The following is a 72,089-nucleotide window of genomic DNA, read 5'->3' on the forward strand; positions in this document are numbered from 1 at the left end:
TCAGGTTATAAACATCAAATGAAGCCTGACCAGAATGCAGGAATGATAGAATAAGGGCTGAATGAGCTGAATGCTGTACTTAAAAAGAAAAAAAAAAAATGGTATTTTGAGATAGACGGCTTTGTTGAATCTGTGGCTGTGTTGAATTTGACAAAAGAGGAAGAAAGACTTGAACCGTAAGTCTGGGTGATACAGTACTAGTATGGCAGAGGAGGGTAAGAAAACATGTTTAGATGAAAATGCTGAGAGCAGATTTTATAATAGGTTAAGATGACTTTTAAATTGACATGAAACAACTTGGTAGTAAAGTAATAATGACCATAGTATAACAAAGCACAGACATTTTGCTCTGAGATTTTGATGATGAAGCTGGTAGAACTTCAAGGGCTCCCCGGGTGTTCAAATGTGTTTGCCTCTCTGTCACATGTCAATGCAACATATGTCGAACTCTATCTGCTCACATTGGTGGTGCTGCCATCAGAAACCGTCTCGGTAGAGTCGTAATCTGAGGAAGCTTTCTTCCCCCTCTCCCCGGAGAATTTAAGGAGAGCTAATAAGCAGTTTGTACCACAACAACCCCAAACTTCACAATGCTGGTGCAGTCAGCTGCCTAACATGGAAATGCATCTGTGATCTTGGCATCTTTCATTACTAAAAGGTTTTTTGTTGTAAATATTTGCAAAGAAATGCTTTTCCCGAACAGTTGACGTTTGCTGTATGTTTTTGATTTCATTTATTTACATTTTATACAGTGATGTTGACGATTAAATATAAGTTTGACTATTTTTATCTACTTCTTTTATTTTCTACTTCCATTGTAAATGCTACAGAGAAACCTAAAATCTCTGCAAGAAAGTTCAGTCATTAAAATTTTAACACATAGATATTATCTAATTAATTATTTCTAACAACACAACTTTGGTTCCACAATGCACAATACAATACAAACTAACAAAGCACACCAAAATGTTATTAAGTTTGTTATTAAGTATATTTATTTTCAGCACGGTTCTAATCAGTTAGGCTTAAAAACAAAGTATGAATTTTTTAAATTAAATTGGCGGTTTAAGCAGAGACATAGTCATCTTTTAAAACATTGTGATAGGTTGAAACCCAGTTGCCTGTTTTATAAATCAACCTTTTCCTCTATGCTCCAGCATTCTTCCATTTTTCTCTCAACCCCCACTCCATCACCCCATCATCTGAACCCAGCAATGCTTCACTGACAACTAAAGTGCTTTGTAAGTGCTCAGTGGGTAAACTGACCTCTGCTCTTACCCCTCATCTTTGCACACATGTACATCTGCTCATTTGTTTCCTTCACTAATGACAGCCTATGGTAAAGTAACCCTATTTAGTCTTAATAAATATGGTGAACACAATTTGAGCCTTTTACGAATCTCAAATAACTTAAGCTCAAACACATACTCTGAATTTTGAAGCCTATAATGTAGTAATAAAATACTTTAAGCAGAGCTAGCTATTTTTATAAAAGCTTGTTTGTCTCCCAGTGTCATGTTCACTTGTTTTGACTGGTTTGACTGTAAATTTGAAATTGACTTGGTCCTTTAAGCTTGCATAAAAACAAACAATAAAGCCCAGACTATGTAATCATGGTTATTTGTGTTGACCAGAATGTTTTCATAGTGTGCAATCCCAGCAAAACTGCCCATACCAGCCACGTTTTTGTATTTCTGTCACAATAAAAACATATATTTCAGCATGTAAGCATGCATGTTTATGCATTAGAATGAAAAAGGATAAATGGTTAAAAGCTTAGGATAAATGATGCCTGATTTGGTTGATAAAACTTTAGATTTGATTTAGAGTGCAATTTTGCACATGTGGCATTTTTTACTTGGCTTGTAGCAAACTTCAAGTGGAACTTTTATTTGTTTTTTCTAATATTCTCTAAACCGTAGCTTTCTGGAGTGTGTGACTTAACAGTTGTAGTGTTAACAGATTCTCCCACTTGACCTGTCAGTTTCTACAGCTTCTCCAGTGTTGCCATGGACACCTTTACTTCTCTGATTAATGCTCTTCTTTTCTGACCTTTCTCCCTTGCTGGACAGACAGTGTAAGAATTGGTTGAAATGATGCTGCAGATGAAATCAACAAGCTTAGCGTAATCTTTAGAAACAGTCATTAGTCTACAATGTCCTGTTGAGACCATCTATCTATGTATTAAAGGGTTTTACAGCTGGATTAGCAATGGAAATTGAAGTATTTCTAATATCTCGGTGTGATGGACAATAACCTAATTCATGGATTTCAAGTGGGACCTCATATTGGGGTAAAGTTAATTTTGATGTTATAATTATTTATTGTGATTAAACATTTTTGCAATCTGCCTTTAGTACAGCGGAAGGCCTTCTAAATGGCTGAATTAATTATTTTACATGCTTAGCATGAAATACAAGGCTCTTCTTACATGATAACCTAAATATTTTGTTCCAAGCTGTCAAATGTGACTATAATTTTTTACACAATTAATTTAGCGATGACGGTTTAAATTTTTACTGAGCAGCTCTAAGTTCCTTGTAAAATGGAAAGGACATTGATGTGAGAACTGTCATTTAATTTGATTTTTTTGTTCTTACAGTCAGAAGATGAACTTCTTATAATACAGAGGAGTTCAGCATTTTGCTATAAATCTGTATTAACAGAGTGAACACTGTTAAAACTGCAACAATAATCTAGGAACCTCTGTTACGGTTCAATGCTCTTCTACGAGGTTTACAATGAGTTTTCCATTTGGCTGCTCATATACACCAACTTAAATTGCGACACAGCTGTTGTTGAGGGTCTCCATCTGATATTAGGGGCAATTTTTTTTTATTGCCTATATGAGGGAAGACTTTGGCCAGGGCAAAAAAGGGGCAATAGATGTGGGAAATCCTGATTTTTGTTATTTTTTATTTTTGTATCATAATTTATTGATAATTAAGCTCCCAATTTAGCTTTTATTAAAGCTAGTGAATTGTTTTGACTGTCAACTATTTAAAACTACTTGAACTCCTAGTTTATGCTTAATGGTGGATTGTGAGAACAAATGGGTACTGAACAATGTCCCACTGTGCTATTCCTCTGGCAGGAAAATCCCATTGACTTGATTGTGTATTATTATGGTATTATCATCTGTCTTTGTTAGTGTTCACACAGGGGCATGCACAAATATGTGCATGCATTGGCAAAAACACCAGGACGCATGCAGGGGCCCGCACCTAAACAGAAAATGACAACAATAATACACAAAGTTATGAAGCCCTCATCCTTGTACAGCCTTAAAAAAACACCAGCACACACTTTGTTTATGTTTGTTGGACCAGTAGTTTAGAATTGAACAAACACAGGAAGAGGAAATTTACTGTTTCATGGGCTGGTTTATTATTCGACAATCCTATTGGCTAACAATAAAGACATCTCAGTGAAACACAACCTTGCCATTTCTTTGTTTCCACTGTTAAAGTTTACTTTCACAACCATAATGCTAATCAGAAATGAAGCATGTAATTGGTTTTAATTTGCTGGAGATGCAATTTAAGCTCTGCTTTTATTCATTAGAATAAGCACTTTTCCTTACATTTACTTCTGGTACCAAAAAAATATCAAGATGGTTGAAGATTATGTATATTTTTAGCATTTTGTCATTGTACAAAAATAATCAAAATATTTATTACATTAGTTTTATATGTGAGTAAAAACACAGAGAAGTCACAATGTTATTTTGCTCTTTTATGTAATCCTAGTAGGATAATTACAATTTTTTTTGTTTTACAGTGATAAAAACTCATATTATAATCATAATATACATTTCCCTATGACTGGAAATAGCGCTTTTATAGTGGTACGAAAAAGTTTTGATATTATGCTCCTGATAACTGACGAATGATTAATACGCCAATTTGAAATCATCTGGATGTCTGCTGGAGATGAATTAACCCGTTCACCTCTTAAATTTTTATGTCTTAGTGTGGCTGTGTCCTATAGATGAGTTCTATAGAGTTTAAGTGGCTCCACTTAAATTGCAATAATAAAGCAGCAAAGCTGGTTAAACAGTACTAAGCCAATATTTGCCTTCTCTGTATGCCAACACTGAGACAAATGATTGTAAATCCAATGTTGATGCACACTCGGTGGTCTTTACATTTACCTTTCAATTTTCATACCCAACTGCTCAGGCCTAATATGTCTTTCTGACTTAGCCCCTAATCGCTTCCTTCCTAATCCTTTCAAATGACACCAAGGCATAAAAATCAACATATTTAGTGTGAAACGTTTCCAATTAAACAGGACGTTTGTTAAGAAGCATCCATGGACACTGCTGGATCCTCAATTGTCTGGGATGCCAGAGAGTGATGCATATTAATTAAGTATTAACCTCACATTCACAAATGGTAGGCAGGCACACACAAATCCATACAGACACATTAGTGTGTATTGCATATTAATTACCCATTAGCCTTTGCACCATGCATTAAGAGCTGCGTGGCATCAGAAAGACAGCCTGCCCAAGGGCAGCATTCAGACAGTCACACACACACACCCCCAGATCATTACTACATAACCCGTTTTTACATGTGGCATTCACCATAAACAATGAGCCATTTTAGGCATCACTCCATAACAAAAGCTGACTAACAACATCATTGAAAGTGTGTCTTTGTTTAAAGGTATACATACTCATCTATTTATTTTTTTTAATATAAAGTACTCATAGTTGGATTCAAATAAAGTGTGCTATAGTTGTATATTTGTCATGTTCTGTTTAAGAAAGGGCTCAGTTTGCTTTTTATTTCTACAAATTATACCAATAATATTGCATAATTCAAATGAGTAGGTATTCCTTGGAATAATTGTTGCTTATTACAGGATAATTAGAATATTTTAATTCGTAATCAACCATTTGATATACAGTGATGCAAACCTTTGAGTCTAAGTAGACATTAATACATTTCCATTTTTCTTTCTGACATTGACGCAGTGCACATGAAGACCATCTTTTGAGTGAGCATCTTTTTATAAGAATAATGTCATTGTCTGCTTTTTTTTAAACCATTTGAACGCATCAGTGCTTAAAGTCAACCCAGTACTTTTGTACCTTAAATCTGCCCTGTGAAGTAGTCACACCCCGATATTGACTAACCTTTGCAGGGATGGTCTGATTCACTGGGTGGAGTTTTGGGTGTAGCATCATAGATCGATTGCACAACTAGAAATCCGTTAGAACTGTAGCAAAACCAGACCAGATCATTGTGTTACTAATGATTTTAGAGTGGTGCCACTGAGATTTACAGAGCAACCAAAACTAAGAAAGTAGATCACATCACCCTGGCTGGAGAAGCAGCTTTTTTTTTCTAATGCTCCATAAATCTGGAATAAAAGCACAAAAAAATAAAAGCACTGAAACCCTATTTTGCCAAAAAACGCATTTATTATTATTGATGCAACCTGTATGAAAGAGACTATTTATGTTTTTTATTGTTTTTCATGTTTTATTTTTGTAAGAGTAGTCTAAGCTTAGGCTTTAGTCTTAAATCTGAGAGAATTTCTGTGCCTGAAATGTGAGCTTAAAATGGAAATGAAATGGTTAACCCAACTACCAATTCATTATGTTTAACTATTATCATTAATTACACAAATTAGAAATAAATAAACATAAAAAAGTAGGATTGTTTAATGCATTTTAGGCAAGGGCCCTGCCATTTTGCAGCCTTCTAAGCAGTTTGGTTCGATCCGTACCTACTAGTTGGAAACTACAAAGCAAACCAACCCTGTGATGTCATAGCATGAGTGCTTCAACATGGCGGCACCCTTGCCAAAAAATTATGAAACAATACCATGTTTTTCTCTTATGCTCATATTTTTCGCGTTGGTGGTATACTTATTGATAATAGTAAGACACAACCTTGTGAATTAAATTAGTTTGGTTAACCGTTTCATTTCCACCGTAAGACCAAGGCTGTCTGGAGAACGGCAACACTACCTTCTTGTATTTCAGTTTTACAATATAGATGTAAACCTTTATATGTCGTTTTAAAAAAATCTTCAATTAAAAATAATAGATTGATCCCTTTTCAGTGCACTTTATAGTTTGATTGCTTAAAAATTTATCATACGCCTTTAATCAAATATAAATGTGTTCTGTTAACAAATATTAGATATTTTCCTTTTTCTTCTAAGACCTTTTTTCGGATTAAGTCATTGTTTACACCTTTTTAATTTTAGAAATAATCCATAGGATTTCATAAGGCTCCTGCTAAATGGTATTCCCTGAAAGGGATAAGTATGTATCAATAATTCTTTTCTGTACTTTACCAAATTATTATAATTTAAGAGCTACTGCAATGCAGCTGATTCTAATCTGATGAGAAAAATTTTGATTACAGATTAGAAGAAAAAAAAAAGAATAAATACATGAACAAATAAAAAATTATTTAAATTGAAGAAACAAAAAACATTTTAACATTTTTAGCCTTCAACTTGAACTGTTTGGCTCAGTCCAACTTTTTGTCACTAAACTATTAAATCCATAATTAAAAAAAGACAGTCAAGTTATTGCATGACACACTGTAAATGTAGTTATTTTACCCCTTGTCATTATAACTTGCAACATCATGCCATTGCAAACCATTTGTTGTTGAGCTCAAAAAGTCTATCTATTTATAGAACCTTTAGGGATTTTAAACACCTTAAAGAAATCTTCCTTTAGTTGCATGTAATTTATTATTTTACACTATTTCGTGCAGTTTAAGTAAAATTGTTCTTTCTTTTTCCTAAATATATGCAGCTTCTAGACAGAGCATTTTAGTGCAGTCTTTAAGTCAAAAATGAGGCACTCTACACCTGAAGAACTCTAGATTCTATTTTATCAGATCATTAAAAAAGTTTTCTGGTAGAAATGCAGATTTTCTTTAGCTAAAATAAATACTGAAAATGTCAATGCAATAAAAAAAAAATCTACAGCTGCTCAGCTGCTTTGAGTGGTGTACAGCATGTCAAATACTCCAAATGTGAGGAATAATAACTTACATGAAGCTTGAGTCCCATGATACAGCTGAATGCTCTCCTTACACTACCAGACTGTTTACTGGATGAGCAACACATCAAGGAACAAAAGCAGGTGCTAGTTTACAATAAGAGAAAAAGTAAAGCCTGACATATCTCTATCACATGGTATAAAAACAGGGGATTCCATAGTGTTGAATAGGTTTTTTTGTTTCAATTCTCTCCCCGTCTTTGATTGGTCCCTGGGCATTTGAACATAGACTAGAGAGGAGGTTTACATTAGTAATAAATGTCACCTTCCCTCAAAGCAATTAATGGCTGCGCTTGTTTTATTAGTCCTTAAAAATGTGGAACACATAAACGTTAACTTCACTGGGTTTAGCATTTCTTTTAAGGGATCAAGACAGCTGTAAAAAAAAAATGGAGGTTAATCAGCAGCTTAGTTACAGAGTAGACAGTTTTTTATCACTGTATTTCTGTGTGTAATTATATTTGTTACCTTTTTAGGATATTTTCTAGTGTAATTGTCAGCCTTCTAAACTGGTCATTATGTGCACAGTCATAAAGCGGCGTATCATCATAGCATTTGGGATAAGATATGAATTTAGTATTTTTTTTTTTTCAGTGGGGTGTATGCCTGTAATGTGAAATTCTTTTTTTTCCAAATGAATGAAAATCAAGACAATGGCCTGAAACTGAAAGAAATCTGAAGGTGTGTGTGTGTGTTTTGTAATTGCCTGACAAAGGAGTACTGCTGTTCTAAAAGACACAAGCCACCTATGGTGATATGAAAGTACATCTAAGACTGCATAAAACAGTGTTTTAAATGAATTTGACAAGTAATCAGCACAAGAATCATTCACTTTGTTAGGTTTGCCAAATATCAAATTATTATTTTTTCAATCACAGGTGTTTTTCTCCTGTGTGTGTGTGTGTGTGTGTGTGTGTGTGTGTGTGTGTGTGTGTGTGTGTGTGTGTGTGTGTGTGTGTGAGAGAGTGGGGAGCGATTCTGAGGTGAGACTGGGAGTGATCCAGGGCAGAGGGAGAATTTTTCAAGACTAATGTTCCATGACAACAGACCAAGGTTCTGTCAAGGTGAATCAGAGCCGTGCTGCCTAATGACTTAAACACACACTCAGACGCACACGCAGCACATACACCATCCTACCAATCCTCCGTTGTCTCCTTTCTTATTCTCCTTTGTCCACCCCCACCACCACCACCACCATGTCTCATTCTCATAATCCCGCCTTCCATTTAGTCTTGTCCTATTTTACTATTGTTTTTCCTTTCTTTGCCTTTATCTTGCTGTCTTCAAAGTTGTCATTAAATCATGTATGGATTGTACGCTTCATAACAGCCAAACAATACCAACAGTAGTTCAGCAGAAAGAGCTCCATGTATGAAGCTCTCATATACCCCTGCCTCCCTGACACGTACTCCAGGCCTATAATAGTTTTGTTCTTGTTTTCCATTTTTCCACTCTCAAATGTTTCAGATGATGAACACATTTTAGACAAACAGCTAAGTATAGAAGTGATGCGTTTGTTTTTTTGTTGTTTTTTTTTTTATGTTAAATTCTTGTGCTGAGGAGAAAAAACTGTCTAAGCTAACCTGGCCTTATGTGGAAATGTAATTAAATCACAAATAAACTGTGGTTGACTTGAGTTTTTGGAAAGCTGTCTTTAGGCTATGATATATGTAAAAAGGTTACACTTTATGGCATGATCTACTGAAATATAATATTGTTTTAGATCAGAAAAAGGGTTCAAGTGGCCTAGTCAAAGGAGTTGAAGTCGTTTTGGACCCTTTTTCGTAACCTTAAACAGTCTATAATGTCACATGTGACTAAATTAAAATAGTATATTATACAGCACACTGTAAGTTATGTGATGTTTTGTAATGTTTATTTGTATAGCACCTTTCACAGACATAGAGGTCAAAAAGGGCTTCACAAAAATCAAAATACAAATAAGATACATTTGCAGTCAGAAAAGACATGGTCATAAAACAACCCTTAATCACCTGGAATTAAAATGCTTTCTTAAACAAATAGGTTTTCAGTTTACTCTTTAAAAACATCAACAAAATTAAGTAAGCGCAAGGAAAGCGAAAGATCGTTCCAGAGCGCCACGCAACCGCCTGAAAGGAGCAATTTCCCCTGGTCCTGTAACGAGTACGAGGGACCATGAGCAGGTTCTGGTCATGTTATACTGCTGTTTATGTTACGTCTTAAATATAGTAAATCTGTTCCTTTTTGACTATTAATTCTTGTCAGTAGTGTGTGAGTACTTCTGTTTGGGTGAAGCTCTGAAATCAGAAAGAAGCTCTAAGTCAATGACTGGTGGGCCCCAGAGATGCTGACAAGGCAACAAATAGTTAATATATTCTTGGGTGTTAAAATCCTGACTCCATCACCTTCCTGTCTCCCTTCCCCACTTAGATCAGATGTGTGTTTTTTAAGAAAAAAAAAACGCTGTTTCTTTACTTGCTATTTATGTTTGTTCTGTATGTGCTTCACACAGGGTGCCATTATTGTGCAGCAGATGTAAGTGCAAACAATTTGACAGGTGCAACTTGTATATTGCTGAACTGAAGCCTTTGAAATAGGATGGAGAAAAAAAGCCAATTCTAGGGGAAATGCCTCACATTTTTGATAAAGACAATATAACACGAACAATGCGACAAAACATGTGTGGGTTCAATAAAAGAATAATCCCAAGAGAAACATGAGAAGAAATCTGACTTCAAAAGAAAAACAAAGAAACTGGAAAATAAGGCAAATCAAAGTTTCCTGCTCTGTCGTTATATTTCTTATCTCTAATGAAAAACAAACTTGAAAATCCAACTCAACGAACTTAACTTACAGAACGAAACAGATTTGCATTACTCCTCTTTTTTTTCCTGCCTTGTAAGTCTGTTTGCAAGGATTCTTCCAATCTTTTTCCTTCACTCAAGTACTCATGTCAGACTCTTTCTCTCTTTCAGTTTGCAAAATGGGATTTTACCGCTCACAGTTGGAGACTTCAGCATGCAGTAAATGTCCACCCCACAGTGTGGCCAGGCAGATGGGGGCCACGTCTTGTAGCTGTGAAGATGGATACTATAAGATTGAATCTGACCATCCTAATATGGCCTGCACACGTAAGATTTATCCAGAATATTGTTTTTTTTATTTTGTTACGTGACACTAGGCCCAAAAATATTTTTTTGACATTATGATGTTAGATAGAAATAATACAGTTTCATAGTAATTAGAAAAACATTTTAGCAAAAAAAAATATATAAATAATATAGTGGTCTGATTTTTTTTTTCTTGTTTGTTTACTTCAAGGGAAATTATGCCTTCTGCTGCAAGATTAACATGTTGATTACATTTCTAAGAATATTACCTATCACTATAGCTTGAAAGAAAATAAGCTTTGGATGCACTTAACAAGTTCACAGAGAGTAAACTACTAATAGGTTCTGGAGGTTTAAAAGTTCAATCCTCACTATATACTGATTGCAGAAACCTTCTTATTCCTATATGACTTTCCTCACTGTAATCTTTAGTTATCGGATTGCTATATTATACCATTCCTGGTATTTTTTTTTTTTTTTCTATTATCTAAGCAATTTTAACCTTTTTAGGCCCTCCCTCTGCACCCCGGAATGCAATTTCCAATGTCAACGAAACCAGCGTCTTTTTGGAGTGGTCTATTCCAATGGAGACGGGGGGTAGGAAAGATGTCCGCTACAACATCCTGTGCAGACGTGTTTTACCTGATGGCCGAGGCTTAGAGGAATGCGGCCCCAACGTGCGGTTTCTGCCACGCAGACTTGGCCTGTCTAACACCTCGGTGATGGTGGCCGACCTGCAGTCGCACACCAACTACAGCTTCTTGTTGGAGGCTGTCAATGGTGTGTCAGAGCTCGCCAAAGACCATGCAAAGCAGTATGTGACACTTAATGTGACGACCAATCAGGCAGGTAGGTGTTGAATCTCACATTTGCATTTTTTTCCAGTATATGTGTTAGAATTACTGTTTTCATACACTGAAAAAGCATTTGGCATAATAATCCTTTTCCATTAGAATAAAAGGTTATTGGTTATTGCGAAGCAGTTTTTCTGTCCTATGGACCAGCACAGATGATTATGTCTGTTTCCATTAAGAATTAGCTGAATGTGGGGAAAAAAGACTCCAGATGATCAATTTATCACAGTATTTATTCAACAGATTTGTCACTGTATTAATTTCCACCTATTAACTGTCCATGTTAGCAGTATTTTTTTTTTTTTTTTTTGCTTTCAGATATGTTATCAAAAAAGCAGCTTGGTCCCTTCATTTTTGGGGAAACATTCCACACACAAGATTCACAGAAATATGTGGCATATTGAATGTCCCTGATTTTCAAGCTGTTGTGTGTGGTTGGGTTTTGCGCATGATGCGCAGGTTTTATTCTGCTTTCATGCCAGCAGTAATAAATCATTGTGATAAAACAGTTTGCTGAGCATGTCATCTGTAGGTATGGAACAACTGAATCAGAATCATCTTTGTTAACTTAGATTCTGTGCACAATGAATTTGACTTTGGTTTAACGTTACAGACAGGAAAAAAGATAAAGGGTAGATGTAGTGCTATGTGCATCAATGTGTTTCAATATTTTATAGAAAGAAGTGGGGGTTCTTTGACCACTGACTGTATAGTCATCTTTGAACTTGATGAGTTTAACAGATTGACTCTCGCTTCTCTTAGTTGCCCTGATATCCTTGTTCAGGTTGTCTTTTTTGTCGGCTTATACAGGCCCAGGTCCTCTCTGCTATAACCTCTTTGATTTGATGCAAATACTTTACATGTGAACTAAACCATTTATTTTTTTTGTTTAAAGTGAAAGGTCTTGTCCAGCTCACTTGTCCTTTCCAAAACTGATACGTACATGATGGAGGTTTCAGGAAATGAATCTAGGTCAGTGGCTGAAGCTTCAAAAACACTCCACTCTGTGGAGGTCTGTAACATCTGCTCTCACTTCCATCCCCTCCTTAAGAACAGTTGTAGATGTGTTCAGTTGTTATCTGTCTGTTAGACTGAGAAAAGGTTGACACAGATCACAGAGACCTAGATATGCATGGTTAACTGCATAGTATGCCTCTATTAGCACAATGCAGCAGTGTTCCTGTTTGTTTGTGTCTGTGGTTGGATATTTAATATGCTTTCTGTATTTTGGTAACAATTTGAGGTTTGCGTGTGGACGTTACTGACCAAATATTTAAGCACTATTATGATAAGGTGGCTCATCCTTGGTTGTGAGTTCCAGATGCAAGAAAATGGCAGGGTTATCTGTCCTAACAATTATATGCACGTATAAACCTTATGTGAAATGTAAAATTTCCGAGCCTGAGAACAACATCCCACCTGTGAAGTACAGTGGTGGCAGTATCATGTTAATTAAAAAAAAAATTTATCCTGAGGAGAGAACCAGAAACCTTGATCTCAAGCCACAAAATATATATTTTGCTAAATGCTGAAGAAATATACGGTGCATTAACCTTTTAATTGTAAAAAAAAGTCTACTAAAATTCTGCATTTAGTAAAAGTAAATATTTATTGTAAAAAAAAGTTTTAAACATGAAATGTCTAGTTTGTATATATACTTTTATCCAGTGTATGTAAGTGTCTGATTTTAACTGTGAGTCTACAATATTACTGCAGATTTGGGATGTTAACACATCATCCTCCTCATAGGAAAAATGCACTTGTGGAGTTTGTGTTATTTGGTTATAATGATCCGGTTAGCTCACTTCGTAATGAAATTAGAGACATAAGATATGACAGGTCCTCTCCCCTAGGCTTCCATCTGGAGGAAAAGCAAAAGGGGGAAAAAAGTGGCATTGAAGGATTGGACTGGCTATGTTTCGCTGAACAGATGGCATGCTGGTATACAAAGAACAGTAGGTAGTATTACTAGCAGCCTCAGTCAGAGTAGTAGTGGTTGTAAAAGGGCAGATAGCAGATATGCTATGTGTTGAAGGCGGATGCCTTTAGATATAGGATGGGGGCAGATTGTGACTGACAGTGAAGACTGCTGACAGACCTCTAAATGTATTGCCACTGTAGCTGTCAGCAGACTGAGTGGATTACACTAGGCTATAGAACTCAGATTTGGGTTATTAAAGTTGTGGCTGGATTAGCCAGTCTCGGGATCAAATGGAGATTTGGGATTAATTTAGATTACACACCAGAGATGCAGACATATATTTTTTTACAGCTCTTTGGCAATAGGGAAGAAGGCTTGAGTTTCTGTAAGTAATCCATTGTTCTGAATTGTTTCATAAAAGATATTAAAAAAAAAAGATTTTTTCAAATTGTTTAGGTATAATTGATAATTGTTTGGCTATAATTACATGAATTAAAATTCTAACTGTTTCAGTTTGATTTGTGTAATAATATCAGTTCTATCTTTGCATCAAAGCAGATGTACCAAACCTTTCTCTGATTTTATTTATACTCAGTGAAGTGCATGGATGTGTTTGGAAAAAGCTAACTAGATTTTTGAAGATGAAACAGGATTACAAGATTACACAACTGCATGAAAATAGAATAGCTTAATGTCGTATTAAAGATAACATAACACTGTGATATTGAATAGCACAAAATATCTAACTTAAATGTTAAAAAATGTAGCACATAAATCTTGGGGCTTTGTTCAAGAGAAGCATAAACTAAGAAATGTTAATTAGATCTCATGATAAAATACCATAAACTGAGAAATGGTGTTGTTTAAAAGCAAAAGAAAAACAATCAAAATCAGTAAAGTTGATCATATTCTTACTTTAGGATCAGTAAAACGGGTGGAATACTATTGTCAAAACAGCTATAGGAAGTGATTACTTTTATTTTTTTTAAATGCAACAATCAGCCATTGTTGCAGTGGCTGCATTACTTTCTGTCCGGGGATTAAAATTATTTACACTTCTTGAACTTTTTCAAACTGTCTGATCTTGCAAACAAATACCTACAGTAAAAATTATTTTTGACAGCCCTTTTTAAGATGACACCTCTCAATAACATGTAGTGCCTTCACTTTAGAGGTTCACCTGGGTATAACTTTATCTCATTTTGAATAAAGCCATTCTATCCTTTCATTAATTTACAAAAACATCAGTAAAAATGATCAAAGACAGTTTAAAGCATAATTGTAGGAAATTTGAGGCTGTGATGAAGTTTCACAAAACAGCAAACAACAAAATTTAACATATAGTTAAAGCTACTGAGGCATATTTAGATCAGTATATTCACGAGCTTAAGCTATTTTGCAAAGTAGAAGTAATATTCAGTTTCTACATGTGCAAAGCTGGTACTGTAGGGAAGTACTTAGTAATTTGCAGCAGTAGTTTTAAGGGTCAATTTGCCGAGCATGTTTCTCAGACTTATTGGTAAAAATGAATTATAAAACAATAATCAGTTTTACAGCTCTGCTCTAATTCATATAGGTACATTGAAAATAAAAATCCTTTCAAAATGCAATTCAGTGTGTGATTGTTTTGTGACAAATTGTAATGTTACATATTCATTCATAACAGTTGTAGAACCATAAACAGAGAAGCATTAATTACTGCTGTCATTTTATGACGCTACAGTGAGTCCTCGTAAATGTAAAATTACTCCACAAGCGATGTTTGTTATGTACAGCTTCACTTCCTCTTATCAGCCAACCTTTCACTCAAGGACCTTGATCACTGCGATATGCAAATCATGTTTAATTTTGTGTTCAGTATGTGTTCTGTTTCCTGCTGGCTGTGTTTTGCCTTTGTTAGTAAAAAGCCATTGAAAGAGAACTCCTGAGGGACATGAGAGTGGAAAACACTAACTGCTAGGTAGACATGGAGGACCTGCTGTTTGATTGTGCAAAGAGTCACATGTGATAAGCAAACCATAAAATAGGTGATTTCACAGTAGTATCTCTGAAGTCCTGCTGCACATTAAAGCGTTGTGTGGAGGTGGGTGAGGAATATTAAATGTTCAGGAGTAAAAAAAGAGGCTAAGAAGTCAATTTGGAGAATTGAGGTGGAGGGCTTTCATATGAGAAAGTCCAAAAAACGATCAGCAAATAAGGAAAAAGTTGGACAACAAAATCTGCTACATTATTGCTGCATTTGGTAAAATTGATTTATGAAGGGCGGGTTTCACTTAATTAAATATAAATAGACCTTCAAGATATTTTTTCATGGACAACCTACCCGTAAACCACCCTTTCTTTTTTTCTTTTTTCCTTCTGAAGAACTGTAAACATTGATGTTTTATCATTCTATTTATATGTTGTTGACATACTGTGTTACAATTTACTGCACATTTTTTCAAATTCTAATTTTGTGGGTGAAATGGCTTGTTTTTTTAACCCCATTTGATTTACAAAGGTACATTCCAGTAATGAATCTTCATCATTCTGGTAATTGCTGGTGAAGATTCTCAGTCATCCAGGTCATAGTCATTCTAAAAACGTTAAAAAAATAATCCACCCAGACAAACGGGTCTTCCCATTCAATTTGCTTGTTTTCTAAGCCAAAATAAGGCATTGTTTTGGTCCACTCTATAAAGCCTGGAACTCAACAGTATTTCTAACATTTTGAATTGAAAAATCTTCCTGGATGGGAAGCGTAACGTCTTCAAACTTGGAAACAAAGTCCAGTGGATTGTTTTTTAACATTTTTGAAAGAATTGATTTCTTAGTTTAACATTTAGTTAGTTTATTTGGCATTTATTTACCTTACCAGACAATTCCAAGTTCCCACTCCCTATATGTTCCCAAGTCCATCAGTGATGTCTTCAGTTCTGTTGTTTCTAAACTAAAGCCAAATGCATCTTTGCCCTTAACTGGTAATTTTCAATCACTCACTTTCTTCCTTACTGCTAAGCTTCCAGCAGTCTGTCAGCTGCTTTATCATAAACTTTGGGCTTGTTATATCCAAATGTCAGGGACTCCTACATCTCTTCCTCCTCTTGGGAAATTAGATCACAATCTTGATTTTTATTTTTTTTCTGCTTGAAGTATGAGACCCTATATAAAAGACAAATTGCCTTAAAAAAAATGTAAGTAGATGGTCACAGTGTACTGGAGAAGACCTGCAAGGTTATTTTGATGCTACAGACTAAAACTCACTGTATCAGTCACATGGAGAGGACATCAGTGTGTGACTGACTACATAAACGTCTGCATAAATAACACAGTCCCAATCAGAGCGGTGAAATGCATCCCAAATAATGAGCCCTAGATAACCAGTGATCTGAAGGAAATGTTAAACAAGAAAAAAAGAGCCTTCAGGAAGGGATACAGAAGATGTTTGAATGGTATAGAGAAGCATTTTAAGGTCCAGATAGGAGAAAACACGGTGGCACACACTAGGAGGCTGCAAGGCAAGCTCCAGTAGAATAATATCAGAGATGTGTGGTCAGGGATGAAGAAGATCACAGGCTTCAAGCAGAAGGAGGATCAGACAGATGAAGTCTGAACAGAACCAGTGAACTGAACTCATTCTTCAATAGGTACAGTTCAGGAATAAGCTCAGTATCCTTATCTCTTGCTCACAGTCAAATGGATATCCCCCCCTCGTTTGACCCAAACCTTCTCTGTAACAGCTTAAATGTTTCCTCTCCCATGGACCCTTCTGCTTCTATGTAGTTGTTCTCAGACAACTCAGAAAATGGTGCTGCTCTCTCCTCCTTCCACCTGGAGAGACTGATTAGAAATAAGTCAACAGGTCCAGATGTTGTCATCCCCAGAGTCCTGAAGACCTGCTCTGAGTAGCTCTGCAGGATTCTACAGCACCTCTTAAACCTTAGCCCTACATAGGAGGATTTTTTTTATTGTTTTCGAAGACCTCTTGCCTTGTTCCAGTATCAAACTCTTCCAATAGTCCTCAAGGACTAAAGACCTGTTACCCTGATATCCCACATCAGGAAAGTCTTAGAGAGACTTCTATTGAATGCCAGCTCTGTTGTAGGAACTCGCCAGAATCTCTGCAGATAAAATCCCAAAGAATTCTTCACAAACTGAAGAAGATTAAGGATAACCAGGAGCATCCTGTTCAGAAGATCGTTAAACACCAACACAAGATGGACTGCTACAGAAAATCCTACAAACACTCATTAAAAAAGAAAACTGACTTACTACAACATTTAATTTCCTTTTGGAATTAGTGAAGTATATTGAATTGAGTTAAAAGAACCCAATTTAAACTGAGGCTAACCTGTGGAGATATACTATGACTAACGCAATAAAGAAATTTTCCGTGAATACAGATGACACGCATTGTGGAGTGCAGGACAGACTGCTCTGCACCTCTTTCAACCCTGGCTTTGTTGTAAACTATACTGTATGCTCCATGTGCCGCTGCTACACACTGATTTCCTGTGTTTTCCCCGCTTTCTTTCGTCTGCCACTCAAAGCAGCTGATGGCAGAGGTGCTCACTCTCACAGCCATCAAAGATATGTGCGCAATGTCCAAACGAGTACACTGCTTCTGTTTGCAGCATCACCCATAAATACTTTTCTCAGACAGTATTACTCCATACAGTAACAATGTTAAGGGTTTCTCCTTTGCATTTTGTCATATGGAGCTTCTGGTAAATTATTATGTAAAGCCAGAAATGCAGAAAGTTGTTGCTTGGTGTTTTTGACCCAGAATCTTCTTAAATAGGAAATACATTGTCTTTATTTATGTTTTTCTCTTGGTTATAATGTTGGATGTTGATTAATACAAATTAACATTTATAAACCCATCAGAAACCCTTCAAATTGGCATTATTTACTTTAAGCATCATAGAGTGCACTAAAAAATGCCTCAAGCAATGTTTCACAATTATCATTAATTGTAATAGGGAAGTGTAAAAATATTATAAGTTATCTAAATAACAACTCTTTTCTCAAATAAAATCAATTTGTATTATGAGAATCGTGAACCATCTATACTTTTTTTTTTTTTTTTTTTTTTGCGTAGGTAACTTTTCCAGATATTGTCTTAATGATAATTAATTGCATGACGTTTAAGTTACATTGAAATGTGAAATGTGACCCTGTGTCGGCTATTGGGCCTTTTTTGAGAATACCACAAAAGAGCAGGCAGGGAAAAGGTTAGATCACAAGTTCTAATAAAGGCATCTCTGTCCCTCATCTCTGATTTATTGTTCCCTCATCTTTCTGACATTCTCAAAGGCTCATTATAAAACAATAAAGCAGATAGTCTAAGATCCCTATTGATTTTTGCGATGGTGCAGACAGATAGGAGTCTGGCAGGGTTATGTTCAGCAGTGTAATAACCTGCTTATCGAAAAGAGGGTGTGTAATCATGCACCAAAGTGTTTTCTTACCCTTTTCTAACCTTTTTTCTTAATTATTATTTTTATTATGTGTTAGAATTAAGATGAAATTAGTAAAATGGCTGCTATTCTGATATCGTGCTTTTAGCTGAAACACATTCATGTTTTGCTTTACTGTGCTGAAGGTGCTCATTAGCAGATGTAACAGGGAGCGGAAGTCTTCAAGCAAAGAAGCTTCTTCACGCTGCTTTTTCTGTTGCTAAAATAAATGTGTTGCTTGGGCCCTGCCAACACTTTTTCAGCAGGTCTCTTCAATGTTCTCACTAATATTTTGATACTCAATTTTTTCTTGCACTGCCTCGTCTTCTATTCCCTCATTTACAAAATGTCCCAATCTTCTCTCACTCTTTCTCTGCTCTACTTCCATCCAAACTCTTGCATTAGAAATTCTGTTGAGAACCAGCGATCACAGGTTTGGTGTGTGATATCCAACTAGCGATTTATCACAGCTCTAGCAAGGGGATACTAATTTTAGTCACATGTTTAAAACTTTCTAAATTTTTTGACACTTGAATTCTCTTAATGATAAAATGTTATTGTATTGTAAGTATAAAGGTAGGACACAATGTATAGGACTAGGTACTCTGTTTTTTTTGGTGGGAGGTTTTTGTTGATGTTCTTTTAGATAAAAACATATATATTACTGTATGTTGTTAAAAATGTGTTTGTGAAAAAGAAAAATGTTTTGCATCTTTATTTTTAGTCCACATTTTTTTCAAACTGATCATTGCTTTGATCCTTATTAGAAATCGTTGTCTTTGAGAAATATTTGATACTGTCAAAATGTGTTTCAGTTATATTTATTATGCATAAAAACATTTAACCCTTCAAAGCCAATTTTATCATATTTGATACATGAGTTTTTGAGATCTCTATATCATCAGTGTTACATTTTTATTCTTGAAAACCCAGACTTAAACAGTAGGACGCATGTAGTGAACAGAAAATGTTTAAAAGATTATAGAAAAATGCCTTATGTATCAAATGTTTTGCAAATAAAAGATCTTATTTAATTATGCGGATTCTTTTTTTTAATGTAATTTGTCAGAAAGTACAATGACGACTCTAATAATAAAAAAAAAAAATTCTCTCCATTATTATAAGGTCCAGGATATAAAGGGTAAATATTTTATTTGTTTTATTTTTTTTAAACATAAAATCTTTTATTCTGCCATACCAAAATGCTTGTGCACCATCCTTTACTGATTAATGCAGCCCTGAAAACGGCATCCCTTTTTCGAGGTGTTGCGTAAAGTTTTTAGTGTGAGAAAATATATAAAATACCCCTTCTGTAATCACTGAATCCCTGCCTTATACAATTTAAGTGGTGAAAGTGTGTGCGCATATAATTTAGTTTCTAGTTTCAGGCTTTTAAGATGTCGCAGATAACACTGCTGTGCAACCATCCACATCGGATTTAGTTACTGTTTGTAGCAAAGATTTATTCCCTGTAGAGTTTCACAGAGGCTATTGAAACCCAAACGCTGTTTAGCATTTGTGCAGAATAGGGACACTGGCACATGCACGCGCACACACTGATGCATCAACACTTATTCGCCATCAAGATGTTGCCTTGGGGAGCATTTTGCCTGGTTAAAAGCTCTTTATGTGTCAGAGACCCTCCAACTGTCCCTCCGAGAGATGGCAACAGCTCAGATTACAACAGAAAGGCTCTAAGGATGATGGAAACTCTCACAACTTGGCCTCAAAATAGTAAGAATGCATTTATTGAACAGCAGTAGGTGAAAGTGGAAATAAAAGGAAAATGAAGATTGCATCAGTGTTTATCTCGTTTATTTCAAAGGTTGTGTTTTTTATTCAAAGGTTGTGTTTTTGGTCTTGAAAGTTTGGTAGTGTGAGGTAATTTTTAAAGCTTACCAAATTTTGACTTTTAGGAGCGGGTCTCACCTGGACGTGAGCAGGTGCTGAATTGGCTTTCTCGTCTCATCAAAATGCACCTGTTCAATTGTAAGATATAAAGGGATTGCATAATTAGATACAGGTGCATCCAGCTCGTAAACATCCTTAAGCGGCATATCTGCTTTCAGAACCAATATATCTGCTTAAATTAGAGTTCAGTGGACCAAGGAGAAAAACCTTAATTGATTTTGAAGTCCTGGAGATTTGGAGGAGGCAAGTTAAAGAAATCACACTGCAAAACTCTTCTATTATTGGGTATAATTAAACTGTAACTCTACTGTTATAGTTTTTTATGTAATGTTTTTATAATTGTGATGGTCAATCCACTACAGTGCCTTTCTAATAATATTGTTGAATTTTTGACCTAGAATGTGACATTATTTTTGTATGTTTATTTATGCAGCACCCTCCCCAGTCAGTGTAGTGAGGAAAGGCCATACAGGAAAGAGTAGCATCGCTCTTTCTTGGGCAGAGCCTGATCGTCCTAACGGCATCATCCTCGAGTATGAGATCAAATATTTTGAAAAGGTAAGGATGCAAAATTATATTTCTTTTATGGCTGGTCTTGGAACCTTTCTGAGTGGCTGAGAGTGGATAGTTTTTGCATTGGTGTATAGTGTTAAAGGTGAATGATTTCAGTTATATACAACTTATTTACTAAAAGGGTATGAGCCAGCAAAACAAAAAGTGCTGTGCATTATTATGTGCACAAATTAAAAGCATTTTGATCCTTGCGCCTTTTTCTAGTAATGCAAAAAAGCCATTTAAATACTGATTAATAATCTACATAAAAAGATTTTTCTAAACTAGAATCTTTGGAACTCCAAAGGTTGGTAGCTAAAAATAAGAAAAGTTGGAGTCAGTTTGTTATTTATCATCTCTAACTCTAAGATGTACAAATACATGTTTCTCTTGTCTAGTTTTTCTTTTTTATTATATCCATACATTATTTTTCACATTGGATTAAGGGCAGCACTGCAGTTTGATGCTGCCAACCATATCACTGTTTCTCATGTGCGCTTCTCCTTTTCCCTGTGCCTGGCTCTAATGTCTTCTTTTATGGAAGGTCAGACTACAGGTTCACATGAGAACAGAGTGCAGTTTGTGGTCAGCGGTCGGCTAATGGCCTCGGCCTTAATGGAAGGAGCATTTAGTTTTGTTTAAACCTGATGTGGTTTCAGCTGGAAAACTGATGCTCGCACACGGGAATTTAAAAATCACTTACTTTACACACCATACTGCACAGGTGGCTCAAGCACATAAATGAGTTTTTGTGTGCTCAAGCACACAAAAACTCATTTATTAATTCCTCATTTATTAATGATTAATTCCTTTCTACCACTGCTACAGGATCAGGACTCCAGTTATACTATAATAAAATCTAAAGAAACAGAGATGGTGGTGGATGGCCTTAAACCTTCTTCAGTCTACATCTTCCAGGTAAGGGCGAATTAGATAATCAGCATTCATTGCACTCAAACTTAAAAGCCTCATAACATGCAAGGACCACAAATGTACTTCATGAGCAGTGAAAAAATACAAATGTTTACTTATATCTATACAAAAAACTGGATTTCATACTCATATGTTTAAATCTAAATAATTCTATTCTCCATCTTGTTTAAAGACTTAGACAGATTTATTTTGTCATTTTGTATACACAAGTGTAAACAAAGTTAATAAATTCTAATCAATAATTAAATCAATAATTAAAGTGAATTAAACAATCCTGTCTTAGTTTTTCTGCCCTGTATTTGGCTACGTTGTTCAGCTTCCCTGTTTCTGTTGAAGAAAAGTGTGAAGAAAAGCCTTATGCTGCCAATATCTTCTAACCAGAGCACCTTCCTCCATATAGTATGTTTGCTCTGCCAGTTTGTGGTAAAGAGTAAAAGGAACTAAATGCATCTTTTTTTTTCTACTATTCCATAAAGGTCAAAATTTTTGAGATTTTATTCCCATGCTGTGAATTTCTGTAGCTCCTCCAGAGTTCCAGTTTCTATCTTGGTGGCTTCTCTGATTTTGCTCAGCCTCTTAGTGTAGATGAACAGTCATGTACTAATAGATTTTCCTGTTCTGTGAAATGATTGTTTGTACAGTATAGTGCTCCTTGAGATATTTTTTTTTGAGAAATGTTCTTTTGGTTCACCAATCTTCTCTGATCAACCCTTAAAACCTTCATACAAAAGCTCAATTTAAACTGAACTGAATTTTACATGGCAGGGCTGTTTTCCCATCAGATGACTGAAAGACTGCTCATTGCTATGGATTTTATTTAATGTGTTTTAAAGAGGGTTGAATGCATGTGAATGCTGTCTTTCAAGAATTGATTTGAAAACATTTCTGAAAAATGCTTTTCTTCTACTCTTAGATTTTTTTTTTTATATTTCATAACACCCAAATAAAATGCGTAGAAGGGTGTGTTTGCAGCATGATAAAATGTTTCGAGACCTATAAATAGTTTTGCTACATGTAGGCACTGTAATTTAAACAGCATATATTTTTTGAAGGGATATGGATTTAAAGATAAAATACCACTTTATATTTAAGCTCTAATGAAATGTATTTAAAGCTATTATACAACACATAAATATGGAAATATTTAAAATGATTGAAATGGTTCATGATTCATTCATTGCAGGTACGAGCCAGGACCTCTGCAGGTTATGGTGCATTTAGCCGACGTTTTGAATTCCAGACGAGCCCTTACTGTGAGTATACCAGAGATGGGAGCATAACAATGGAATCAACAATAGAGGCCAGGTGCAGCTTTGTGAGTTTACGGTGTGTCTAATCTCACATCTTTTTCTTTTGGCAGTAACTGCCACTAGCGAGCGTGCTCAGGCTTCAATAATAGCAGTGGCCATCACGTTGGCTCTGGTTCTGCTGGCGGTGGTTGCTGGATTCCTCCTCAGCGGACGGTGAGCATAAATACATTTAAAGTAGATCAGATGGCAAATTTTAAGTAATGGGGGGGGGGTATATCTTACATCAATTAACATTTAAAACACACAACTAAAGAAGTTTCAAGAAAAGCTTTGTTTAAAGTATAGAATTATGCACATATTTAATCTCATGATTTTTATTATTATTTTTTTTTTTTGCTTTTATCATGTGTTGACAGCTTTTTAGGAAAACCTGTCACTAAGCAACTCACTTTGTGTTTTCCTTGTGACATCTGCTGGGGGCAACAGTTCAAAGATATGGTAGCCAGGGTAACAGAGGTTTTATGGTCCTTTTGTTGTCTTGGGGTTGTTAGCTGTGCAGGAAACTTTGCCAAGTTTGTTCAAGATGTTGCAACATCGTATGTCACGCAAGCATTCTCTTTTTTTTATTATAAATGTGTTACGCACACCACAATGCTACAACAATTTATACCTAAATTTATTAATACTATATATAGTTTTTATCTGTCTGTCCCATCTCAGACTGTAGTATTTAAATAAGCCTTTTAAGTGTCACCTGTTTATCTTAGCAGTGAAATTATCTTTATCCACCTACTATTGAGTAGTTCCCTATTTTTTAATAAAGAGCTTTAACAAAGTCAGGATCCAGATTATGTTCATTTTATATAGAATTCGATCTTTTGATGTTTTTGGATTTCTATGAATACGTTTGGCTTACCAAAGATCTTATCTGTGAATTTCATATATTAATATTATAAAGACCAGCTTAAAATCATGTTTAAGTTAAGAAGTGCTAAAGTAATGTTGACATAAAGTTCCTCCAGGCTGGTTTTTGAAATCGATCAAATTCTAATCAGAATAAACAAATCTTATTTACAAGAAGGCACTTGTGTAGCTTTGTGAATCCATGAGTTTGTTATCTATGAAATAATTTGCACTGGATGTTAAAGAGTTTGGTTTTGCATATAAGAGATTCAAACCTTCTTTCATTGTGTCCCTCAGTAGTATAATCTTAATTAAGAAATTAATTTAAGTACATATACTGTAGAGAGTGGGGGGGGAGTTTTAAAAATTTAAAAACACTGATTGCAACATGATTGGGTCCAAAAGAAATCTTAGTAAGACTCAAATTTGAAAATGAGAACCATTTTAATTCTCCCTTTTAACATTTAGCATTGCTAAATCATGGCTGGGCCAGTTTTTTTTTTTTTTTTGCACAGTGCCATCCCTCTTGAGTTGTTTGTGTATGCATTATTTTATACATCTAAATGAAAAAATGGAAGATACTATGTATGTACTCGAGGGGGACTTCCTGTGCATTAAGTCTGCTCAATCCTCTTTTACTCAGCCAGCTAACAGAGTACTCTCCACCAGACACTAAACAGACACCCCTTCCTCAGTATATTCAGAATTCCTTTGCAAGCTTTTCTTGCCTGGCTGCCTGAGCCATTTGAACAGGGTTCCAATTTCTGCATGTTTTTTGCGTTAATGTGCCAAAAATAGTTAAAATCCTCCATCCAAATCAAGTACTTAACTTTTTAAATGTATTTGAAGCTGCCTCTCATACAACCAACTTTTCAAATACCAATGAGATTTTCCTGTTTATTTAACTTGTTTATTTTTGTTGACATGTGTAGTGGTTGTGTTTGCTTGTAGGATCACATTAAAAACCCATCACCCCGTTTAATCTGTGATTATCTCTGATGCCATTTGTCTAAATATCAACATACGGCAGCTATCTAAGCACAAACACACACAGATATACACATGCAGGCAGTATAAAAATAAATACAGGCTCTGGCAGCACAGACATGCTTCTTAAATGGACATTAGAGAAAAATAACAGAAAATTATGCATCTGGTCCACCTGCCTTATCTTTTAAGATGACAATAATATTAATTAGAAGCTAGTAAAACAGTTTTTAGTGAAAAAGGCATTGCTGTTTGTTACTAGTTAAATGTTATATGAAAACTGCAAACTTATGCATGTTTTAGATTGATTGTCCTCATCGGTATTTTTGAAAAGCTTGAAATGTGGGTTAGCTATTAAATGATAAATTAAAAGGATGTTATGTTTTTTTTTTTTTTTTTATTTAATGACTATAACATATATATTCTACCCTTATATTTAAGTTGTTTTCCTTTATACATTTCCCAGGTTAACAAGGATGAAAATATTTGTTTTCCAATTTATGCACAGTAATTAAAGTTTTTTTATTTATTTTATAAAAGTTGTTGTTTAAAATTTGTAAATAAAAAGGGTTAAAACACAACTTAATCTGCATAATCAGAGGAAGGTTTTAAATAATCCTTAACTTTATACTTAAAATATACACTTTTAATGGCTCAACTAACTATTTGGTATTGTTGTTATTTTTTTCTGATTAGACGGTGTGGGTACAGCAAAGCAAAGCAGGATCCTGAAGAGGAAAAGATGCATTTTCACAATGGCCACAGTAAGTCCAAATTTGCCATATGTAATAATATCATTGCATGCATATATCCAAGTTCATCTGAGGTTCACAGCACATGTTAGGCTGCTGGTCAGACAGTGTTGATGTCTCTGTTTATCTCCTAAAACAGGCCTGTCCGCCACCAGTGTATATGTTAGGGCTTTGTGCCAAGAGCTGTTTTCTGAATGACATCCATGTTGTTAGAGGACACGTAACACTCTGTAGCATTATAGGTTAAGACAGCTTGATATATTTCTCCACACATTTTGATGTATCCATCTGTCAGTTACTCAGCCAGCTGTAATGGGTTTATGATCTACAAGAAAAACCATCAAGGAACCTATATGGGATACAGTCAACGTGGAGAAGTAAGGTCTATATGTACGTGCAGCTAGTCATATACTCAGAGCAGAATTATATTTTCTTGATTAAGATGGATTTCTTTAATTGGGTGAAAAGGTTTTAAGGAACTTCTGATGCATTTACAAAGGGAATTTAAAGATTTATCAGTAATATTATTTCTATGAACGACTACATTTCTAAAAGGCAGTTCAGAGGGTACTCAACTCATATGCAGCTAGTGAGTTGCACTGTTTTAAACTTTAAGAAAAAAAATACAAATTATAATATTGAAAACAAATTAGAATGGACAATTTTAATTTTGAATGTCTGTTTGTGATGAACTATTTTAAAACAGGTCATCTCTTAATTTCAGTAGGTAACTGTGATCACATCTTAATTTTTAATAAATGCTGATTATTTAGTCATAGAGGCTGAAATTTAAACTAGTCTGTGAGGGACAATGCCCTATATTTGTGATAAAGTAATTTGTGTAAACTCTGTACTTTAAACGTTTTATATATTTGCATTAGTCAATTTATTACATAAATGGAGATTATTATTTAAGCATGAAATAGTGTAGAATACTTTGTGGCACCAGTTATATCACTGTATGTAAGAAACTCAGAAACAAACATAAAAAGCGGTTGTAGCAAGACGATTGAAAAAACTTAAGTGGCAATAAAAAGAGGATTTTTAAACAGTTTTCCTTCTATATAAGAAAGAAACCTTAAATTAAAGTGGTTGACATATTTTTTTCTCACAACTTAAGAACAATGTCGTAATTTCACACTTTAAATGTTCACTGGCTTCCTTGTGCTCTTCTGTCCAGTAGAAACAGGACTGGAGTTTCAAGGTTCTTAAATTGGTATTTGGATACAGTCTTTATGTTTGTTTTTAAAACTGGAGTTGGTCCCTGGCTACCATATGTTTGGCCCCTATTGGACCAAAAACTAGCTTCAGCCTCCAAGAATTTTCTGTGGGATCCTTTTCTGCTGTGAACAATCTAGCCTTGCTTTTTTTTTAGCAGAACTGTGCTTGAAAGTCCTTAATTTCTTGTTTGTGAGCAGATGTTGAAAAGCAACCAGTTGTCATCTTGTTCCTGACAAGAGATCTATTGTAATCCTGAATTATACATAGTTTAAACTCAACTCTTAAACCTAATAGTATTTTTGCAATATCTCCAAATGTGCCGAATCTTTATTCACTAATTAACCCAACTCTTTTACCACAAACATTCTGTAGATATGACATACGTAAAACATAATAAAAAATTCTGTACTTGATCATAAAAAATGAATTTGTGTTTAAGTCAGTCAAATTAATGAAGTATAAGAGAGGGGGATGTTATGTACAGTATATGTACACTAGTATTGCTCTTTGCAAATGAAAGGAAAATGTGCACTCAGGTTTAAAGTAAAGGATCAAAGAAAGTGTCCCAAATGTTTTACATCAGTGAAGTGTATTGCAGAACCAAGGTACACAAACTGCTGTGAAAGGAAATGGAAACCAAACAAGTGCTACATTAAAACTGTGCTCTGGTTTCTTCCACAGTTAAGTTCCCTGGAGTCCGTACTTATATTGACCCCCTTACTTATGAGGATCCAAACCAGGCAGTACATGAATTTGCACAAGAGATTGATGTCTCATGCATCTCTATTGAGAGGATCATTGGAGCTGGTGAGTAAAATCAGTATGCCTGTCTCAGTCTGTTCATTTTTGACTGATAGATGGTTTCTCATTCTGAGACTGAAGCAGATGTGACCAGAATAATAGAAAATGTATATTCTCTAAAGTTACTAAATATTTTTTTTCCGTAATGGATAGACCGAAAGTTCTTAGCCTCATGTTTACCTCTGGCTCACAAACCTACATGTCGAATCACAGTCATGTGATGGCAGTTATCTATTGTTATTTTCAAAATAAAAAGAGAGGCAGGGTTCACCAGCTTTTATAGGAAGCCTAGGCAGAAGTTGAACTGAGGGAACTAAATTACTTGCCCTCATCATCAGAGACTCATCTGCCTCCGATGCAAACCAATCAGCTTTGAACCGCACCTCCACGAAGCCAAATAAGTATCCAGAGTTCATCTTAAAAGGTCTTTAAATCCACGACTTGGCCTGCTACACAGCCAAAGTACAAGAGTGGTTGCCACCAGCATAAAAGTGGTAGCGCTGTTATATTTTGACCCAGATTCAACCCATCTCCATATCCTTCTCCACAATCGTAGCTAAGCTCCATCTGGCTTCTCCATGGTGCTTCTTCAACTTTGTCCCTATCAGAGTGTAATTCCTTCTGGACACTTCCTGCATCGCAGGTCACATCTCAATCCGCCCAGCATAAGACCGCCATGTTGAGCCTGGTTCTGCTAGAAGTTTCTTCCCAAAGGGGAGTTTTTCCTCTCCACTGTCGCTTCATACTTGCTCATTATGGACAAGTTCATGCAAATCTTTGTTTATCCAAGCTGGACATCTATCTTCCAGCTCCTAGTGAAGTACTAGTATCAGCTCACAGTCTACTGGATCTCACCTATACAGCTTAAGCAGATCATCTCGCCAACCAGCAGTCTATGGACTAAACCTACTTCATCTATCTCCTCTCCACCACCAGGTTCAGGCCTCCGGGGAAACATCCCTGTTCTCATACACCTGCTTATGCATATTAAAGTAAAATTCAGAGCTAACGTTTCCTGCCGAGGTCTGAGCGCCAAAGTCTAAAAATAATTCTGTTACTAAAATTCTTCTTATTGTCTCTTTCTTTCTGTGTGAGTTTTTTCAGATTTAAATGTTATTTACTGTTCCAAAGCAAGTTAGTGAGCCAGTTTTCAAGTAAAGATCAAATATTGCAGTTCATTTGGGACTTATTTAACTAGATTAAATTTTCTCTCCACAGCCTTTACATCTAAAAAAATATATTTTTTTAAAGATGTATGTTCTTTTGCTACAGGGGAGTTTGGCGAGGTGTGCAGCGGACCCCTTAGGCTACCTGGCAAAAGAGAGATCCAGGTTGCCATTAAGACCTTAAAAGCAGGTTACACAGAGCAGCAGAGACGTGACTTCCTGTGGGAGGCATCCATCATGGGCCAGTTTAACCATCCAAACATCATTCGCCTGGAGGGAGTTGTCACCAAAAGTAAGCATTTGAATGATTTTTAAAGCTATCTTAAAAGGTTACCCTGAGTCTTGACGTTTTCCAAGTTGCTGAGCCAAAAATGCAAAGAGAAAAAAATAGCATTGAAGACAAGACAATCTTTTTATATAATATGAAACTATTGTTGGTTATACAGCTTTCACTCTTCCCTGGACAACCAGCAGAGAAAGGTAGTTTTAATTGGTCAAGCTGCTGCTTTTTGAAACATATTCAGATTTGGATAAATGTTGTAAGAATTCCCTTTAGAAGTTGACTAATCTAAGGAACCTATAACGATTTTTTTTTTAAGTTTGTTGAAAGCTGCAGGAACATGGAAGAAATGTTTCCAATTAAAATGGACCACTTTGCATAAATGCCAATGTTCTTTGGCATTTATGCAAAGAACTGAATCTGCCAAAGAAATAGCACTATATCATCTTTAAGCAAACCATCCCATCAATGAAATATGGTTATTGCAGGATTATTCCAGGGAAATGCTCCTTCATTATATTAAACTTGTTATAGACTTGAAACCCAAGCGATGGTTTCTAGCAAGATCAATAACACTAAAGTTAAAGCCAGAGCTGTGGTGTTATGATTTCCATTAAAATCTTATTCTTTTATTAGACTTTGTTTAAATCATGTGGCAAAACTGGGAAGTTGATGATCATATATGCTCTTCAACCAAAATAAAATAGCTTAAGCTATTTTACAAAAAAAAGTATTTAAAAAAAAAAAGACAGAAAAAGGTTTCAATTTTATGGAAAACTGGATCACAAACAATCTAAAGACGTAAAACTGCAGAGAATCCTGTTTTTTTGTTCACTAAGACTGTATACAAATGCATACTTAAACTTTAAGGTTTTCATTTTTAAAAATTAATTAAAAACCATCGGTCCTCCTGCAGTTTCAGATTTTTCAAGTCGGATACTCAACAGCAGCGGCAAGTTTTCCATATTTTGCAAAAATATCTGTGGTTATTGTTTCCACAAAGGAGGGATTGGAGCAATACCAGCTGATAAAGTGAGATTCTGGGTGTACAGTATTTGGACCTTAAGAAATAACACCAATAGACTAATATTGATTGATTGATATTATCAAGAGACATCTAAAGGCCGACCTCAATATATGCAGCAGGATGGCTGTCAACTTTATACAATAAAACTGGAAAAAATTACTGAACTTCAATATTGTGGCATATTTATAAAAGAAAAAATAGAATATCAAAAGAATCTGTAAAGAGACATGGGGGAATTTAAATAATGTACTCTCATTTTGCAGTATATTATGCAGACATATTTTTATAATTTTCATATTTAACCTTATATGATGAGTTATTTTCATCATTTTATGTTTTAAAACCTTTGTTCATAGGATTTTAAGATAGGCTAACTATTGTCAGGGGAAATTTTAAGATTATTTAGTATTTTCAGTACCTTTTTTTTTATATATATTTTTCATTATAATCTCCATTTTCATGGCTTTGAACCTCATCTTTCTTTTACGCTGACTATCCAAGTAGAACACACAATCTCATTTTGTTTTTCGCATTTCGGTTTGCACGTCAACATTTGCACAGAAATCCTTGTAGATCACCTGCAATCTGCCTACTTATTGCATGTGCTACAAAAGTATGTGCAATGTAGTAGCTCCTATGTGGAACCTTTGAAGATCAGGCCCTAAGAGTAAAGAAACGGATAAAATAAAAAAGCTTGCAAAAAATGTATGACAATCTGCTGCTATTATATTTTACATTGTCACATCAAACGTAGTATGACATCACAACCTTTATTCCTTATCTTAAAGAGTACTTATAACCAAAGTGTGTTTTTCAAACTTTTCAGGTAAGCCGGTGATGATCATTACTGAATACATGGAGAATGGATCATTAGACACCTTCTTAAAGGTATGTGTGAGAAAACCTTTCAGGTACACAAAAGATGAGCAATAGAACACTAAGGATGAATAAAAAAACTGGTATAGAGATTAGATTTGGATAAGTATTTGAGTCATGGGGACCTTCCTGTTCTAGAAATATGTTTTGGTGGCAAACAGATTCAGAGATTAAAGTAAAGTAGTTTACCAAAAAAAAAAGCAATACTTCTTCAAGAATAAAAAAAATGGACTGGATGGAAAAGGTATGACAGAAACAAGACTAAATAATTACCGGTAAACTAAAATGGATCCTGTAGTGTTCCTTATGAGGTATCGATCCACTCACTCTATTTTATACTTATTTTTGTAATACAAAAAATAACATGTATAACATTGTTTCGGGAACTTGTAGGAACATGACTGGCAGGCTGTAAGATATATTAAGTAAAAATGTAGAAAATAATGAGCTGTTGAAAAAATACTTGAATCTTTAGGTTTATACTGTTGTTGGGGCTTTTTTCCAGCCATTTATCCAAAGAAATATACAGCATAACCGATAACGATCACATTTATGCATCAGTTGAAGAGTTGAGATTTGATGAATATGCTTTTCATACATTTTCAACAGCCTTGTTTTCAGCTTCATGTCTCACCTTGAATTTAACTCTACCAGAAAATGTGAGTCATCTGAGAACGTAACCTCCAGAACAGTATCTGGCCTGTGCAGACTAGATTTCACTGAGAGCAGAAAATAATCTGTAATTAAGGAGCAGGCCCCCAAATCTCTGAATAAAATGATCTGTCTCCGCTCTCGTCAGTGATTACAATACAAAAAAATCTCCTGTGGCACAGAGAACTGAATTCTCACAGAAAGGGAACATTTCTGAGGCAGATGGCTAAACCAGCAATGAGCAAAATGAGGTCAGATGATTTCAGCACCGTTTGTGATTTAAAACTTGCTTTAATAGAAAAGGAGATCAGGGCCAAACATGATGCTTCTAGTGTGACTATATGGAAAAGCAGGATGCTCTGAGAGGATATTCAGAGAGAGCCATGGTGAGAGGAAATCACTGTCATGACTGTGTGGTCTGCTTTAGCTATAAACTTTCATGGCAAAGGGGAAGCAGAGGAGATTGGGAACCAGCAGAAACCCTGTGATGTAATTACATGGATGGCTGGTGTACTGAGGCTGGTGTAAATGACACAGTCAGGAGAAAACCAGAGGCCAGGCTAGGTCCTGGATTAGCTGTCACAGCTTTGGACAATGAACTGCACCCCTCATAACTCACATCTTTGGCTTAACATCTCATTTAAGATGAAAGCAGGATGTTCTGCAGTGGACTGATGGAAAAACTTGCAGAGGTAAAGAAAACTAAAGTTGGAAATTGAAATCGTCTTGGGAAAATGGGTGTTTTGGTTTAACTACGTGCTTGCTGTAGAAACGTATAAGACTGGATGAGAGGCAGGTAGAAAGTCAACATTTGGATTGGACAGAGCTAAAGCTTAAACTAACGATGAAAGATGTCATTGGATGGGGATACCAAAGCTCCCTTTCAGACAGTTTCTTTTTTCCATTAATCTGGCAGGAATTCAGAAGTGTCGGCTTTGTCTGAACGAGCATCTTGGTGCTTTTTCGAAACAATCTGCCATGACAGTCTTCCTGAGTCAGACCTAGTTTCGCACAGGATCAGCCTCTGACTACCCACACAGTACTTTGCAAACTTTCTGCCTTCATAGTTTTCACTAAAAGTAGAATCCCTGCTTTGGTTCTGACAAGTCCCTAATCCCACCACCTGCTTGAGAAGTATAAACATGTTTGAGGTGCTCTATTTAACGTTGCTCTACCGTTATTTTGTCTAACATCACTATTTACTTGTTCGGCTGACATAAGAGTTGTGGCAACGTGGCATTTTGTGATAAACTGTCATACCCGAAGGCCAAACGGAGTTACAGGCTCTGCTGCAGCTCAGCCTCACACACAGTTATGACAGTAGTGACAGTGCCTCAGGTAAAGAGAAAATACATTTTTTTCTTCTCAAACTGATAATAAATATAGTGCAATAAACCCAGTGTAACTGTACCACAAAAGAACATTATAAATGCTGAGAACAGTTTAGGTAATAAAGAGAAAAATTACATTTTGGCTATTCAATGTATTGTTGATGAGAAACATAAAAAAAAAAAAATTTTATTAATAAAACTCTCAATCAATTATTTTGCTTTCCTCTGAGTTAACAGTGTAAAGAAGGGGAGAAAAATTCTGTTTTCTTAGGATTAAGATTTTTAGAGTCCAACATGAAAAAGGACGAAATAAAGTTAGGATGGAGCGAAAGAATAAAGTTAAAATTAAAATAATAGCCTAATTTAATCTATTTTAAACAAACATCTAAGAGCTTAAAATTAAATTAAAACATAAATTTCACAGACATTTTTAAAGCAAGGCTTTAAAGAATAATTAAAATGATACACGAGCTCAAATAGTTAAAGCAGATTAGAAAGCTGAGTGTTTCAAAGAAACTATGAGTCGAAAAAATATTTTATGGCACAAAGCTGAGGGTTGACCCAACTTATATACTAATTAGGAGAGAATAAAAAAAAAATTCAATTCAGTTTATGTATCTAGCGCCAATTCACAAAACATTTCATCTCAAGGCACTTTACAATTCACCAGATCATGCAGTCAAATTGATTCAAAGTTTTCTATCTAAGGAAAACCAGATGATTGCATGGACTCATTGACTTGGATGCAATCCCTCACATTAAGCATGCATTGTATCAAAAAAAAAAAAAAAAGAGAGAGGAAGAGGGAAAATAAAAGTCAAGGGGAGCCCAAAGTTGAGGTTCCAGTAAGATAATCTTTCCATAATAGACTGTCAGGGATGCCATTTAGTTAAGAACACCTTACATTTGATCCTAGTTTTGTTCCTCAAAGATTTTTTTTGTATTGTTCTTATCAATATTTGGCTCAGAAAACACTAATAAAATATAAAAAGTTGTTGAAGCAGATGGCAACGGGACTGTGGTTAGATTTTTACTTCATTGGTTGTACAAGGCCAGCACAAATCTTTGCGTTCAAAGTTCAGATTGTTGAAAGGTAAATTGATCAGCCCAGGTTTTTTGTTTAATTAACTCCCTTTTTTTTTTTGCGAACTAAGCATTTTAAAGTGACATTCATTACTGCTGCAGTATTCATCATAAAATTCTCCTCTCACTATTTGTTGAAAAGCCATTACAGTAAGTGGCAAACCATTTTGGGCTTTTGCAGTAGTGTGTCAAAAGAAGGGCTTGACAAAGGCCTTTTTAAATTTGCAATTTGACAAATGTTATAGGGACATTTTATATTCACCCAAACTTATGGTTTTAACCTTTCAAAACCGTGACTGTTTTAAAGCATTTACAAATAATAACTCAAAATGCATGAAAATTACACAGGTAAAATGTTTACTAATACAGACATGTTCGACATCGTTGGAAGGCTTGGATTCTCCACAGTTCAACCACCTAGTTCATTTTATGGACATAGCGAACACCAAAGCACAATTAACACAGATATAGCAGCATGTCAAAATGTAGCATGACAAAGCAGCCACAACAAGCAAGCATATCTTCATAACTGCTGTTCAAAAAAGACCTATTGTTTTCGAGAATAAAAAAAACCAAAAAAGAAAAAAACTTTGAGTCTTGTTTGAACTGATGCAGCTTAGGCTTGAAGCAGCTTGGGTGTTTTACTCACCCAATTTTCATGTATATATTCAGAAACTAGCTTACAAATAATGTATTACACATGCAATTTCGGTTTACAGTTCCTAAGTTATTTGCTTTTCCATTTGGGTATGCAAAATAGGTGAGACTTTCCCAAAATTAAGTGGATATTAAGAATTTCAGTAAGTTGCTTTAACCTATATATTATGTGATATAAGTATTGATTTATTTTAGTTTTTGTGAAATTCAAGAAAAATCTTGAAATTAAAATCTAAATTGGGGAAAAAAAATTGAAAGTGAAATTAATATCTCAATTCTGCTGGGACAATAGGAACACAGGTCTGCCCATGACAGTTTTTACACAGAAAAATCCTGAATCGAGCAAATACTTGGGTTTTGAGAGAGAAAATAAAATAGTTTTGAGATAATTTTTCTCATCCTTTTCTCTATTTGCAAAAAACAGCAATAGAGAGTTGAAATATATTTTTTCCCTTGAAAATTATTTTCCAAATGTCAATTTCTCTTTTATTTATTCCATGACAAAGTATTTTCCCTCAAAATGTTTTTTCCATTCTGAGTTGATATCAGTGTGAAAATTGGTTCTCTCCAATAAATGTATTTTACATTCAATTTAACTCAAATTTTCCCCTTTCAGATTTTTTCTTGAATTTAATAAAAACAAAAAATAACTCCGTATATAAGGAAATGTGGTTATTAAAATAAAAAAAAGAAGCCCTTTTTCATTGTTTGTTTTATCGCAGTCATCTGTCCAAACCAGGAATCAGAGCCACAATCAAAATCCCATAAAGTCCTAATGTAAATAATTTGTCTCAAGTATTGCATCCCTACATAATATTTGCATATCATAATTAAATAAATCCAAACACAGCAAAAAACAAATGGAAGTATTTGTATTGTGCTTTGGTCAAGTCAGGAGAGCCCTCTAAATTCTGTCATTCACCCTTTCAGACAAACACTGATGGTGGCACGTTAGATTGTAGCCACAGCAGCCCTGGGGCTCACTGACAGAAGAAAGGCTGCCGTACACAGCCGCCATCAGGCCCTCTGACCACCATAAGTAGGCAATGTGGTAGAAGTGTCTTACCCAAGGACACACAATAATAAAGTATGAGTTTGAAATGATTTTTTTTTTACAGCTAAGCATTTAAAGTAAGGGAATGTAAAATAGTTGAACAAGGTTGAAGAATGGGGTTATGAAATGACCTAGAGTTCAAGTTTCACTTTCACTAACAGCTGTGCCACTGGAACGTCCACACACTGTGCCTTGCATGATAATATCACTAACTGGTTGTGCTCCTGAGAAAAAATATAACAATCTATTTTTTATTGGTCTGTCCCTCAAGAAAAACATATTTCCAATGTTAAATCACTGTGAAATGTCTATAATATTACACAAAAGATGTTTTAGACAAGGTGCTGATAAAGCTACGTTTATTTTATTTTTTTTAAACCTAGCTGTAGCGGTGGCAGTGACATGTATAGTGCTGGAGTGATTTTTCCTGTGCTTTATTCATTTGCTGAAGCATTTATGTTATATAACTCATATTTGAAGTGGTCTGTTTTTAGAGAGATGTAAGAGTCTTCTCTGAAGGATGGCAAAAAGTGCCTCACAGCTGAATAATTGTACAGAACTCTGTAGTAAAATACTCAACTTTTCACTCTTGAAATCTCCGATTCAAAAGTGGAGTCACGAAGGTTAGAGCCGAGTATATAGAGTTGTGTTTGTTATTGATTCTACACTGTTGGTTAATTAACTTTGTAGTTTAGGCAGCCTTGAAAAAACTAGAGATTATCTTTCAGTAGCACGGCACAATCTTTTGTTTTTCTTCTGCAATCTGTTTCTTTCTTTTTTCGTTTTCTTTTCCAGCACACTTCTGCAAACTGCTGACCTTTGGAGTCACAGAACAAATGTAATTAAATACAACCAGGCTTTGCCGACAGAGTTTCAGCGCAATGCCATTGAGATACCCTGTACTAGTAATCCACCTTAAATAGCAACACATTAAAGAAATCTCATCCCCCTGCTCTTAATTACATAAAATAACGATTATATGTTGTTGAGTTGTATTGATATTCACAAAGATTCTGTGCCTGAAATTCATGGCATCTATATATCTTTGTCTTGCCTTTTTTACTGTAGAAAAATGATGGTCAGTTTACAGTTATCCAGCTGGTCGGCATGCTGCGGGGCATCGCATCTGGCATGAGGTAAACATAGTCCTTAGACACGCATATCATTACTGAACTTGCCAACCATTCCTAACTACTGTGTTGATCGTTACAGGTACCTTTCAGACATGGGTTATGTCCATCGTGATCTGGCAGCCCGTAATATCCTTGTTAATAGCAACCTTGTGTGTAAAGTGTCTGATTTTGGACTGTCCCGAGTCCTGGAAGACGATCCAGAGGCAGCATACACTACAAGGGTAACTATTAACTATCTACTCTGTCTGTTCTTCATTGACTTTTACTATTGTTAAATAATAGCTTAGTATAATAGGACCTGCATTCGGTCATATGAAAATATTCATGGTGATCGAAGATGTAAAATTTGGAGCAGAGCCTTCTCTCTTAGTCTGTACTGTCTTGCATTTGTTAATATCAAACTAGCTAGACTGTTGAGAGACTATTGTTGGATCATCTACAGTGGAAGACTAACATTGGTGATCCCTGAGCTTTACTTTAACTTTTAAATAATTGAGTTTCTATAAACAACTGATGTCCAAAATTAGGAGGTTAAACACATTAAAGCTGGTTTTGGAAAAGAGTTGCCATTAATAAAGCTGCTGCACGGGCGCCTAAATTACTCATTAAAAAAATTGTGAACTATGCTTTCTTTGTGACAGGAACCTTTATTACTACTTTAGAAATAGTAGGGGCTGCTCAGTGGCACAATGGGTAGCACTGCTGCCTTGCACCAAGAAGGTTCCGGGTTTGATTCCCGGAATGGAGTTTGTATGTTCTCCCTGAGCATGCATGGGTTCTCTCCAAGTACTCCGGCTTCCTCGCCTTTCCAAAAATATATCTGTTAATTGGCTTCTCTAAATTCTCCTTAGGTGTGAGTGTTTGCATGCATGGTTGTTTGTCCTGTTTGTCTCATTGTTGGCCTGCAATGGACTGGTGACCTGTTTAGGGTGTACCCCACCTCTCGCCCATAGACAGCTGGAGATAGGCACCAGCACCCCTCCGCAACCCTGCTTGGCATAAGCACGGCAGAAAATGGACGGATGAAAAAGAAGGCATTAGAGAAAGTTCTGTGTATATATTTCTCCTAATGTTTGGATTACTAAAGAATTAAGTGAATACTTTCTTTAACATATTAATGGAGACACATCTCATATAACCATTCTTCCCTAGAAAGAGAACTGTCCAAATGAATCATGCATTATGTTTGTGTTTTAGTGTCACACACTTTGCAATAAATAAGAAACTCTGAAATATTTATATTCATGCATTCACACAGATGACAGCAGCAGGCTTTAAATTGAGCTGTGCATCCTTGACTGAGTCTCTTCGTGCCAGCTAGAGACAGGCGGTCTCCTGCAAGAGAAGGACCAATTAGAACTCAACTCAGTCTCCACAACACTCAATTAGCACCAAGTCTGTATGCCTTGGTGCCAGATATCCTGTCACTCACTTCTCAATGCCAGCCGCATCCCTTCTCGTTCTCTCTCTCTCTGTCGTTATCAGGCTCCCATTCCCCAACGAGTGAGAATAACATGATTCACATCCTTGAAATAATCAGACCCCGAGATATCCTGCTGCTGTATTCATCAATACTGCATCAAGTTAATTTCACTTCTCATCAGCTGAAAACACATTTTCCTGTAGAACTCAGCAGTGTTCCTGTGAACCCTTTTTAAATCTTTACTAGGAAAGCATTATAATGAAGATGAGGGAAAATGAGAAGAGCAATCTGAGACCCCCAACAGCTTGGATAGGGAATTCATGCAAGTGGGTAAAACTTGTCACTGCAAGAGTGTTCCTAAATCTGTGTTCATTAGCATAGGAAGTGTCTCAATTACAGTTTGTTCATGGTTGCCATCTGAATGTAAAAAAAACATTTTTCTTTCTTCAGCCTGCAGCTGTACTTATCAAACAATGATTTAGACTAGAAATACATTTATGCAAAAATTTAAAAGGCATTTCAATAAAAAATCAACACATAGCAAAAGCTACAGATACTGATTAAAAGAAGCTGCAACTTAACAGAGTAATCTCAGGCTTTAATCTGTTTTTCTAAAGCACCTTAAAGTACATGCAGTGCTTTAAATTAGAAATGAATCATCTGACATTTTTGACTTCTGTTTTATAGCAACCCCAAACTTAATTGTGTCTAATTGCAATAATTGTGTTGGGCCGACACAAAGTAATGTTTCCAAAGTGGAAAGAAAATTATTTTTGATTTTATTATTTTGTCAAAAGTTAAAATTGCAACTCTAAGTAACGACTACAGTAAATACAAAAACATTAATAATGGATAGCTAATGGGGACAGAGCAGCAAGCACGTCCTTCATGTGATCTCAAACATAGCTGCGTAATGCACTAATAAGTCGACCAACGCATGCACGTATCAACTGATACTGATACAAGGAAAAAGACGCTAATGTCAGTCAAGAAAATTGGCATGCAAATGTATCGGTATATCTCTAATCTTCAGACAAAAATGAACATGCTGCAAAAGGACAATCCTGCACAAATCCCTGAACACACCGTCCCCATAGTAAAAACATAGTGGTGACGGAGTGGTGCTGAGGAGATGCTATTCTTGGTAATTAACAGGGAAGCTAGTCAGAGCTGATGGAATGATGGAGCCAAATACATTACAATCCTGGAAGACAACCTTTAGGGGCTGCAAAAGACATTTCCATAAACAAACAGCCAGAGCTGCGATGGGTTTGCATCTCTGGCTGTCTCTCATCCTCCTGTTTGCTTAAAGCTCCCCAATCACATTAAGTAGGTCAGTGCGCTGCACAGAGCTGCGCTCACAGCCACGATTTTTAGCTGAATCTGTTTGCAACCTTTTTTATTTTGTTTTTTAACTCTCTATTTTTTAACATCCTTATGTGGAAATAAAAAATTCTGCTCTAAATGTTGTTTTAAACTAGGACCTGTCTGAGTGCTGTTAGCGATCACCAGCCAGTCTGGATTGTGAAGCATTACCAACATGCTTTTTTTAAGAACTGGTTTTAAGACACAACACTGAAACACATTTAGGGAGGAATCCTGTTCTTCCTCATTGCCCCTGTTCTGCTCATCTATTTTTTATTGTAGGATGTTTAGGAATTCTTCTTAAGACCTCCATTGTTACTGTATTTAAAAAGAAGATGGGTCCAGCAAGGTATTTAAATAATCAATTAAATATTGTCTTCCTTTCTTGCAGGGAGGAAAGATTCCTATTCGCTGGACAGCTCCTGAGGCAATCGCATACAGGAAGTTTACCTCTGCTAGCGATGTGTGGAGTTATGGGATTGTCATGTGGGAGGTTATGTCTTATGGAGAAAGGCCCTATTGGGATATGTCCAATCAAGACGTAAGTTTCTTTTTTTTTTATGTCTTTCAGATACATGTTTTGGGCCTATAAAAACACCCGAGCGGCATGTTCCCACTCATTTGCACAGGCAACATATGTGCGCACAACCCCTCAGTGACCTCTCAAGGCTCCTCCCTCCTTTTGGTTATTAGTCTGCCTATCTCAAAGACTAGAAGGGTAGGAGAGGAGGGAAGATGAGGATGAGTGGTAAGGAGAGGAGAAGACGTTTGATGTTTAATTGAAAGCGTTATGCAGGATTTTCTCTGATCTGCACAAGAAAGTGCAGGCTTGAACGTTCCTTCTCTAAGCTGTCTCCTTCTGTTTCCTATTCTCTCCCTCTCCCTTTTAATTTCTTGTCCTCTCTTGTCTCTCTAAATGCAGTCTCTGTCTCTATTCTTTTTGTGTTGCCTTTCGTCCACCCTCTCCTTCATTCTCTCTCCTCAGTCTATGATCTTTGCACCCTCCTAGTGTGAAATAAAGTCGTTCTCCCTCTCAGCCGACCGTGATGGTTTGATGCAGGGCTTTTCTTCTAGCACGTTAGTTGAAATGCGTGTATGTATACATGCACTTTCATGCATCCATGTGTATTGGAGTGTTATCATGTAGGTCTTTTGTCTGAATTTAGGCAAAGTAAAGGCTGTTATGAACTCAACAGATCAATTCCCTGCAGTCTCATGCATTGGAAGAGCTCGGCTGAAAACTCCTGCCTGCTCTTCACTGCAGGCTCCAACGGAAAGAGCTGGGGTTTATTTATTATTCATCTAACTCTGTTTCCCTTTCAGAAAAAAAAAGAAAACCATGATTCAGTGCTGCATCTTCTAAGATACAGAAATGAATAACTGGGCTATGCGGCATTTGAAATAAACAAGTACTCTTTTAATGCTGTGCTTCATGCTCAAAGGGGCTAGTTGCTGCTTCATGGAGTTTAGAGTAAGGTCAGATAGAGAGCAACAGAACTTCTTTACACCAGCTATATAAGTTTGAGTTCTTCCTTGTTGTGCTTGGATATGATCAAAAAGCTCTCTCTGTTGCCAACTTATTACTTTTTTTCACTCTTAAAGTTATAGAGGAGGATGTTTGTTTTCCGAGTGAATCATCAAAATAAGTGGTCCTCTCAATCGTCAATCATTCTGGTTATATGTTCACATAAGGCCGTCCTAGGTGCTCGTCCCCATTTTCAGCTAACGCTATGCTGAGAAATACCTGGCTGCTGAGAATTACCTCCCCTCTAACACACTGATGAGAAAACGGATTAAAATATTAATAGAAAAGGGAACTTTTAAACATATTCTTAATGTTTTCATATTTCTTATGCTTAGATGCCCTAAAATTTAGAGTTTAGCTTGACAGATAAAGTCGAATGAATACAATTTTTACTTTCATGGAGAAACATTTTTGTCAAAGTGCTACAGTCAGTGTCACATTAATATATTTTTGAATCAGTGGATGGCATTTCCCGCTTTTGCTATCAACACCATTCTATATCATTTGTGACAAAACATTAAGAATATTTTTAAAAGTTCCCCTTTTTCATTCATATTTAAATCCGTTTTCTCATCAGTGTGCAAAAGTTTAGGGCGATGCGCGCTTCTGCAACGGGAGGTAATTCTCGGCATGAAGGAATTTCTCTGCATTTATCTGTCCTCCAAAACTTTCAGTTTTAGGGCATCCATGCATAAGAAATATTAAAATATTAAGAATATGTTTAACAGTAAAAGTAAGCTTGTATGAACGATGCAAACAGCAACTTTTTAACCCAGCATGCATGAAGAGAAATGGGCTCGAGCAATCTCTCACACGCGTTTATTAGGGTTTTCCTCTTGGGAGCGGGTACAGGGTGTGTATGTGCATTTTCTTTATTTATTTATTTTTTTAAGTTGAGAGGGTGGGTATTTTCAAAAATTCATGAAAATCCTCCACTTTACCTTTAACAAGCAGCCATTTGGCCTATCAGTCAGCTACATGTTCGAAACCACTCATAGATGGCCCACTCTTTTGAGTACCATCTCCTTCCAGCTGCAGTGAGAGCAGGACATGCCCTCCCATTTGCATATGAATGGCAACCACTTAAAAATGTAACTGATCTGAAACTATATTAATTTCTTTAATAATAATACATTTCTTCACAAATATAAGTTGTTTGATTTGACCCATTTAACCTCACTTATGTACTCACTTTATCTGTATGTTTACTACCATTCTATGTTGTCCATAACATTAAAACAATATTAGATGTTTATATACATTAATAAATACAAGAGTTAACCAAAAGTCATTTTATGTTATCTGAAAATTGCAAGAACTTATTTAGTGAAGACAGAAATTAATAGATGTTCTTGAACAGTTTTAAACCTACTTTTTGTCCAAAGTTTCTCTTTTCTGAAGTATCTGTCAAATATGTAAATAGAAAAATTGTTAAAACTAACACCTGTAAAGCGTAATTATTTAAAGTTTAACTGTTTATTCTGCTGCGTAAAAGATTTCAACATTGCTATCAATAGAAAAACATTCAAACTGAGGCATTGATTCAGTTAATTTCTACCAAGTCCCCTGCAAATATAAGACGCTAAAATGGCCAAAAGAATCTGTCAACCGAAGAATCAGTCTATATCTACTCTGGAATTTATAGGAACCTTTTTAATCTTGTTTTTGTTGTCAAAGGAGAATGTATAGGGAAAAAAATCACAGCAGGTATTAGTGATAAAATGTATTGTGATACTGTAACTGACGAAAATTCAAACACACCATTAATACTATTAACTTTAGTCAAGTTTGTAACTGGGATTATTTTTTTATCAAACAATAATCTATAATTTCTCACACTGGTGTCACTGACACAAAATCCTGCTCCTCCCTACTGCTGTTATCAGAAAACGACCATCATGCATCTCTGTCTCTTTCATTTGCTGACAGGTAATAAAAGCAGTAGAAGAGAGCTACAGGTTGCCTGGCCCAATGGACTGTCCAGAGGCCTTGTACCACCTGATGATGGACTGCTGGCAGAGGGAACGCAGCAGTCGGCCCAAGTTTGATGAAATTGTTTGTCTACTTGACAAGTTTATTCGCAACCCCAGTTCATTAAAAAAGTTGGTCAACTCTTCACACAGGTATGGCAGGATTCTCTCACAAACACAAGTTAGTTGATAAACAGAACTAATGATTAAATCTGCTTTGTTATGATCTGCCCTTCAATAAACACATTAGAAATGTCAATTGTCTTGATTATTTGGTTGTATTTTACACTATGTATTTTTAGGCAATCTCTGTATAGTGAAAAAAAGTCACTTATTAATGCCATACAGACACCTGGTAGGGTTTTTTTTCTTTGTAATGATCTCAAGCAGAGTGTGACATGCATACAAATTGGAGCATGGTTAATAAATTACTGCCATGTCTAATATACAATGACATATGACAGCTGTCAAGATTAAAGGCCCTCCAATAAGTCCAGACCTTTTTCCACAGCAGCCTTCTCTTCCTGGTGTAGCATGGAAAATGTTGTTACCTACTGTGAATGTTTCATTTGATTGCATGGGGAGCTCTATTTGTCAGCACCAAGAGTGAGCTGAATGACAAAGAGTTTTGAGGGGAAAAGCATTTGCAGCTCTGTGTGATGGTGCATGGCTTGCATTATCTGTGAAGCCTCACAGGTAACTGTCAGGATTGATGGGTTGAGCTTTAAGCTATCTGTGTGTGTCCAGGTCATATGGTTCATAATAACAGTATGAAACGTAGCCCTTTGTCTACTATGACCACATTGTGTGTAAAACAATTAATCTGATGACTTTTGCTGTAAGCAATTTGTCATCTTATACTTAAAGGTAGTTTATGTAATAATTGTTTGCAGAACTGTTCTTTGTAATAGATTAAAACTGTTTTTATGACCTCTATGTGCTAGGGTTTCCAACTTGTTAGTTGAGCATGCCAGTGTGGAAGGAGACTGCAGCACTCGAGGAAAGACTGTCGGAGAATGGCTTGACTCAATCAAAATGGGCCGTTACACAGAGCTCTTCATGGAGGGAGGCTACTCTTCACTTGACACAGTAACTCAAATGACATCAGAGTAAGACCATCTGCATATTCTAAAGCAATGTTAGTTATTTTGGCTATTTTGTTATTCTTTTGAGTTTTTTTGGAAGGGGGGATATAGGTGTTTATTTATCTGTTTGCTGTTTTGCAGGGATCTTCGAAGAGTAGGTGTAAATCTGGCAGGACATCAGAAAAAAATCATCACAAGTATTCAGGAGATGAGAGTCCATATGAATAGCACCAACTCTACTGTAAACATCTGATGCATATGTACAGGCATGCACACACATCAGACATCCATATGCGTACCTGAGTGGAAACCAATATGTGGACCTAGCATGTAATCAAAGAACTGTTGGACCTAGAATGGCATAGCACTTTTTTGGAGACAAAGAAACCCTAATTTCTATGGATTTTCACTTGATGATCCGCATTGTTGGTGAGTCGTATTCGTGGAGCTCGTGGAGATGTATAACACTACAAGGCTAAAACCAAACTGAAGTGAACTGGACTGAATGGTGCTATGCGAAGGACCGAGGAAGGCAAACAAAGCTGACTCTTAAGGGATTTTTTATCCAACTTTGCCCAATTTCTGGATTCTTACATTATTTGTACTGTTAATATTCACCTAGCTCAAACTAGAAATGAATGGCTCTACCACGTTGGAAGTTTTCATAAAGTGGTCTCAAAATGAAACTTCTTAATCTCTCAGCAGGTGAGACAAGCCAACCTGGTCTGAACAGAACACGTACCAGCCAGAGTTTTTTGACATACACTACCTTTACAAGTCAGTGAATTGAAAAGAAAATCTCAGGTGGGGTAAAAACTAATGGTACAAAAACATCATTATTAGCGTGAGCTGTTGGTTTGGCATATTGGACTTATTTGTTTTATCGTCTGTCTTGTTTTATGAATCTTGGCTTTCATATACTATCATTCAAAGTAAACAAATCAGTCAAATAAATAGTGGATTTAAGATAATTAACTTTATAAGTTGTAAGTAAAGCTATTACATAAGCAAAAAAAATTGCTTTCACATGTGGATACTATAGAAATACCCCTTTGCCTGAATGTAGAACATTTGTAGAATGTGGCAATAAACCTTTTGCTATTTGAAACCAGCCACTGAATGATACCAGGGATTGCTAAACATTATGTTGACAAGCCTGAAAGTCTGTAAAACAATAGTTTCCTACAAAAACTGTCTCTTTATCAACACCCACATAAATGACTAATCTTCAAATTAAATCAAATACTCAACTGATGCATTTATTTATAAATTACTAGCCCTTTTTTGCAAGCATAAACATGCATCATTTGCATGCAGTCAAATCCTTCTGCTAAATTTAAAAAAACAAAACAGAACATTTTCTCATTGTTTCATTATAAGTAATAGAATATTCACTCCTAAAACAAAGGTGGAGTGATTCTTCATTCCTTTTAGGTGTTTCATGGGATAGTTTGTGTTGGTATTGCTTGTTATCCATGTGATTTTTCTCAGCAGTGTTTAATCAATCTAAAGGAAACTTTTTCTGTTCTGATACTTTTACATAAATCCAAAGCAGCCTTCACCGGTGGTTTAGCGGTCTTTGCAAGCCTTCACTTAGAAACAGTAACCTTCAGGTACCACAGAAAACCCTCAGAAATCAGTTCTGTTCACCACGCCTCAGAGTATCTCTTCAACGCTTGTGTGCCACACCACGATCAACCTCACTCTGACAGGACTGCTGTTAAAAAAAAAAAAAAAGGTAAACTAACAAAAAACAAAAGGTGGCAATACCGACGAACTTGATAATCAGATTTTTTTTTATATGTACTTGTTTAAATAATTTATGTGGACAGTTTGCTTCTTTATTGTACTTACTCATGGACCACTGAGCAACTCCGCCTACATGTATTTTATGTAAATAATGTATTATAGATTTAAAGCAGGGAACATTGTTCTTTTGTCCATTATGATGAGGACAACTTGACATCATTATACTTCTCAGAGTAGGTACATGGTGACAAATACTGTATTTCTGCCTGGATGTCCTAAAAGGGGGTCTAATGGCACAATTATCTCCTACTAAGAGTTTCAAAAAGGACTTGAAGAGAGACAATTTATAAATATTTTGTTGGTTGTGTTTAGAGTTCCAATAAAACGAAAATTAATATTATGACAGGGCCCATACTTGTGCTTCTGCAAGTCCTTAAAAGGTATGCACATTGACTAGTAGATTTTTCCTCTGTAGTCTAGTTAAAAATTAAATGATGTCAGTAATTGATAAAGCCTGTGCTTTGCTTCTCTTCAGGATGGAATAATTTCATTGTGAATATTACGAAAACTTGACCCCTTTGACTGCAGTATCTGCGTCGGCAGAAAGCATTCAGACTATATGTAGATGACTTGCTTCTGTATTTCTTTGTCTATTTACTGTAAAGCTTTGGTAGAAAGTTCATAAAAAATGTTCCTATTGTTCAGAGGTGGTTTTACTCGACCATATGAAAGCACAGAAGAAGAATGTAAGGTTTCAAATAGGTGCAACACTTTGTTTGAATAGCATGTTCAGCTTTTAAACATTTAAAGTTGTGTTCATGGAGCAAAACAAGTCAAGTGTTGAGAACAGAAATGGAGGACTTACTGTAAGAGCCTAATTTGACTGAATGTAAAAGGGTTTATTTCACATTTGAAGTTCAGCAAGTTCAGTTAGTAGTGTTTTCAAAAATTGAAATTAGTTGAAGTGGAGGTTTACTAACAGGAAGCATAGCATCTGCATAGTCTATCTGGTCTCTTTGCAGATGTGCAACTTTTGTTTTGGTGGGTTAAATTTATTTCATTACAGTTTTAATTTATTAGAATATTTCAAACATTTTTTTAATCATTATCTGAAAAGTTGTTTTTTGTTTTTTTGTTTCCATATCCACAGTTAAAGAAAATATTTAAGAAAATACAGAAATGCAGTAAACACCCATAGTCTACTGTGGCTATGCAGATTTGTTTATTTTAATTCATGAATTAACAGGAGTGTTGATTATCTTCAATCAAATATAATGTTTCAAGCTGTTGTATAACCACTCTTTCTGGCTGATTTTTTTTTTTTTAAATCCCACGCGTGGTGCATGAACAATTGGTAAAAAAATACAACCTTATAAGTGCCTCGCATTTTTAAGCACTGGTGTTTCCTCTCCTGTCAAAATACTATGTTCTAACTGTGCCCAAACTTTGTACAATATTCATTCTTTGCCAACAATGTCTAGAGGCAATAAGAGGAATGTCAGACAATGTGTATGTTGGAACTATTTTAATTTGCACTTTATGGAAAATTTCTCTTTTCTTTGACTGCAATGTCTATAGGTGACCTACCTTTTAGGTTATTTTCTTAATTATTTCCTTTGTAATCTATTTCCTGATTATGATGATTATATCACTACATACTGTCAATGCTTCCCTGGACATACCAGTTGACAGCTAAGCACAAAGAGTTGGTAATATTTTTCAAAGAAATTAAAGCTATGGAAATGTTAATATGTAGAGCACCGTCTTCTTGTGTGTGGCACATCACAGGCTCGAGATACAGGCACAGGGTTTTGCAAAAAACTGTTTGGACAGTATGTGGATCGTGACTTTTTATAAAAGATCATTACCACAAGTTCTTGATGTCAGCAAACCTCTTCCAGGCATTTTGTCTCACTATTTTTGAACCTTTGATCCAATGTCAACTGCAAAACTCAAACAAAATGGGCATAGAGAAATGCATTGTTTTTATCAGGGCTGTTGGTCTAGAATTAAACAACTGTCACTCTATATTTGCTGGAATGCAAAAAGGTTCAAATCAGGGAACTGCTCAAATATCAGATTAATTTTAGCATTTTTTTACATAGATTTCCAGATGTCACATATTTAATCTAAATTTGGAACCTGCAAATTTGAACATTTAAATTTGTTTAAAAAAGTCGTAGAAATTGGAGTTTATTCTAAATATACAAAGACAGAAGAGAGATTTGTTTTAATTATTAGAATAAATGTGCTAAAAGTTGATTATGAGGCATAAATAGATTATGATAAATGTGGAGAAGCAATAATGATGACTAAATATCAAGAAAAATGGTAACACCTTGGACAAATCAATGTCTAAAAGCATCTTAAATAATGGTGTAAGGTTACATCAGGGGACAGGGTTATTGTAGCACCAGTTAAAGCATACTTTATGTTTTATGGCACCATTGACTTGTTTCACAATGTTCCTTTTATAAGGAATTCTCTATCAGCTAAATCTTTAAAATGAAATAGTAAATCAGTCAGACGCTCTTTTAAACTTCCTTTGTTTGCAAGAATGTTTGGAAAAATCTGAAATTGGACTATATCTTTTTAGTGTCCGAATTTGTCACTGCAACTACTAATGAGGTGGGAGTCTTATCATAGTAGTTTGTGCAATGTAATGAACTCATTTGGTTAAAAAAAATAAATAGATAATGCTGTTTATTATAATTGGGCATATTTTTTTTTTTTTTTTTTTTTTTGGGAGAACCAAGTCTAATTAAAAAATGGGTAATTAAATCTTGCCCATTTCATTTATTGTCCTCAAGAAGTGGTACATGAGTATGTTTTATATGGCGATTGGGAAAAAAATCCAGCTTTTTTTTTAACTGTACAAAAACAGGTATGCATTCATTTTATTGCAACTCATCAATTTATATGAATAACTCACGCATTATGGTTCAAAACAACTGAATAACTGTTGTGATCATTGAAAGCTCAGTTAAAAATATACTTGGCTATTGGTGTGCTATTGGTTTGTCTTCGAAATTGTATTGTGTAATATGTTTGTGTTGATGTTTTTGTAGTGTCTTATCAAATTCTATATTTTTGCAATAAAACTTGGAAAAGTTAACCTTATTTAATGTAACCATCTATGTCTAAAACCACACTGCTGTTGTTTTTTAATTATTGTTTAAATAATTGATGCCTAGTAAAAAAAAAAAAATCACCAAAGTTGGGACTTTATTGCAAACATAATTTGTCTCTATTTATCTGTTGACAACTGATTTGTGATGAAAAGCCTGGTCGTTTTAGCTAAACTAGCTGGAGTGAATTGGTTTATGAGTCTAACCCTAGGCTTCCACAGTTTAACAACTTTTTTTAGGAATTTCAACTAGTTTAGAATCTAGAAAATGTCATCGAACAAAATGGGTTATTCTACACCAATGGTATTCTGAGGGAGTCTCGTGAAGTCTGGATGTTAAAAGTAAAAAAATCTTCTAGATATTGATGCAAAAAAATCCCTTAAAGTTTATAGCCTATGCTAAATTAGATTTTTACTACAGATACAATTCTCCAAAAAAATTTTATGTTTTTTTTCTGTTTCATTTATATGGCTTGCTGAGAGAAAGCAGAAAGAAAATATATTACCGTAAAAGCTTAGATTTATTATTCACTAGGATTTCTAGTTTTATAGTAGTCACTAAGTATTTTACATTTCAGAGATGACATCAAACTAACCGGTTTTGAAATGTAAAAGCTCTGTAAATAGGTTTTAGTAACATTCAACGACAAATCATCTTTTTTATTTTAAGTTGGCTAGCTTATACTAACCCCATTGTCTTTGTGTTGGTATACTGTAACAGAATTTTTATGTTTTCAGTGATGGTTTCCAAGACATTTGTAGAAACATGAAATCATAGTAAACTTGTGGACAAGATGTCCACTGTTTTAGCTGACCTCAGACACTTAAAACTATTTCACATTTAAATTATCATATCAGTCAGATACCATTCATGGTAGCTGACATTAACAGTTTTAAAGCAGACAACTCTTAAAGTTGGATTCAGATAGCTTTTTTTCTGAGCTTCGTTGTTTGGTAATTATAGAAGGTTATTTTAAACACCAGTAAATTTGGCAGGGTCAAAAAAATTTGGAATCAAAAATGTGTTCCTGTACAAAAAGCACCATAGGTAACAATGGTCTGTGATAAGATTGCAAACTAATATTGTTATTAATGTTTTTTTGCCCCTCTATTTAAATGGAGCTCATTCCCGCCCCTATTCATAACCCTTTTTTTTCTTCTGAGGGTAAGCACAAAGAATTTGACTTGTATGTGTCTTTGTAGTTTACCTTCCATTTTTTCCAAGTCTCTTTTAGTATAGGTAAAAAAAAAATACATCAACTGCACTGCAGGTAAGACCCTGATTATTGGTATTTCCACTTTTGGTGAAATGGTAGCAGGTGTGGTGAAGGCAAATTGGGCTTCTGTTAGCAGCCAAAATGCGAACCAAAGAGGAGAATCAAAATAATACATTGTGATGAGCTTTTCTGGTTTGAACAACGAGTTCATGTGGAGAAAAAAAAAACAGAGGACGTGTCTGACAGGTTTTAGCTGAAGATCAACACCAACATAGACATGCATGTGTTAAAATGATTACACTTAAGGAATTGTTGTGGAATTGAGCATTGCAGTTTACAGGTTTGTTTTTTTTTCTTTTTGCGTTTAGTAAAACGTTTGTCTGGTGCCATGAAAGGGTCAAAGTGCAATGACAGAATAAGAAGAAGGTAAATATTGCAATAGCTTTCTCTTAAGAATAACTTATAGATTTTATCAATTTATTACCTAAGAAGACTATATGCCTCTAAACAAAAGACCTGCAGAATTGCATACTGTATGAAATACATTTCCTATACACCAGTGGGGGCAAACTTCTGCCTAAAACTGGAACTTGCGCTATACTCCTTTAATTATCACTAAAACATCTGCGGTCAGTCTGACTAGTTGTTAGCATCCACCACTCTTTCTACTACAGGAGAAAGAACTATGGCGAATTATAGAAAATTACTTTAAAAATTCCAAGTTGACCCTTAAACCTCAAAGTTTCCAAAAGATGCCAATATTTCAAGTTCAAAAGTTGAGCAGTTAAAAAAGAAAGGACAACATATACAGTAGCTGGACTCCATTTGGAATCACATGCTCTCACAACCTGAATAGTTGACATGTATTTACATACTTTAAATAAAAATACAACTTTCTTTTGCAGTTTACAGGATCTTTGTAAGCAACTCACTGATAGCATAAAATACTAGAAGTGAGTTTTTATACGTCGATGAGAGACTTTTGCATGATGCATTTGCTGATCAAAAACAGATGATCAGCTTCCAAAATGGATTACACCACTCAAGCTGAAACTCGTCACATTACAGTCACCAGACAAAATTTCTCTGTGCATCTCTAGTTTTAAGAGTGCTGCTCAAATTAATTATCATCAGTTCCCAGTTTGTTTTCCATGAGAACATGAGGATCTTTGCTATTTTGAAGTAATTCAAATGTCAGCAGTTATAAGTTGCCACTTTTCTGCTTGAATATACCGATTAGAATATCTCTTAATGAAATAAAAATGCCAGAGCAAAGGCTTTGATTCAAGCAGAAAAAAATACATATAACTGAACCCAAAGTGCTTTGAGGAAAAAATGCAACTAAAAACATTTCCAAGTACGGTAATACAATTAGATATGGTTTGTCGATTTAGAGACCATCTGTGAGGATAACAAGGGAGCTACTTTAGTTTTTCTTTCCCTCTTTTAACAGGAAGATTTGGTAACATAGAAATCGATAGCAATGAGTGAATGAATAGTGAGTTTTTATTTAGAGAAACAAAAATGATATATATATTGTTTCTATCTGCCATTGAAGTACCAAATTGGTACCTAGGCATTGGTGCAGTAGACATAAACCAGGGAAGATGTAGTTCATTGTTAGGTCAGTGTGATATTCACTTGAATTCTGTAAAATGCAGGCATTTTTTTTTTTTTTTTTTTGTCTGATGATGCAAGCCCTGGTAACGTCTGCTGGATGCATTGAAAATAACTGCTGATGTGGGCGATATGAATCTGTTAAGATTATCTACTCTGCATGTAATGGCCAACAATGTGACTGCTTTGGAAATGATAAACACTTGACAATAGCTCATTTCCTGAGCTTTAGCTTTTAATAAAAAAAATTTGTTCTTTTCAGAAAATGCTATTTTTTTCCTCTTTTGTAGATTTTTCTGCAAAACTGACATAAAGATGGTTACCTTGAACAGAAGGTTTCCCTTTTAATCTCTGAGCTGGCACATCTTAATTTAATTTCAGTCAATTAACTCCAGCTTTAAACATGTATCTTTGATGTTTGCAGTCGCCCTGAAATATGTGTGAAGGTGACATTCAGGCCCAGCCAGTATCACAGCAGTTTATATGCAAATATCGGTCCTGTATTGTTGTGTACGTGTGCAAATGTATGTATGTGTGATATGTCAAATCAAACCAAGCTGATCTCTGGGGGAATCCACCACCCGGTCGGCTTAAGGTTATTATTGAATCCAGACACAAAAAGTGTTGGAAAGTGTGAAATTAGCCATCATAAAAATCAGCATGGTTATTACCAAAGCCTCTATATCAGCGGCTTCGGGAAAGTCCTGAATGGGAAAAGGGTTGGAATTGTGTAGGGGCCATATTCCCACTGGTGCTGACTGGGACTGTTTTTGGACGGATGGAAAGGGTTTTAACTCTGCTGATTTAGTCTATATATGTATGCTTTGATGTTTTTACAAAATTTCTTTTTTGTTGATCCCACATTGTTTTAACCACCTTAGTCTATCTCGCTGTTGTACCCTCTTGCTTCCCCATAAATGCATGACATTTAGTATGTGACTTTATTAGGTCCAACCGGCTGTCTCTCTGTCTTCCTTTAAATTTTGCTGAAGGCTGTCATAGTGTCTGACTAAAGTCAGGTGTCCCAAGGCATAATAAAGTAATTTTCTCTGGAAAAGGTGTCAATGGTCGAAGCGTCCCCTGGGTCATTTGGAAATCATTGCAGAGGTGCCTCTTTAATCATCATGAATGACCTTCAGCAGAACCTTAACTGTCACTTTCGGTGGCATTGTCTGGGTGTCTGTGAATTTATGAGGTAAAACTGCAGCCTTCCCTTCAGGTTAATACCCACAATTGGTTATACATAATTATTTAGCATGTGCATCTATATCCGTGCTTCTTCCTGTTTGATTTATTGTTGCTAATTACGATATAATTACCCTTTTATGGTGCAGACTGTAGCAGTCGATGACACAAAAGGAACCAATAGTGAAGGACTCAAAGGGGGCTTGTGGTTATTATCTGAAGGCTTGATTGAAGGTTCTCAAATTGTAGCCTACTTTAAATAAACACAAAGTGTATAATTCTGTAATGCAGAATATTTTTCAGGTAAAACGAAGAACTAGTTCTCACACTTTTTAAAAAAGAACTTACTTGATGCATTAGCTTTTTGCATTTTTCTTCTTCTTCTTGATCTCCTACTGACGAAGTAGCTTTCCTTGTATACTGGATCAGAGGCACACACTTGGATAAAAGTGTTGGAACACTAAGGTGGACAGCAAGATACATTCCAAGTGTGATATTCACAAACATTAGTGAACATTGGAAAACCTCGACAGTCCTGCTAGACCTCCTGTGCAGTGTTGTGATGAGCTAATGAGCTTTAAATAATAGAATAAACTCAGCTTGAGCTGCACATCATTCTCACTGCAAATCAAACCGATGGCACCACGGTTATCACACCTTATTTTCACACTAATTTGCAGAAACAATTACTTTTGAAAAGTAAACTCTCAGGATGTCAGCTTTTATAGAGAAATTCCTGTTTGCCGATTGAAACATCTCACACTTTGTTTTTAATTGTCGTCCCAGTTGTTTTTTAGGAGTGCTAATATTGTGTTTAGTCTTAGTAAATAATTCATTACTACTGATATTAAAAGCTTGGCAGATTTAACTTATTTTCCAAGCATATTTACTGACTCATTAAATAATTTTTATTAGATAATATAAAAATGGTGTATAAATCTGAATCAAAATCCTTTCATTAGAAGGTGAAAGAATATTGGAACTACAAATGTGGACACTGTATATGTTGGTGTAGGAGCAATTTCCTACCTGTGTATCCATAGGTTATGTTTTGTTAAATATGCTTCCTGGCGTCTCGGTTGCCTCAATGTATTTTTTTCCCACTCATTCTCTATGCAGATGGAGGCCCAAGGTGTATAGACAGATAAAGCCTCTCCCATCTGCATTCTTACCACACTCAACAGCTATTAAGCTGTTACTGGAGGTCTGACCTGGACCAAATAAGCTGCTGGTAAATAGCCTTATCCATTCAGCTGCTGATCCGAGAAGCCTGCCATGAGAGGGCTGTGTGATGTCAAGTGGCTGGCAAGGACACACATTTTAGATACACACACACACCACCTCACCAGGGTAGCCGTCTGGCAGGTCTTTGTGTAACACCGGTGATAACTCCACTAACACACACACAGACACACGTTTCAGGTTTTTTTTTCTTTTGCCCAGGGTATCTGTCTCCTTCATACAAAGCCATCCAAGGGGATATATTTGTCACCTACCCAGATGTTTTTCCAAGGTTCTTTATCCTAGGCAGTCAATCATTTGAGGAGAAATGCTTCTTAATATGAAATCTCTTTGGTGTAATGTCTGTGAATGTGCACACGTGTTCCATCATGTGTATGGGCATTCATGCGTGTGTGGAAGGTCATTCAAGGTGATAGGAAACCACTGTCAGCCTAAGACACAGGAAGGCAATAGACTAATAACCGTTATAATATTTTGCCCACACTGCACTCCCACCACAATTGCTGTTCTAATAACATCTGTCACTTTGACACAAATTGATTTGAAGATACCTTCCTCCTCCCCAACACCCCATGGGTCATTTATTCATGTAGAAAATGTTGACCTACAATTATACTGAAGGAGTATTTGACTTCCTAGCTGGGCAAACTCACTTTATTGGAAATGTCCACATTTTATTTATTATAGAAGTAGTGTCATGTAAAATATTCAACAATTTTAGGATTTCCCAACCTAAACAATAATATCTGAAGCCTAAAAAAAAGCAAGAACCGTAACAATGTTTACATAATGTGCTGTTACATTTACATTTAAAGCGGTTACTAATGTCTAGGAGTAATTTCCTGTCAATAAATCAACAAATTTTTTGCCAAGACCTAAAGCTCCTTTAAAACCTTTGCTTACTGCTGCATAGTGTGGCATGTCTAAAACCAAATTTTGCTTCAGCATTAAGAAGGATACATTAAATTATGTTTTTAAAAAAATCAACATCTTTTTCATCACTCTGTCTATATAGGGTTTGTTACTTATTTGCTTTTTGTGTCATGGGTTGAAGTGCAGAATTTAAATGTAAAGGGTTTTATTTACGGACAAATTACATTAGCTCTCAAAAGTGTAAATAATTCTGTTAAAAGACGTTTAAAAATAATGCAATTTGATAAATAATTTTACAATCTCTTCTAGATGAAAGGTATTTATCCTTTACAGTCCAAGAAAAAAAAACTGTAAATGTAAGTACATGTTTTATGTAAGTATGCATGTGTCTGTAATATTGCTATATGTATTTATGTAGGTATGTATGCCTTTTTCTGTTTTTTTTTTTTTTTTTTTTTTTTTTTTTTTTTATTTAAAGAAAGTGGAGTGGAAGGAAAACATGATGGGAAAAGTTACACTTGCATCAGGGATAACCACAGCATTCCCCCTTTTTCAACCAAATGTTCTTGGACTTAAATAATTGAGATTTTATTTTATTTAATTTTTTAACCTAAATAAATGGGGATTTTTGGAGGATTGCTTATACACAAGGATTTTGGTTGCTTGAACACAATTCAAAAAACAGTTGGAATACAACAATGTAATCAAAAGCTGTTTGACAGTATTTACAAGATTCTTAGGATCAGACCCGTATGTGGTGTGGCCAACTTGTCGCCTCATACCCTGCAAAGATAGGGCGTGGATGGATAGATTTTTTTTTCATATTGTTTTTTTTTACTTCTAATAGGTTTTTGTTTTGAATTCGATATTTACAGGACCCATTGCACAATATATTTCAAAAAAGGAAAAAAGAAAAACACTGGAATGTGTTTTCTGTAGATAGACATCAGCTTCCTCATTATCTGTTGGACAAACAGGTCTAGAGGATGGATGGATGGATGGATGGATGGATGGATGGATGGATGGATGGATGGATGGATGGATGGATGGAGGCTACAGTACATGCTGTTTTGTTTTCTTTTTTTCATTTACCTTTTTTTGCTAGTTGCCTGACCCTTTTGGCCTTACAGTTCAAAGGTCCACACAGAGTTTACAAAGGCATCCAAGTGGTTAACTATTTGGTGTAAATCCACAGAAATTTAGTCCCAATCCTCCTGCCATGACTCTAACCTAAAACATTTGGGATGCTCAGATTAGTCACTCTTCATCAATGCAGACATAGTGGCTGCGTAATGTAACATACTGTAGGAGGATTCATTGTTATTACACGGTCATTGCTGTGACCAAAGAAATGTTCTAGATATCCATTAAAGCCTTTACAGCCTGTTTTATACAGGACATTTTTATCTGACAACTATACATCTTTGTAAACCACTGAAACCATAAAAGATACAATGGTGTAAAGGGGACATAACATCTTAAAAACCTAAGTATGAAAAAGGGGGTTGTCTTATTGCCTCATCTCAAAACTGTGAAATGATATTGTGTGGTAATCACCGACTGAAACATAAGGGTACAATATCATAGTTGTCTTTTACTCTAGATTAGTATTTTTTAAACCTTATAAGCATGAAAATACCCTAGACCCCTTTGTGCGTGTTATATCTGTTTATAGAATCCTCCTTGAACATTTTTGCATATAATTAAGTTTATAAAATTACATTGACATTGGTTTGGAAAAGCCCATGAAATAAGCATTTCTTTGAACAAAGAGGAAAAAATGAGAGCGCGACAAGCCATTATTTAAATCTGATCAAAAAATCTTGTTAGAATAGTGCAGAAACTAAAGTGAGTTGAGAAAGGCAAAGCTTAAAAGGGTGGGAGAAGAATGTACTTTGAGGCTCCTCTTTGACTAAGTACCAATACACTTGCTGCTTTGTAGCCCCTTCAACCTTGCTGTGATGAAGAGGGGCTGCCGCCCATTGAACTGTCTTGTCTGATAATTATTTTGACATTACCTGCTGTGAGCTGTAAGTGAATTGTCCTCAACAGTATTTTCCATAATAAGCCTTGCTATGCGTGGATAAATTTGTTGATGCAGAGTTTGAGTACAATGTGTGAGAATTTATTTTGGAAAAGCAAAAAATAAACCTGCTGACTTTCGATTTAGTAATAATAAAAATGTAAAAAAGCCTTGATAAATTTTAAACTACCACTGACAGTTACTGCTGCAATACATATTACACTGAATTTTCTTGGCCTAATATAAATACAATACAATAGCTGTAAAATTAGGATTATACAACTATTTCTGTTGCTTTGCCCTCTTATTGTATCCTCTATGTCATGATGGGCTTTAAGTTCTACTGTAAGCCACATGCAGAGAAACACTCAGAAAACCAATGGTAAAAGTTAACTGGTTTATTTGTAGGTTAACAAAAACAGAGTGAGAGGTTATACAGCAGGGTAAACTCAGTTGAACCTCAGCGGACTGGTGAACCGGAACCGGGAATCTGAAGGGGAGATCAAAATGATCAGTTCAAGGCCCGTAGGAAATATGACTGAGACTTGTAATATGCAGGAAAGGGACTCACATTTGGGGGGCTCTTGGTTTTCCTTAGGATCCAGTTTGTGGGGTTTTATCCAGAGATTAATGAACTCGTTGGAGGGTGGACAGGCAGACTAGCGTTGGGTCCAGAGGAGCAATGGAGCGGACTGTCACCGGGTTTTTCCTGAAGCAGACTTTAACGGATCTGGTGGAGGTTTCCCCTTGCTCAATGTGACTCAAATAATTCCTTCCATGGGGGGTAGACAGTCCAAGCTTATCCAATGGATCAGGAAGACCTCCTACCGGAGAACAAAGGCAAAGCTTAGACTCAGAGAGACAAGGCAATAATTAGACTCAGCTAATCTCAGTTTGGCTAGAGTACTTAATACTGGCAAACACTCTGGCGTCGAGGTAGTGACAGTCCACTGCTCAAATACTCCTCTGGTGATGACCCAACAAGCCGCAGGTGTGCGAGGAGGCCCAAACGAGGAGAGGGCACCATCTAGTGGTGGAAAGGGAGAACAAAAGAAAACACAAAAACAACCCACACAAACTGGAATCCTAACACTATGGTTTTGAAATATATTAAAGAACATGCATGTGTTTACATTTTGTTGCATAATAAATTGCAACAAAATTAGACAAGTATAGCATTTAGTTAAATGCTATAGTTGTCAGGGATTGGGGTTGTGGCTGGGTTATCCTTCAGTTTCCTCCACCAGAGGGCGAGTCCTGAGACAGCACCTGCAGGTCATCAGCCTCATTACTTGAGCTGTATAAGAGGAGCAGGACTCCTGTCACTCTTTGCCAAAGTGTTACACACATGGTAACACTCAGCCTCTCAGAGCACTTGGAAATAATTCATGTCCCTATTATCTCTGTGTATTATTTTCAGTTACACATTCTGAGACAGGCTCTGCAAAATACTCTCCTGAGTCAACCACCAATTACCAAGAAGTTAACTGTATTCATCTACTGGACTGGAACCATTCCATCTTCACGGCTTGCCCGCCCAGCAGTAACAATCATCCTCTCAAAAGCACCATTTATCTGAAAGAACCAAACTCACCATCACCGGCTCACAGCCATAACCCCAGACCTTACTCACCTCTCCCTGGCGGAAAGATTCCCTTGCACATGTAAGCTTGCTGCCTGCTGCATTCATTCCCTCACTCCATCAGTTCTAATCCTGTGGTCTGTTTTTAGAGAACCTGCCTCCTGCGCCATCCCTGCAGTCCCTGATCTCCCCATTGCCATATTCCATTCTCTTCAATAAACTCATCTGATTTCTTTGTCTCCTGGGATTTTTCTATTTGCACGTGGGTAAGAAGTCTTAACAAAACCACGAAAATACTGTTTTTAAGATTTAATTAGGAAAAGATCTGTTACTGATGGGCTTAAACTTCCTTCAAGATTAAGACAAATGTTAGCCTTAAATCATCGTAGCACTGCATTGGTTCACTCAGAACATACTCTACTATATGTTAGAATGGTCAGTCAAACCCAGATCTAAATCTAATTACATTTGTGGTTCTGTCTCAAAAATAAGTCCAACATAACTAAATTCAGATAAATATATATTGTTGATAAATATGTGCTTGGAACCAGCTCACTACATTTTCAAATAATAAAGTTGGTATGGATTTCAGTGTATTTACAAGATAATTATAATAAGCTCTCTGCAATGTAAAGTTATTATAAAAACAGTTCATGAAATCTTTTTGGGCTGTTTGGATAGTATTTTTACATTAATAATATGTTATCTGTAATGTATTTTCATTGCATCATTTCATGATGTTTTTTTACGTTTAAAATGTTGCTTATGTATATTTTACATACCAGCCAAATAATGTTGCTTATGCTTCATTTGAGAAAAAAAAGTTAGGTGTTTAAAAGAAAAGAAAAAAAAAGGATAGTTATTTTCAAAAAGTTTACTTAATTTTTATTTTTTTTTTCTAGCTACTTTATACACCAGATAGAACAGAAAGTAGAAATAAGAAAGAGTGACTGTTTGGTGAAATTACCATTAAGCTGCTAAGAAGGAGGCTCTAAGGTGAGCACCCATTGCCAATCTTTTCATCCCCAAGAGCTTCCTCGGCAGCTGCTTTCAGCAAAAGCACTGGCATGTTTAAGTGCTATGTTCCACAGCTAGCATTGCAAGGGATAAATGGTTAATTTAACCCATCTCTAGACTAGTTTTAGTTTTAGACTGTTTTAGACTGTTTAAACGCTCTCTATGTTAAATATACACTTGGCACAAATATTAGTTTTGATATAACAAAAATCCTGAATCTAGCATTAACTAGATCCATAGAAAAATGCAAAAAAAAAAAAAAAACAATAAAACAGTTTTAATAAAGGTAAGTGTTCACTTATCCTAAAGCAAAAAGGTTTAGAGTAGAAAGAAATCTTTTTAGTTCTTTAGTATCATGATGGTAAGGTTAACAGTATAAAAAACCAAGAAATAAACACATATTTTTTCCTTTACAGTAGAACTGCTTGCATGTGTGAAGGAATAGAGCCTTATTTGTAAAAATGTATTTAATTAGTTAATCTATTGATGTAGTCACTAATATGTTCATAAATCAGCTGAATTAATGCAGTTCCTTTTGTTCAAGCTGGCACAAACTCATTCAGACAAGACTTATTAGGTTTATTACTGTTCAAAAGTAACAGCCCTTTGTTGTTCAGTTTGGCCAAAACCCAGGCAAAGGGAAACCAGATGTTTCAGCAATGGGACCAGTTCTTCAATGATAATAATAATGTAAGGTGTTTTTAATGATTAATGTAAACATGTAGGGCTTTTTGGACTCACTGCAAGGATATCCAGATGTAAAAGGAAAAAAAGTGAAAAAGCCTTAACAGCCCATTTGTCTTAATATTCCCCATGCTTGGCATTGACACAAAAATGACTACAATGCATCATCTAGATCAGGGTCGGCAACCCAAACTGCTCAAAGAGCCACATTGGACCAAAAAAACAAAACAAATCTGTCTGGAGCTGCAAAAATGTAAAAGTCTTATATAAACATGTGCTCTAAGTGTATTAGCCCTCTGTAAGTAAGGTCTATATGGGCTTAAATATAGAATAAGCATTCATGTTTAAATGTTTATCCTGGAGCAAATGTCACATAGTAGCATGAGGTGAGGGAGGAGCAGTGAATGCTCTCACCGCCTCATCGCCTGCCACTTCACTGTCCTTAACCACGCGGTTTAGGTTTTGTTGCATTAATGATATTCTAGAAACAAGATAAAGGAATATTTCTATGGTGGACATGTTTCTGTTGGGAGAAGCTGATTGAGTCATGAGGAACAAAGCAGGCACTGACCTTCTAAACCTGAAATCTCACATCCTCTATCACCAGCATTCCTTGGTGTTTTTATATTTTTATTGAGGATTTGGGGAAAAATTGGAAGAAAGTTCACATGCCTGCATAAGAGAACTACCTGTTCAATTTGTTGACAGTTTTCCATGATTGCAACAAAACTAGCAGAAGTAATGGAGTTTGGACATGCAATCCACTTCTTAAATCTATCTTTGCTCTCCTGTAATTTAACCAGAGGTCCTTCTGCAATCACACTTTTTCTCTCACTCCCAACTTGGTTGTCAGCTGCAAATTTAGCCTGCCTTCCCTGGAAATGCTTTCCCAAATTACTCTTTTTATTTTTTGACAACCTTTCATTACAAAGTAAAAATGCAGGCGATCCTGCTGCATTGATGATGAAAGCAAATGATTTGGTCCATTCCTCTTTGAATCCTCTGTTCTCATTAAGTATCTTCTTTTTTTCCCTTTGGGATCCATGGCCCGAGACACACCCGCCGCTTTGTTTACCTCACACCAGGACGCACTGAAACATGTCTTGCAGACTATAATGCAAATTTTTATTGAAAGTAATGTTTACATTTATGGTTTAAATTTATTTATAATACAAAGTTTTAAAGCATTGGAAAACATATTAAATGTTTATTTGAGCTCCTGCACACCATATTAAATTAAACAAACAAAACAAATCAATTTCCATGAATTTTTGATAAAGCTCCAGGGAGCCGCAGGGGCCATGGGGGGTTGGTGGTGCTAAAGAGCCAGCTGTGGGTTGCTGACCCCTGATCTTGATGATTTGTTTCCTGGATCACTACAGGACTTAGGTTTGACAAGTAGTACTCAAAACTTTTCTACACACACTGTACAACTCTCCACATTTATCAAAGCGTGGAAAAAGGAAACTCGTGAGTTGGCCTCTGACAATAGGGTTCAGTTAAGTTCCTCTCGGTATGAACTGAACTGCAAACTCATCAAAGCTTGCCCCACCCTGCCAAGGTGAAATTTTAAGGATTAACATGTCGTCATGAGGAAATTCATCGATAGAAAACACAATACATCTCTGCTTAAACAAGGAAGGAGGCTGAGGGCAACTAACATCTACATCAATGAGCATCTGACTAACAGGAAAATTGACATTAGCAGGAAAGACAGGATCTCGACAAAGCAAGGGTCCAGGCAAAGTGGACAGCAGACTGCACGATTTTTATTAAACTGAATAGATCCCCACAGGAGGCAAAGGTTACGGTCATCAGGGACACCAAAGAGCTATAGAAATCCATGTGGGCATGTGCAGGAAAAGAAGGTAACATCAGTGACACTGAATGTGATGAGAAATTGATGGATTTGAGCTTGAGGGGTATGAATTAATTTATGAATATAGCGGGCTTGAAGTATAAACCCATTGATAAAATGACAGAGGGGGATGAAGGGGTTGTTTAATATATACTGATTGAAGTCTGTATAGATGAGACACCCTGGACATGTGGCCAGTCAATCAACTAGGAAAAAGTACAGGCAAACAATTGCAGACACAGGAAATTTTCACTATCAGATCACCCAAGCTGTCTTGTATTTGCACTTGGAGAGAGCTGTAGTACCTGTCAAGAATCCACTAATATGCAGGGAGGATTAAGCTCTAAATAAGAATGTATCACTTTAATTAAGTCATTCGTTACTTAAAGTCAACATGAGGGGAGTGGAATTTCCATGTTCTATGACTCAGTTCCCCATACTCCAAGTTAATAGCTAAAGCTTACAACTAAAGTTGTTACTCCAGGCTAACGGCTAAAGATAACTTGGATAAACCATTGATTTGCCAACCTACTGAACACGCAGAGATATAGGGCCACGGATTTTCCAAGTAATTATTATAGTTAATAGCACTGATTTACTTGTACTTCACCCATTAGATTACTACAAGTATGAGACTGAAAATTATTAGTGTTGTGACTAAGTTAAGATTTGCTGCTGCTGAGAAGCAATTCATTCCCCTGATTCACTTACCTAGTGTACAAACCAGGCAGTGATGCATTCCTGCTTGGCCTAAGACTTCATTCGTACATGGATGTATAACCAAGTGATTCATCGAGTGACACTGCTTCACTCACTGGCATACTATAAGAATCAACTGAGATAGGACAGACGTGACAAATTTGACTAAGTGAAACCAAAAATCTAGGGACATATTTATTTAGGTATTTTTTCGTGCAGCATATATGTTGTTCTACAAAATAGCTAGACGATAATTAATATAAATTTCAGACAATGGATTGAGGCCTGACCTTCATTTTAGCATTCTGGTGCTCTCTGATTACTCATTATTAAGTCATGTTCCTGAAATGGCTATTGATTTATTTTACTAAAGCAAGTGCTAGATGCCAGGAGCAATGACAAAATACACACTATGAGTGAAATGAAAACAAGGACACCCCCTTAAGTCATTACCATTCTCAGGCTATAATGAGTCACTCACTGAACTCCCTTTGATCATGACGCACATTTCCATGTGATCACACTAAACAGCCCCAGCGATATTTGCTTCATATTTTGTTTTCCCTGGTGACTGTTTAAATTAATTTAAACTGGCATATTTATGGCATTGGATGAAGAACAGGTAATGTACAATTTCAAATTATGCATTCATATCTTTAGAGCGTTTTAGCAAGATTATGATTCAGCAGAAACAGCATTTTCCACTGCTTGACCTCATTTGTTGCAATGACTGTTCCTGCATAATGCGGTTGCATTTTACTGTGCTGAGAATTCAAATGCAGTTCAGGAAACGCACCAGTGTATATGCACCAGCATCAGCATATGTATGGGAACCCATTATGGTTTGTGTCAGAGTTTCTGAAAGTGTATGTCACATTACATTCAAATCCATCAATGCCTCGGAATGAAACGGAATCAGAAAGAGAACAGACTCTTGTGCTCGTCTTTCTGTGCGCACACACACACACACACACACACACACACACACACACACACACACACACACACACACACGCAGAGCACAGTGCGTCTCTGATAGCTTCTATTATCTAGGTCTCCCTCCTGGCTGCACATCAAACATGGATGAGCTCCAATCATAAAAGGCTGCGTTTTCCTTTGATTTAAACAAGGAATAAAACTGGGAAAGGTGAAAAGTCCAAACCATGCATATTTTATCTTCTTACTGACACCAAAAGCAAGACAAAGCAAATTTTAATAAAACAACACAACCAAATAATAGAGTATAATAAAACCAAACTGAAAAGATGCTGCACCAAAGTCCCTTACCTGGCTTGCCAAAAACTTTCAAAAACTTTGCTACTAAATGGTAAATGTTGTTAGTTTTAGAATACTTATCCTGTCGTTTTATGATTTAGACAAATGTATAAAAATTAATGCTTTATTGACGCAAATATTTTAGCTGTTTAGACTTTTCTGCGCACCAAAGTGATGAAGTGAACAGATACAGCCTGAAGATCAATAACCCAGCCCCCTGGGCCCTGTTTGTCTTATTTCTTGAAAAAGGAAAGCATAGATTAAATCTGTATTCTGGCAAAGGGAGGCTTTGTCTTTCTTACCCCATTGTGTATTTAGCTGCTCATGTAATGGCAAAGGCTGGGGGCAGTGTAGAATATGTCTGTGCACAGTGGTATCATTCACTGTCCGATTTGTTGATTCTGTGATCCTGCACTAAGTACCGTCTTCTTATAGTTAGTACTAACTAGTAAGGTTAAACATATGTTTTTCATATTATGTAAAATTTGTGAAACAGTTTAATTTTGGCCTTTGCCTAATACTTTCAGCTTACTTTCTTGACTTACAATCATCCAACCATTATCTGACCTGCTTGTCTCAAATGGGGTCACAAGGGGTGCTGGTCCAGCAGTCAATGGGCAAGAGGCCAGGTACACCCTGGACAGGTCACCAGTCCATCGCAGGGAAACACAGAGACAAACAACCATTCACACACACTCACACCTAAGGACAATTTAGACAGGTCAATTAACCTAACAGTCATGTTTATGGACTGTGGGAGAAAGCCAGAGTACTGAGAGAGAACCCACACATGCTCAGGGAGAACATGCAAACTCCATGCAGAAAGACCCCGGGCCAGGAATCAAACCCAGAACCTTCATGCTGCAAGGCAGCAGTGCTACCCTCTGCACCACTGAACTTACAATCAAATAAAAGAAATATAAAGTTGGTGGTACAAATATAGTAAAAATGCACTTACTATGATATTAGTGCTTCTTTTTCTGCTTCACCATCCTGGTTGAAGAAAGGTTGAGTTAAAGTAATGCACAGCATTTGTTTTCCCAAGACCAAGATTATAGTCTCATCTATCAGTGGCACCTTTTCACCCATGTTTCTCCTAAATGACTTGTAACAAACTGCAAACAGGGTTTCTTTCAACAAAGACTTTTTTTGTTGAATTGATAGATTCTCCCTCCTGACCTGTGGATCTCTGCAGCTCCACCAGAGTTACAATGTTTTTCATTTCTGACATACAGTTGCACACATTCTTTTGCAACATTATTTATAGCTGTCAGGAGTAAAATTTGGTAACTTCATGTATTAGAATTTTTTATTTAAAATGTGTAAACCATGTATAAGTTTTGTTTAAAATTGTGAGCTTTTCTCCAACATCACTACATAAACATGATCCCTCCTAAAAGTAAATCAATATGTTCCCCCAACTACAGCCAGAGTATTTTTTTTTTATAAATTGTTCCACACACACCCGCGCCCCTTGCCATTTTTAGTTCCTCCCCCTCGTGCTTCCTTCCTCCTCCCTCTTGTTTCCACTCCCCATTTTTTCTCCTTCAGCCATCCGGTCTGAATAATGCAGTGCCCGTGTAGTGGCACAACCATTGTCCTTACCTTGCTGTTAATGTTGTGTCCTTGTCACAGTTATTGGGTCACTATCATCCATCAGAGCTAATCATTGCCATACAGACATGGAAACCAAAACATATCTTGGAGAACAAAGGAACTCACATGGAGAGAACAAAGGAGACCAGGGACCAAAGAGCCATGATTTTGTTTATTACACTCCCCTTAAATCAAATGATGAACTATGAACAGACAAACACAAAAAGAGGTTCATTTTATTACTAAAACAGACAGCACACATGAAATGTAGGCAGTAATAAAGTTATACCCCTGTCTATTTGTTTTTGGTTATTTAACTTAATCCCTGAAGAATAAAAAAATATTTTAATTAAAAGCACATCAGAATTATTAGGTTCTGGCACATTATTGCATTAAAGTACATCTCTGTTTGATATCTAGCCTAGCATAGATGATAAAACAAGGGTGGGTAGAGACAGAAGCATTGTTGCTTTGAAGCAAGAAAGTTCTGGGTTTAAATGCCTGCTTGTAGTCTCTGTGAGTTTGTATGTTCTCCCTGTTTATGAGGATTCTTGCCAGGTACTACAGCTCTCTCTAACAGTGCAAAAACAAGACAGTTTGGTGCTCAAAATTGCCTATACAGTATATATGAATGTTTGTCCTGTGTTTTTTCTTGTTGCTAGACTGGCAACCTGTCCCGGGTGTACCTCATCTCCGAATGGCTGCTGGAGATAAGCACCAGGATGGCTGGTAGCTACTGGTAACATCCAATCACCTCAAGCTTGGATAAAATGAGAAAAGGATTAATCTCTGTTTATAGATGATATTTTCACAATAGCTGCTTGGTGATGCTATATTCAGGTACAGTTGCTACACTATATTGTTGAAATATTAAAAATACTTCAATTTGATTAAACATATTCCTTTAGTCCTGAGTTATATTGTGCTATGTCCCACTAACCTGCACATGCTGTGATAATACTGTTATGACATATAGAGGACGTGCCATCATGAGACTCCAGTCTATTTACACCACCATGCTGGATGGCAAAAAAAACAATCTGTATGTGCTTTAATAATACAGCAAGATTAATATTGCAGATATGTAATACAAAATGAGTGCAGAATCTTTCAACATTGTCTAAATTAGTGGATCATTTGTATGGGCAGAAAAACTGTGAAGAATTGCAAAAAGTTATCTTGTTTGATTGAAGGAACGCTTTCATTTGCCTGTTAGCTTGTTTTCACTGATTCAAGACTGCCTTCCATAGGACATCCCTGACTTTGCATACCACGACTTATACAATTATTTGGTCTGAGTGAAATCATCAGTTTAGAGTATGGTACCATGGTGACTAGCCTTGCTAAGAATGAATCCAGCTTTGGTGTACCGGAAAGTTTGGGTTGAGGCTTAAGTTGTAACGACTAACCCAATAATCCTACAGTGGTACATTTATGGCTTTCAGGTAGTGTTTGGTTGAGAGGAGGAGGGAATGCCTGGCTGTGTGTTCCTGAATGGGGCCACATGTGGAGCTGGTTGACAGTTGCCTTTTTGTATCTCTATTCTTTCTGTATGTCTGCTTCTGTCTCATTGAACCCCAGTCAGCCTTGGCAGATGGCCGCTCACATGATTCGAGTCAATGAGTCGATGCAATCAGCTGATTTTCCTTATATATAAAACTTTGAACCAATATGACTGTATGATCTGGTTGAATTGTTTATGTATACTGCCTTTACATTACATGTGATGTGAACTGGCACTATATAAATAAACTGAATTGAATTGAATTGATGCTGAGGTTTGGGTGGGGTGTGCGGTTTTGAGCTTTCATGTTGTGGGTACAGATTCAGCTGTAGTGTTGGCCTGGATAAAGGAGACTCAGTAGGATTCCTGTAGGTAATTAAAGTGCAGTGGTCAAAGAGGATCGGGTTTTAAGGAAATACATATTTCTTAGCATTCAATGCCATACGTCAGCACGAAGGTCCAAAGTATGAAGACAAGAATGCGTGGGACACATTTTTTGACAAAGCCAATCGAGTCTGAGATAGCATCAAAGGCTGCATTTAAGCTTTCACCTTCAATGTCAGCATTGGATGTTAAAATCCCACACTATAATGACAAATTAATTTCCAGAATGAAAACAATATCCATCAATCCATCAGTGCCTTATAATATTATCAATACCATTAATATTTGTCAGTTTATATTTGATTGAAACATCTATTTATACAATTGTTGAGCATAAACTTGACAACTTTACCAAAGACTACATTTGTAATTGCACTTTGTATATGCATTCAGATTTAATAATTGTATCTTAATCAGCATCTAACAGCATTTTTTTGTGATTTAAAACTTTCTATTTTAACTTTATAAAGTGCTTGCCATGCCAATTTGCTATATCCTTTGTATTGATATTGGTAAAACTTCAAATAAACATGATTCAGTGTAAAATTCTTTATTAATATTGACTTGTACTCAAGCATTAGAATCAGAGCTAATATGGATTAGTTTAAAGGAGCCCATTGAAGCATGAAAGCTAGTTGATAGCTGATGTGGGAGTATCAGACATGTGCTCTTAGAGACATAGGGCTTTAGACTATTGACCTTATGTGTGTGTGCTCTGACACAAGTAAGCGTTTAAGTGCTTCAAATGAATCAGTGGAGATGAGGGGTGACTGTTCTTTTTCTGTTTATTTAATTATCCTCCAACTTGATCATGGTGTGAGATTAGTTGGGCAGTTCTCCTTCAAAAATGCACATACACTTAGCGTATACAGAGGGGAAGTATGGGGCTACTTTATGTTAAGAAAGAAACGTAAACCGCTGTAGGTCAGTATTTATTGTTTACTTAATCTTTCTGCCTGCATATGAATTAACATGTTAGACCCAAAGGTCTAACATGTTAATTTTATTTACAGCATTTTGTGATGTGATTACACACTTTAGCTTCTTTCTAACACATGCTCAGTAGAAAGTCCACTATCAGCAATGCAATGCTTGTTATAATGACTATTACCTATTATATGTCATCTAAGTGTCAAAGAAAAACCATGTTTGTGACTGAACATGATGATGTACCTGTACCAAAGTAGTTTGAGCTGGAGCTAGACCATTTGTTAAAAGCATTTTTTTTCTTGTATAAAATTTATGGCCATGCTAAATATTTAAAATGGAGCCTAGGCAGAAGTTCAACTGAAGAAACTAATTGTCTACTACAACCACCAGGAACACAGCCAATCAGCTTAGAACCACACCTCCAGGAAAGCCAATCGGCATCCAAAGTTCATCTTAAAAGGCCTCCGATGGTCTCTTGTCTGCTCCTGTGGGCAGGCGGTGGTTGCGCTGTGTGACTTCATTCAGATGACACCGTTTCAACCCACCTCCAGCCCCTCCTCCACCATCATAGCTAAAGCTTCATCAGAGTGTCATTCCTCCAGGATTCTACTGCTTTCCCTATCTCATCTCACCTGGTCCGTCAGAAGACCGCCATGTTGAGCCTGGTTCTGCCAGAGGTTTCTTCCCAACGGGGAGTTTTTCCTCTCCACTGTCTTTCCATGCTTGCTCATCATGGACAGGTCCTCTCAACCTGTGTTATCCAACTGGACTTCCATCTTCCAGATCCCTGAGTGAAGCTCTGGTATCAGCTCACATAATTGACTGGATCTCCCCATAAAGCTCAGCATACCGTCTCACTAACCAGCAGTCTACAGACTGACCAATTTATCTCCACTCCACCACTAGTTTCAGGCCTGGGGGAAACAGCCCTATTCTGTTCATGCATATCTATCAAAATTAAGCTCTATGTTTCCTGCCGAGGTCTGAGCGCCAAAGACAAAGTAATTGTATCAATAAATTTCTCCTAACTGTCCTTTCTCTTCATTTGACTTTCCAGATTGAAATATATTAGTATTACAGTACTAATATAATCTTACACTAAAAAGTATTTTTAATTCATTTTTCTCAAAAAATGATAAGCACTTACAGTACACGCAACCTCACTGGACATACAAGTTGAATATACCCAAGTTATATCTTTTAGATATATACAGTATCTGCCATGGACTGGTGACCTGACCAGCATGAGAACTGCTGGAGATCAGAATAAGCCCCCTGGACCTTTATGGACAAGTAATAGAGAATGGATAGATTGATGGATGGACGGACAGATAATTATTTCTGTTTTAAATGTAATTATGACTGACAATTCTGTTTAGGCCTAGTTAAGTAAAGTAACTAAGTAAAACACTAAATATTCAAATTACACGGAGGCCATTGGTTTCAAGCCATTATGTATGTTATTTATTATCATGTTTCAGCTGATGAAAATACAACACCTAAAACTAGCATATTAGGTCAGACTAATAAAGAAAAACAATTTAACACCTGCTTAAAGGGTGTTAGCTGGATAGACACTGAGGTTTATCTTCACATCATGCAAAACAAGGATGCACATGGTGAGAGTGGTTAAAAAAGCTTAATGTTAAAGTTCTGCAGCAAAGAGCATTTCTAGTTCTTCTTAACAACCACTTCTATTAAGGGTTTCAGACAAACTAAACCAGGGATGTCAGTAAATTAAGGGTAAAATTTAAAGGTTTTCCAAAAATAATTATCAGAAGCTGTTCTAAATCTTTTTATGCTTCTTAATAAAACTAATATAAGCTATATAAGTCCAAATCTGCCAAGTACAGTAAGGCTTCTTTTTGTCTTATTATCTGCCACATTGGACTATGTTCACACGTATACAAAAACACACACAAGACAAACTCATGGGGTGAAAACAATAGCAAGCACAGAGTCGCTGTTGGTGAAAAGCCATTTAGAGACTGCAGCTTGGAAAGAGCAGTCTTGCTGCTGTCAGCATCTGACAGACAGCTGTATGGAGTGTGTGAGTGTGTCTGCTGGTGTCTGATTAGTGCTCTTGTCTCTCTCTCTCCCTTTCTCCATGGCATGATTATATAACAGCTGTTCTGGCCTCCTTTAAGAAATGGGTGTGAGTGTGAATGCACAGAATGTGCATGAAGAAAGCAAATCTGTGTATAGTCTGGCTCAATGTGTATGTCTGACCTAGAAATGCCCAACAGTCTCTCATGGCTTCATTAGGACACATCCAAAAGTTCAACATCCATAACCTTCAAATCATCATCCTGCTGCCTTCTACTTGCTGATTTTTTTTTTAAGTTTTTCACTTTCAGTTTTTTTGCTGTTAGTTATTTTACTTTGCTTTCTTCTGAAAAACTGTATTACCTGGGTTTATTTCCACATTTCTATTCAGTCTAATTTAGAAATATTGCAAGACAATTTCATTTATAATCAAGACAATCTGATTATAGATGAATCACCATCTACAATCACAATTCAATTTTCACGAATAAAGATGTGCTGTGAGCCTTGACATAAATGTATTTTTTAAATGCATCATAATCTCATGCTGAGACTATTAAGCAAAAACAAACTCATTTACTATAGTGTGAAAAAACCTCCTTGTGAAGAGATAATTATTTTAAATTCATTGACAATAATTGTCAATTCAGGAAATGCAGGAGGGCTTTTTAGAGGTAGGGAACTGAAGAGGACCTGTTTTTCCTCAGCAACCAAAAAACTCAGTCCCTGTTGAAATAGTTTTGGCCTCACAATCACAAAATAGTTGCAATCTGGACATAAAGAGCAGAAATGACAACAAGCTGTGAAACAAACAGTAAAGCTCCATGCAAAGTTACCAAGCTTCAGTGGTCAGCATTTGATAATGTGGATTTTAATTGCATATGTTGATTGCAAGCATAAAATTATCACATATGAAACAGATTGCTTGAATGCTGCTTGTTCTTTTTACATCTTTTGTCAGCACAAAAAAAATCAGCAACATATGCTTATGTCTTTGCTCTCCAAATGCTTCCCTTGCGCATTTATCCATGATATAAAGAGCTGAAACTGCGACTTGCTTTTTATTTTTTTTAGCAATCTATACAAACAATGATATAGATAATTTTAAACTACCATATGTACAGCAATAGCTCAAAGCTACCTTCCTGTCATCAGGAAAGAACTAAATCTATATAGGACAAAATGCTCTCCAAATATGGAT

General features: G+C 36.0%; 1 protein-coding gene across 2 annotated transcripts; it reads left to right on the plus strand.

The window, feature by feature from the left end:
- Nucleotides 1-10,000: 10,000 nt before the first annotated feature.
- LOC107104130 (ephrin type-A receptor 5-like) lies at nucleotides 10,001-45,465 on the plus strand. 2 transcript variants are annotated; one of them, XM_015404051.1, is made up of 16 exons: nucleotides 10,001-10,152; nucleotides 10,642-10,980; nucleotides 20,689-20,813; nucleotides 21,636-21,725; nucleotides 22,924-22,993; nucleotides 23,101-23,203; nucleotides 25,577-25,644; nucleotides 27,535-27,660; nucleotides 28,927-29,112; nucleotides 30,954-31,015; nucleotides 36,848-36,915; nucleotides 36,992-37,133; nucleotides 40,092-40,241; nucleotides 43,155-43,348; nucleotides 44,140-44,304; nucleotides 44,422-45,465. In XM_015404051.1, the coding sequence occupies exons 1-16, from the start codon at nucleotides 10,005-10,007 to the stop codon at nucleotides 44,531-44,533; spliced, it is 2,148 nt and encodes a 715-aa protein (XP_015259537.1). In that variant the 5' UTR covers nucleotides 10,001-10,004; the 3' UTR covers nucleotides 44,534-45,465. The 2 variants fall into 2 exon arrangements, with proteins under 2 accessions (XP_015259537.1, XP_015259538.1); XM_015404052.1 differs by having other exon boundaries at nucleotides 44,140-44,333; nucleotides 44,422-44,563.
- The last annotated feature ends 26,624 nt before the right edge of the window (nucleotides 45,466-72,089 follow it).

The sequence above is a fragment of the Cyprinodon variegatus genome, unplaced genomic scaffold (assembly GCF_000732505.1).
Source record: "Cyprinodon variegatus isolate N-32 unplaced genomic scaffold, C_variegatus-1.0 Scaffold1624, whole genome shotgun sequence".
Classification (NCBI taxonomy): Eukaryota; Metazoa; Chordata; class Actinopteri; order Cyprinodontiformes; family Cyprinodontidae; genus Cyprinodon; species Cyprinodon variegatus.

Bases quoted from the DNA above. Each gene is read 5' to 3' on its own strand.
- LOC107104130 (XM_015404051.1), top strand. From the start codon at position 10,005: ATGGGATTTTACCGCTCACAGTTGGAGACTTCAGCATGCAGTAAATGT. The intron at 20,814-21,635 runs GTAAGGATGCAA...CCACTGCTACAG, and splicing joins AGATCAAATATTTTGAAAAG to GATCAGGACTCCAGTTATAC. The intron at 23,204-25,576 runs GTGAGCATAAAT...TTTTCTGATTAG, and splicing joins GGATTCCTCCTCAGCGGACG to ACGGTGTGGGTACAGCAAAG.